The 71,487-nt window shown below is 47.6% G+C and overlaps 1 protein-coding gene and 3 long non-coding RNA genes across 6 annotated transcripts in view; 1 reads left to right on the top strand and 3 right to left on the bottom strand.

Annotated features, from left to right (window-relative positions):
- Nucleotides 1-16,650: 16,650 nt before the first annotated feature.
- LOC118665905 lies at nt 16,651-19,897 on the bottom strand. Its single transcript, XR_004970759.1, has 2 exons — nt 19,086-19,897; nt 16,651-17,827 (listed from the first exon to the last, which is right to left on the bottom strand). It is a non-coding gene; the product is annotated as an uncharacterized LOC118665905 (long non-coding RNA).
- A 2,128-nt stretch (nt 19,898-22,025) lies between these two features.
- On the bottom strand, nt 22,026-36,469 carry LOC118665904. Its single transcript, XR_004970758.1, has 5 exons — nt 36,272-36,469; nt 30,414-30,557; nt 29,200-29,317; nt 28,293-28,454; nt 22,026-22,378 (listed from the first exon to the last, which is right to left on the bottom strand). It is a non-coding gene; the product is annotated as an uncharacterized LOC118665904 (long non-coding RNA).
- A 5,407-nt stretch (nt 36,470-41,876) lies between these two features.
- Nucleotides 41,877-54,988, bottom strand: LOC118665903. Its single transcript, XR_004970757.1, has 4 exons — nt 54,927-54,988; nt 53,024-53,264; nt 51,623-51,736; nt 41,877-42,042 (listed from the first exon to the last, which is right to left on the bottom strand). It is a non-coding gene; the product is annotated as an uncharacterized LOC118665903 (long non-coding RNA).
- Nucleotides 54,989-71,062: 16,074 nt separating this feature from the next.
- Nucleotides 71,063-71,487, top strand: part of SEC61G (SEC61 translocon subunit gamma) — a 3,991-nt gene continuing 3,566 nt past the window's right edge. The window contains exon 1 of one of the 3 annotated variants that reach the window (XM_036327268.1): nt 71,063-71,209. Coding sequence is in view for 1 of the 3 variants with exons in the window: in XM_036327269.1 (XP_036183162.1) it covers nt 71,100-71,209 (110 nt within the window). In the remaining 2 variants the exon portion in view is untranslated. The remainder of the gene's footprint in view (nt 71,210-71,487) is intronic. The other 2 variants (XM_036327267.1, XM_036327269.1) reach the window with 2 other exon arrangements.

Here is a 71,487-nt window from a genome sequence, read left to right as displayed (position 1 = left end):
ACGGCCACTTCCTCCCAGAGCCCGGCCCCGGGGGCCCGCGGCCGGCCTGTGCCGCCACCGCTCTGCGTCCTCGCTCTCGAAACCGCCCTCTCCCTGGGGGACCCAGCCTCCCCCCGCTACTCAGCCATGCCGAGGCAGCAGGAGGGCGCCCCCAGCTGGCTAGAGGTCACAGTGAGCCCCTGAGCCCCCGGCAGGATGAAGATGACCCCGGGCCCAGCTGAGTCTGGGCTCCTGAGCCCTAAGGCGGAGCGGCCCTGCCCTGCTGCTTCCCGGGGAGGGACGGATGCTGGGCCGGTCTCAGAGCTGTCCTCAGGCCCCAGGAAATGATTCACGGCTCTCCTCTCCCCTCCTTTCCCCTCCCCTCCCCTCCGACCCGGAGCTCCCCCAGCCCCAGAGCCCGGCCCCAGGGGCCTGGTGAGCCTGCCCAATGGGATCTGTACCCTCCGTGCCATCGGGAGTCTGGGCTTTGCGCATCAGCTCCCGTCTGGGTGGTGGTGCTCAGCAATGAATAGCCAATATGCCGGGGGGCGGGGGGGGGGGGGCGGGACTGGGAGGGGCGCACTCCGGAAAAGGTTGTGGGTTCAATTCCTGGGCAGGACACACACGGGAACCAACCGATGGCTGTTTCTCTCTCTCCCTTCCTCTCTCTCTGAAATCAATAACAAACAAACAGACAGACCTCCTTGGGGGAGGGTTAAAATAAACAAACAAGTAGCCAATATTTCTCTGCTGCGAAATACACAAAAGACCATCAAGTCATGGAAGAGCAGCGGTCTGCGGGGATGGGAGCTGGCTGAGGCCCAGCAGAGTCCCCGCTGCGTGCGCCGGAGGTGAAAACGAACCCGCGCTGAAGGCCACGGAGCTGGACGGTGACCGACTGCGTGGCCAGGTGGGGACGGGTCCTCAACCGACTCCGAAGCACGAGGGGCTGACAGGGCACTTTCCCTGGGGCGCACGGTGCAGGGTTTTAGCTCCCTCGCCGCCCGTTCCTCCTGGGAGCCCACAGCCCCTGCGCGTGGAGACGTTTGCAAGCAGCTGCTACCCCCGTGCCAACCCGCTGTAATCTACAGGGCGCAGGGCTGCCTTTGCACGCGTGTCCATCACACAGTTTTCAGGTTCTGCGTGGAAAGGGGCCTCTGCCTGCTCAGGTGGGCCCGGGGGCGTGGACACACCACCACAGCCCTCACCGCCGGCGAGAGCCAGGTCTCCTGCTCCTGTTCAAATGGATCCCGGTCCCACCCTGTCCGCGTGAGGCGGTAACGGTGCTCCCATCTGCCTGCCATCGACATCCCAGACGGCGCGTACAGAGCGCTGCCTGCAGCCCGGGGTCACTGGTGGCCTCTGCTCTCTGGGTGGGAGGCAGCGAGAGCGGCGGTTCTCACGGCCCAGAGCGTGGCAGCCCTCCCCTGCCGGGCCCCACGCGGCTCCCGCGGCCCCCTCCCCTCCCCTCCATGGCTGCCCCCGACGGTGGGGTTTCCGGAGCGAAGAGGACAGGGAGGCAGCCTGACAGGCCTGTTTCAACACGTGAGGCACAAGGCTGAGACCGCGGGGTCGCTGCAAGGGAAGGGCCCTCGCGTTCGGAATCGTGGCTTTTCCCAGCGAAGGTGCGTGGGAACATCTGGAAACACTTCTGCAGCGAAATCACTTCTTAACTGAACAGTGAGCGGCAGCGTTCTCTGGCGAGGGGCGCAGCAGCGTCACTTAGAAATGAAGTCTTGGCAGGCGGCGCGCTTCACGCTCCCCTGTGAGACCAGCACATCATCTCTGTGTGCTCAGCGTGCTTTGGCTTGAACTGTTCCCAGAGTTTGGCCCCGCAGGAAGTGAGTCTGGGGTGAACGGACTGTCAGGCGCTGCGATTTCTCAGAGCGCACTCACCCACCGGGACTCTGTGAGCCGCCGCGTGGAGTCATGAAAATTCACAGGAAACCTTCCCAGATGCGGTCAGGAATCCTATTCCCACAAAACCACACTCAGACTCCCCGTCTGAGGAACCCAGCTCTGATGGTGGCAAGGAAACGCTACCAAGAGGGACAGAATCCCTCCCTCTTCCACTCTGAAACAAACAAAAATATTTTAAAAAGGAGGAACAGAAAACACAAAGCCAGAGTCAAACACATTTTCTTTATATTAGAGGCCCGGTGCATGGATTCGTGTACCAGTGGAGTCCCTTTGCCTGGCCTGCAGGATCAGGCTGAAATCGGCTTTCCAACATCCCCCGAGGGTCCCGGATTGTGAGAGGGCGCAGGCCAGGCCTAGGGACCCACCAGTGCACGATGGGGGCTGGGGAGGGACCGCAGGAGGGCTCCAGGGCGTGTCCGGCCGGTCTTGCCCAGACCCGATAGGGGCAGGCTGGCTAGGGAGTCTGAGCACAGGCAGGGCCTGGGAATGTTCCCCGGAGACGGCCCCTCAGACCTCACACTGATTCAGGAATCGTTTTTAGTGCAAATATATGGCCAGGAAGTTAAAACCTGCCAGTTCTCTCCACCTCGGTATGAACCAATCAATGAAGACCCTGATGTGCCCACTCGCTAACCTAACTGGTGGAGATCCGTGGACTCAGAGGGGAGGGGACAGGCTAAGAAGTCGCCTTTCTCAGGACAGATGGACGTACTTGGTGGTGGGTGGGGGGGGCGGGGGAGTGAGGGAGTGGGAGGAGGGTGCAGAGGCTGGGTGAGGGCTGCAGGAGCAGTTTCCTACCATTGGCAACCCTGCCACCACGTCAGGGCGCTTGTCCCTTTGCTGTCGGTAGAGTCCCACAGGCCACTATTTCTTTAAAAAGTGATTTGGGCCCCATGAGAGATCAAAGCTGAGCTGTTAGGAGCTGAAATGGCCTTGAACTCATCAGTGAGTGTCCAGTGGCCCCAGCGGCTTGCCTGGCTTGTGAAGTGTTCTCAAACTCTCTCCCTGGAACCCGACTTGACATGGGATGAAGGTCACTGCCCATCAGCCCTCATCCTCCTGGCAACAGGACTCTGGGCGAAAGGTAACACATGGGAACATTGCCCTGAATAATCCTTCCGCACTCCTCACACTTCCTTCCCTGGCTGCTGGGAACCAGAGGCACCTTCTGGCCTGGTCCCTTCTTGTGTCTTGTACCGGGAGCACCTCCTCCGGATGCCACCAGATGTCAGTGGTCAGTACCCACCTGGACCCGGGGTTGGCCAGACCTCCTGTTAGCAACCTGGTGACTGGCTATTCCCTCAAGTCTGGTGCTGGCCCTGGGCACCTTGGTCAGGACACATGGGCCCAGGTGAGGCAGACTCCAGATCCTGTCCTGGCCAATAGCTCGTCCATCCACCCATCCGTCCATCCGTCTATCCATCCATCCATCCATCCACCATCCATCGACCCACCCACTCATCCATCCACCCAGCAACCCATCCATCCATTCATCCATCCACTCATCAATCCACCCACCCACTCACCCACCCATCCATCCACCCATCCACCTACTCGTCTGTCCGTCCATTCATCCATCCATTCACCCATTCATCCACTCACCCATCCATCCTTCCATCCATCCTTCCATCCATCCATCCATCCATCCATCCATCCATCCACTCACCCATTCATCCACCCACCCATCCATCCACCCATCCATCCATCCTTCCATCCATCCTTCCATCCATCCATCCATCCATCCATCCATCCATCCATCCATCCACTCACCCATTCATCCACCCACCCATCCATCCACCCATCCATCCACCCTTCCATCCATCCTTCCATCCATCCATCCATCCTGAAAAGGTTCACTGGATACCAGCTCTGTGCCAAGCACTGGGTAGAAAGGTACACAATGGCCTCTGCCTGAGAAGCACAGTCTTTGGTGGCAGGGGCTGCCGTGGCCGGGACCACATTTGCATCTGTGAGCGCAGCCTGAGGATTCTGGGGGAGGCAGGGGGTCTCTGTCCTGATGCTGCAGCACCCGTGTTGGGTGGGGGGAGCTCGGTGATGGAGGCAAGAAAGTTAGTAGAAAGGGAGGCTGTGTGTCCCAACACTGCTCAGCCCCACGTCCTTGGCCTCCAGGTGCCAGGCAGGGGCAACGGCAGGCGTGCCCTCCCTGGAGGCTGAGGCCTGCAACTGCAGCTCTTTTTTTTTTTTTTTTTATCAGTGATGAAAAACAGAGGCTTTGGAATGCCACCCTGGCTTGCACAATTCTGGAAAACAACACATTTCTGGGCCAGTGTTCTGGCACGTTCCCTAACGACCCAACCTTGCCGCGAGGCGTGTTGGAGACACAGCCTGCAGCCTCGAGCAGCAATAAGAGGAGCGAATAGTGTAATTACTAGTACATGTCTCCTGAAACTCCTCCGTGTGATGCCATTGGCCAGGTGCAACCCTAACAGTGCAGCACGGCTTCTGTGGGACTTGAACTGAATTTTACCTCTTTCAATGCAAAGGCAGGGCCTTCTGCAGGCGTGTCGATGGAGGGGCTCTGCCTGCAGGCTCTGCCGGAAGCAGCCTCCTCGGTCTGCCCTCTGGGCCCGGGAGCGCCCCTCCAGAAGAGAGACTGTGCTCCGCACTTCTGTCCTAGCTCAGGGAGGCAGACGGTAAGCGTGAGCATCATAAGTGAGCGATAGCCCAGCCGGCGTGGCTCAGTGGTTGAGCATCATCCCGTCCACCAAGAGGTCGCTGGTTCGATTCCCGATCAGTGTACATGCCCGGGATGCGAGCTCTGTCCCCAGTAGTGAGCGTGCAGGAGGCAGCCGATCGATGTTGATGTTTCTATCTCTCTCCCTCTCCCTTCCCCTCTCTCTCAAAACAAACAAAAACACAATAAAAAACAAGTAAAAATATAAATAAATGCATCATAAGGCAGGTTAGAGATGCAAGTACACGGGGAAAGCGTCCTGAGTCTGCGATTGGAAGGAGGTGGCAGGTCTGAGGGGTAAGAGGCCTGCAATGTGCGCCTGCGAGCTAGGAGGCTGGGAAGGGGAGGCTGGGGAAGGGGAGGCTGGGAAAGGGAAGGTGGGGGAAGAGGAGGCTGGGGAAGGGGAGGCTGGGGAAGGGAAGGTGGGGGAAGGGGAGGCTGGGAAGGGGAGGCTGGGGAAGGGGAGGCTGGGAAGGGGAGGCTGGGGAAGGGGAGGCTGGGAAGGGGAGGCTGGGGAAGGGAAGGTGGGGGAAGGGGAGGGGAGGATTCTGAACGTTATGTCCTCACTCCCCTCCCCCCAATAGAAAGCCATTCCATTCTCCCAAACAATAGAGATGAAGTGAGCCGGAGGAAGAGAAGTCCGATGGGGGAGGAAGAGCCCGCGGTCTGGGAGGATCACGTGGGGCTGGAGAGGGATGGGCAGAGAAGGGGAAGCAGTGGGCGCTGCTGGGAACCACTGAGGTCCAGGATGGCTCCTGGCTTCCGACCTGCACAGCCAGGCAGCCGAGGGGGACACTCCCGATAAGAATCCTGCAGCAGGAGGAGCAAGCAGTCGGGGGCAAGTTCATTGAGTCTGAGGAGCCTATACGACACCAACAGGCTGTAAAATGGCAGGTAGGGAGCCCTGGCCAGTTTGGCTCAGTGGATAGAGTGTCAACCTGTGGACTGAAGGGTCCTGGGTTCGGTTCTGGTCAGGGGCATTGCTAGGTTGCAGGCTCAATCCCGGGCCCTGCTCAGGGCACGTTCTGGAGGCAACCAATCGATGTGTCTCTCTCACATTAATGTATCTCTCTGTCTCTCCCCCTCCCTTTCACTCTCTCTAAAAAAAAAAAAATCAATGGAAAAATATCCCCAGGGGAGGATTAACAAAATAAAACCACACACGCACACACACATGCACACACACGCAACACACACAAAACCGGAGAAGAAAAATAAATGGCAGGTAGGTAGCTAGATTTACGGATTTGGAGATGAGACATGCGGAATTATGGCAACACACATTCATTCAACAAGATAGGCATTTGCGGAGCTAGAGTGAGCATTTTAGTCCCCTTTCTACCTCTGGCCAGAACACCACACAGGCATGTTCCAGCAGATGCAGAGCTGGGCTTGGTCTTGCTTCCTCCACCAGTCAAGTTCTCCTGAGAAGTTTACTTCACTTTTTGGAGCTTCAGCGCCCCCTTCTGCAAGCTGGGGGCATTGCCTCTGTGAAGGGCGTTGGCCCGCTTGACAAAGATCATGTCTGAAAACCCGACAGACGGTTTTGTGGAGACGGGAATCCTTGTCTGTCCCTGTCCCTCCCTTGCTTCCCCGCCCTATTTCCCCTCTCACAGCTCCCCCGTCTCACTAACAGGACTTAAGATGCTTGTCCGCGCTGCCTGGCTCCTCGTGTTGCTATGCCATCCTTGACCTGGGAGGGCATGTCTCTGAGAGCCTGGCCTAGGATTTTAACATGGCGTGTACGACGGCTGTAGATGGGGGAATACACGGTGATTTCTTCTGTCAAGGCTTTCCCTGTATCTGCCAACTCCAACCTTTTAACCCAAACCCTGCCGGCTCAGGAGGAGGAGTTTGTCATGATGGTGCGCAGCGGTCACTCGACTCCAGTCGCGCTGCCCAGGCCGCTGAGGGGGAGAAGCTGAGGCCTTGGACAGGGGTTTCCCTGGAGCTGGGAACTGGCCACACAGCTTTGGTAGAAAGACAAGAAGGTGAGCGAAGGGACATGCTGGTGGAACTGTTAGAAAGTGACCCACCACTTTGCTCAGGAATTGCCCACGTGGCATGGAAGGGAAGGTTGTCAGGAGAGAAGAGAAGGATATTTTGGGAAAAATTATAATAAAAGGTAAGTATCCCTACCAGGTATCAAACACGCTATAAAATATCACGTTTAAAGCAAAGAGATAGAGATGAAAAATAGAAAACTGTACGGGTGGGAACGCCTACGAGCCCAGAAATGGACCTAGATGCGTGTGGGGTTAGGAAACATGGCTGGACAATGAGTGAGAACAGGAGACAATGTAGTGATATTGGGTTAAAACTAGACTGTTTCAGAGAATAAACATGTCACCATTCTCAAATAACCTCCAAATGCACCAGGAACTAGGTATTTGGAAAGTCACGATGCATCAGCAAGAAGCCAGGGTTTGTCAGGACTTTAGAGTGACGAGAACATTCTAAGAACCGAAGCAGCATAAGACAGAGGGAAAAGTAACATTTACATTCCATACAAACGTAAAATGTATAAGCAGGAGAATGCTTAAAATAATAACACCCCAGAAGACTGGGCAACCTGTGCCAACAGAGTGTGTGCATGAGATGAAGCAGTGGTATAAACCGCACAGCTCTCAGCAGCTAAGAAAATATTTATAGAACTTGGACCAGTTTGCTAACATCTAGAAATCTATGCGAAGGAAATGGTGGAAAGGAGAAGAGGCTGGGTCCATGGAAGTATGAATTTTCTAGATTATCTGTAACTATGAAATGAACAAAAACAACCCACATATCTAACATGAAGGGGGTGCTTAAGAAAATTAGGACAGCAGCTCAGTGACACATTTAGCTGTAAAACCGTAATTTGGAATACAGTGTAATAACATGAGAAACATCTGAGATGCTATCGGAAGGCTCTGTGCACAGCTGTGTATATGGCTATGGACAGACCCTATAATAGTCACTAAAGAGTTAATACAGTTCTTTTAGTGAGTCAGGATTATGGGTGATTTTTATTTTTTATATATATATATAAATTGATTTCAGAGAGGAAGGAAGAGGGAGAATGAGAGAGAGAAACATCAACGATGGGAGAGATTCTTTGATTGGCTGCCCCCTGCACGGCCCACACTGGGGATGGAGCCCACAACCCGGGCATGTGCCCTGACCGGGAATTGAAGCCTGACCTCCTGGTTCATAGGTCAACGTTCAACCCCTGAGCCACGCCGCTGGGCCTGGGCCTGGTGATTTTATTTTTAAAGTTTCATGTAAGAGCTAAAACGATTGTATGGAAGATTCAAACACAAGACACGTGAGGCAGGAAGGGAGGAGGGAGGAGGGAGTCCGGGTCTTGCTGAAAGCAGTGGGCGAGTCGTCCCCGGCCAAGGGCACAGACGCAGGAGCTCTGGGTCCGAGGCCACGAGTCTGTTTCCTTAGCTCCCTACCCCCTCGCCAGCACGCGGGTTGGTCCGAGTTACTCACAGGAAGTCGGTTTGCTTAGATGACTGACTGAATCACACCAGGCGCGTCTCCTCCCTCGGGCACTGCCCGCCCAGCTACCACATGGCACCAGCACTTTCTAGGCAATAGTAATTCAGGATATTCAACTTCTTAATCGGATAAAAACATTTTCACGAAGTTTGGCTTTTTAACAAAAGCTCCCCGAATCTTCTCAAAGCAAAATGGACCCCTGAACACCCACGCTATTGGCCCGTCAACTTCTCCGAGCCAAGACAGCGAGATTTCTGTAGGTTCATGTTAACCTATTTCCTTCACCACACAATTTGTGGATTAAGACAACAACAAATAATCAAAAAGGGAGAAATGAAGAGAAACTAGACCTGAGAAGGCGGAACCTGTGAGCACCTGGGAGGGGGGCTGGGAGAGGCTAGTGGTTGGCCTGCAGAACGAGAGGGGCTCACCTGCCGAGGGCAGTGACCGTGAGTGGGGCCTGCAGGGCTGGGGGCTGCCTGGGTGGGTCAGCGAGTGAATGTGAAGGCCTAGGACACGGCTGGACATGCCCGTAGACTTTATGCACACTGTATGACGCCTGCAGACTTTATACACACTGTATGACGCCTGCAGACTTTATGCACACTGTATGACGCCTGCAGACTTTATGCACACTGTATGACGCCTGCAGACTTTATGCACACTGTATGACGCCTGTAGACTTTATGCACACTGTATGACGCCTGTAGACTTTATGCACACTGTATGACGCCTGCAGACTTTATACACACTGTATGACGCCTGCAGACTTTATACACACTGTATGACGCCTGCAGACTTTATACACACTGTATGACGCCTGCAGACTGTATACACACTGTATGACGCCTGCAGACTTTATACACACTGTATGACGCCTGCAGACTGTATACACACTGTATGACGCCTGCAGACTGTATACACACTGTATGACGCCTGCAGACTGTATACACACTGTATGACGCCTGCAGACTGTATACACACTGTATGACGCCTGCAGACTTTGTACACACTGCACACTTAGGCTGTAGTAAATGTGTAGACATTATTTTCTTTCTTCAATCATAAGTTAACCTTACCTTACTGTAATGTTTTTACTTTGTAAACTTTAAAAATTTTTTTCTAACTTTTCAACTCTTTTGTGGTAACACAGTTTTAAATACAAACACATTGTTCAGGTGGACAAAAACATGTTTCTTTATATTCTTATTCCCTATTTAAAATCTTTATGAAAGAACGGTTTATTGATTTTTAGAGAGAGAGGAAGGGAGCGGGAGAGAGACATTGATGTAATAGCACATGGATCGGGGGGATGTCCACCCGACCGAGTCACACCAGCCAGGGCTGATTTTTACTTTTAAACTTTTTGGTGGAAACAGACAAAGGCACACACACTAGCCTGGGCCTCCACAGTGTCAGGGTCAGGGCCAGGGCCAGGGGCAGGGCCAGGGCCAGGGCCAGGGCTCCCCCTCCTCACCTGGTCCCACTGGGAGGGCTCAGGGGCCAGGCGTGGAGCAGCCTCTCCTGGGGACAAGGCCCCCCGGGAGCACTGCTGGGGGCCTCCTGAGCTCCCCTGAGCGGACACTCTTCCCAGAAATAGGCCTCGGTGGTTGGCTTGGTTTCTCCCTTTTCATCACAGACGTGCCTGGGGGCGGGCAATGCACCATGAACAGTCCTCATGCTTTCAGACGTTCAAAGGAGCCTGTGAAGGTCTGCACACGCTTCCGCTAATCCCTCCCCTGTGAACTTCTTGGGGTTCTTCTCTTCTCTCTCCTGCAGCTTCCTCTTCTCTTACGCTTCTTCGGCTTTGCTTTCCTGGGCCAGTTCCAACAGCTCCTCATCGGTCAAGTCCTCAGGAAGCACCTCTCGGCCTCCTCACCCACCCCAGGTAAAGGCTGTTCGCCATCTCAGCCCAGCCTGGTGGAGTTTGGCAATCTTTGCAACTACGATGTTGTGATGGCTACAGCGTCACTAGGCACGGCAATGTTTCAGCTCCATTGTAATCTCTGGGGCCCCATCATCCCTGTGGTCTGTCGTTGACGGAAAGGTCCTAGCGATGCATCGCTGTACAGGTGCATGAATGCAGGTCATCCCCTATCCTCTGCCCACCTGGGTTGCCAGCAGCGGGTCATCACCAACTCTACTGACCAGGGAAGCCCATCGCTTCCTTCTCTCAATGGGTTCGACACAGGCAAGCAGCCCCAGTATCTCAGTGAGCCTCCTTCTGCTCTCATCGCCTGCCTGGCGCGGGGGGTAGTAGCCTGGCTGTGGACTCTGGAGTCAGCAGGCTGGGGCGGAGCACTGGCGCTCCCACTTACTGCCCGAGCTCCTTCACACTCTGAACCAACAACCTAAAGCAAGGACAGCAATCGTCTCCACTCCCAGGGCCCTGTGAAGATTAACGGGTGCCCAGTGCAGCATGAGGACTCCACAAAAAATCACTGTTCTTGTCGTTCCCCTTCTTTCCCCTCTGTAGCTGCCGGCCCAGCCTGACCCCCCAGCTCCGATCCTGCGGCTCATTTATCCTCGTTTCTAAATTGCGGAAATAGCTTAGTTGGTGCTTGGACATGTTCCTCAGGCTATTTTGACTCTCGCACTCTCTGCTAATCATAGAAACACTTCCATACACTCCTGGTGAACTTGCCTCCACTGCCCTCTTCCTGAATCCCACACTCCCCACGGTAATAACGATGCGCTAGCAGTTTTTTACTGACAAGATGATCACTTACCCAAGTCGACAGTGTCCACAAAATCCCCAAGTAGTTAGATAATCGGTCCAACACTGGCCCTGCCTCCTGCGGAGGGGACTGCGAGGGAACGCCCCGGGAACGTGCGGGGTGCCGAGCTGGGCCCAGAACAGGGAGGCACATGCTCACGGCTGTGACAGGCGGACTCCGTGTTCAGAGGACTGGACAGAGCCGAGACTCATGAAGGAGGGCAAATTAAAGAAACCGAGGAGCGTTGATGGGTGCTGGACCAGAAAGATGCACAGCCTGGAACCTCGGCTCCAGGTTTACCCCAGGAAGAAAGCAGGGGATGTAGATTCAAAGCAGAACGAAGAGAGAGAAGCAAGAGATCCAGTCTCTGTAGCAGTGACGGCCTAACACGGGGGCCATCCCTGCGTCCGCCTCACCCCTCAGGGCACCCACGTGCACCGCAACCACTTGTTTACTTGTCTAGACTAAGGGCAGGGACAGCGTGTCCCCAGGACCTAACAGAATTCCTGGGATGTAAGGACCGAGTAAGTGATGGATGAACTAACTCAGGACCGATGAGTTAATGAATGAGAAGCTTATTAAGCTGTTGGCCATGGCCTAGTCCCCTGGTTTAATATTGGATGGCCCTAACCCAGGGGTGGGCAAACTTTTTGACTCGAGGGCCACAATGGGTTCTTAAACTGGACCGGAGGGCCGGAACAAAAGCATGGATGGAGTGTTTGTGTGAACTAATATAAATTCAAAGTAAACATCATTACATAAAAGGGTACGGTCTTTTTTTTTTTTAGTTTTATTCATTTCAAACAGGCCGGATCCGGCCCGCGGGCCGTAGTTTGCCCATGGCTGCCCTAACCTCTCTAACCATCTCAAAGCAGCAGATAATGCCAGCTTTTGTGCGACGCCCAGACCCTGCAGTGAGCCCAGCTGCAGCACTGTCCCATAGCAACTGACTCCCTCAGGGAATCCCCTGGATGAACTCCCCCTAGGAGGAGGAGGAGGAGGAGGAGGAGGAGGAGGAGGGAGGGAGGGTGGCAGACTTCCTGGGAGCTACACAGGTTTCATTCACTCATCCTCACTGCTTGTCCCTCCCAGTGTGGGCAGGGCTGTCCCCAGCTCAGGCCGGAAGGGAACAGAGGCGCGTGTGGCACATCAGACGCAGGAAGAAGGAAAGAGCGATGCCCGGGAGGCTGATGAGCGCGACCTCCACATCCTCGTTGCTGGGGCAGCAACTCCAGTCCCGCAGGGAGACAACGACGTCCTGTGAGACAAGCACACAGAGCGCGGGCACGGCACCTGCACATGCAGCCCGTCCCGCAGGGCAGCGGCCGCTCCGGAGGCGGCTGTGGGCCAGGCCTGTGGGAGCTGGGCCCGCCCGGCCTGCCTTCCCGCGGCCTGACTTTGTCTAACGCAGCGGGTCTGCGCCTGGCTTTCCTCCGCACGAGATGCAATGCTGGACGGAATGACCTCGAGAAGCCTCCACGTTACCAGCTCTCTCATCCTCAGTGGACACAACGGCAGCTTCTGACCGTCACCGCCCTCCGCACCCAGCCCAGCCCCGGGCGTCTGGGGGGCAGGGGTGCCACCTGCGGAAAGTGGGTGTGTCTCCAGCCCCCCAGCCGCCTCGGAAATGGCAGGAGCGGCTGGGGTGCTTTCCAATCTGGCTGTCGGCGGCGGCAGGAGTGAGCGGTGCCCCGGACTGAAGACCACAGAAACCACAGCCGTATGGTCCTGTCTCCCGGAGGCCAAGCCCTTCAGTCGGAAGCTGAGGAGCGAAGTGGCTGGTCGGCGGCCCTGTGTCGGGTAAGGCTGCCGGCCTGGGCTTTCCCCTCCGACACTCGCCCCGCGAGGTGCTGTCAGCACCGGTTCCTGGCGGGTTCTGTGTGGCTCCTGGTGGCGTTTCTATTATTACTTCCTTATGCTGTTACTTAAAGCCATTATTGCTGTTTTACTCTTTGGGATAAACGTCCAACGCTAAGTCCTAACAGCTATGCAGTTTCTCAGATGGGAACTTTAAAGCCAATGTTATTTCACTGTCCAAAGGCTCGTCTGAGGGAGATAATATTTCCACGCAAGGAAACGGAAGCTAAGGTCATGGAAGTGTCCCGTCTAGGCTCACCCCACTGCAGCTGAAGTCTTACTGAGGCCACACTAACCGCAGTCTCCCACACACTCCCCGCTCCTCTGGAGGTCAGGTTCATGTCTTTCAGGCATGGAGCTTTTATTCCTAAACTAGAGGCCCGGTGCACAAAATTCATGCACTGAGGGGGAGGGGTAGTGGAAGAGGGAGGGTCCCTCAGCCTGGCCTGCGCCCTCTCACAGTGTGGGAGCCCTTGGGGGATGTCTGATTGACAGCTTAGGCCCGCTCTCTGTGGGGGAGCGCACTGACCACCAGGGGGCAGCTCCTGTGTTGAGCGTCTGCCCTCTGGTGGTCAGTGCGCATCATAGCAACCGATTCTTCTGCTGTTTGGTTGATTTGCATATTAGCCTTTTATTATATAGGATTCATATTCATTTTTCATAGCTAAGAAACATTTGATAAGAAATATTTGAGCCTGGCCGGCATGGCTCAGTGGTTGAGCATTGACCTATGAACCAGAAGGTCACGGTTTGATTCCTGGTTGGGGCACATGTCCAAGTTGCAGGCTTGATCCCCAGTAGGGTGAGTGCAGGAGTCAGCTGATCAATTGTTCTCTCATCATTGATGTTTCTCTCTCTCCCTTCCTTTCTGAAATCCATAAAAATGTTTTAAAATTGAGTCTATCCCAACATACGCCCTATAGTTTCAGGGTCATCAATTGAGAGCCTTCTGTAATGAAGAGGCCACATTTCATCCTGGAGGCCTAGCGTGGCCTTGAGGTAACCCTGAAGAGCCTTGGGAGTCAGGAGCACTGCTCCTGGTGCTGGGAACAAGTGCGTGGCCATTGAACTTTAGAGAAACCAGGCCCGAGGCCACAGTTACTGTGGTCAGAATGAAAGAATGGGAAGAAACGACCTTAAGGAAACATATTCTATGATGCTTACCAACTGGGTATGGAGAGTAGCGCTCGGCGAGAGGGGGACTCCTATGCTTATAGGCTAGAAAGTGGGTGATGTCCACCCTATGCCGCCAGGAGAACACGCCAAGGGTTTGGCGGTGGGCACAGCAGACACGGGGCCGAGTGTGAGGAGCTGGTAGGACAGCGAATAGACGTGTTCAGTTTGATACGTGGCTGCAAAAGTTATTCACTGTTTGGCTTAAAGCCTATAGTTAAGTGGAAGTTGAAGCTGTGTGGTTAGAGGAGGTTAAACAAATGTGTAAAATGTGAGGGGAGTAATAAGTGGACTGTGGTTTCACTAATGGGTAGGAGGTGATCAGAGGAAGAAGCCATTTTATAGCCCAGGAAAAAACAGGAAGTGGAGTGAAAAGATGATGTTGAAGAGAATTGTGGGGAAAAAAATTTGCCAAGGGTATAAAAGTTTAGCGTGTAAGAGTGTCTTAAATTAATCACTGGTTGAAGAAAATTGCTCTGAAATTACTGCCATGCATGACTTGGACTGGTGGAAATACAGTGAGCTAATCTGTGTAATTTCCCCATTACGTGTCATTCTTTAGTCCCTAAGGGCCTTAATAATAGATATGACTTTGGTAGGGAAAGATGATGCCGGCAATGGGTCACGGTGGAGACTGCCAAGGTCTTGTTTTGCCTACTTTATAGCTTTTGTTGACATTCTGAGTGTAAATCCTGTGAGTGTTACAAGGACTTATCTTTGGGGAGCGAGCAGAAGGAGGAAGTCTGTCATCATGAGAAGTCCTCCCGGCCCAGTGCTGGGCGAGTATTGTACGTTGTCATATTAGTCACTCCTCAGGATTCAGCTCGACACATAATTTCCTTTTTTTCCCTATTTCGCTGAGTTAGAAGCATACCAAATGGGTGAGTATGCAGTAAGCATTACTAACGTTGACCTGAATATAGTGGAAATGGCCTCATTGTCACTCTTGTTGCCAGAGCCAGTCCGGCGGGTTGTGAGGCTGGAGATGAAAAGAACAGTCAGAATGGAGAAGAGACGCGTGGACCATGTCTCCCCCACATGCCAACCTGTTCCTCTTACAAAAACGGTCAGGAACTCGGGGTCAAATACCAGAGCAACCTCGGATTCAAGAGCAGCGCAGCCCAGCGGGCGGTTAGAAGCGTCTGAGTGATGCTCAGTCAGCACGGGCGTGGGTTAAACGCCACGGAAAGAACCCTGTGGCTGGGGTCACATAAGTGACTGGTGCCACCTGCAGCTTCTGCGCCGGGGACGGTGCTACCACCAACTCAGACCCTGCCCGCCCAGAGGCCCAGTCCACCGCGACATGATTTCAGGGACACCCAGCCTGTCCTCTCCACGCCCTTCTCTGTAGCTGTCCACTCCACCGCCACTCATGCTGCTGCCCTCATTCATCCCCAAGGTGCCCGATGACCGGCCCGGGGCCCCGCACTGTGGTGGGCGGGACAGACAGGCCCCTGCCTCTGTGCTGCTGCATTTAGCGGACGAAAGCCGATGGCCTCGACCTGCTCACGTCCTCCTGACGGTGGTAGCTTAGCGAGAGCTCTGGGTGAGCGTAAGAGGGCCAGGCCAGTTAGCAGGGCCCAGGGCCTGGGGAGGTCGCGCCCCACAAGCCCACCCCGGCCAGGGAACTGAGCTGTCTCACGGGTGCCCCGACCCGGCTCCCCACCCCAAAGTACACGCCGTGAATATACGCATCCGGGACTGTCCCTTCTCACTGGTACCCTGGCCATGGACACGCGGACTTTCCACCCCAACAAGTAACGCGCGTGATAAAGATTATGAGTGTGCCCTGCGAGTTCTTACTGCTTTTCCCCGTTAAACTGCCTTTACATCTGAAGCGAATCCCGCTGCAACAGAGGCCCAATTTCCGATCGTGCACGAGCTGGGAAGGACACAGCGGTGCCAGGGGAAGGAGCGGCCTGGGGCAGGGGACACTCTGGTTAGGACAGCAGGAAAGGCGCCTGGGAGGAGCCAGCGACAGACTCCACGCAGGAATGAGAAAAGGCAGGCAGCCGAGCGGAGGAGGAACATGGGGGCAGAGAGCAGGGGGGGCGGCTCGAATGGAGGGGTGGGTCTGCAATGTCTGTGGACGGACAGAGAGCCAGGCCCAGCCAGAGGCGGCTCGCGGAGACCGCGGAGGAGCAAGCAGGGGGGGCGGCAGGACCGGGTTTACTGCAACTACAACACGAAGCCACAGAAGATAAAGTGCAAGATGAACATGAGTTGCTATTCTTTTGGCCAGAGAACGAGGCCCGCGCCTGAGCTCCGGGGCCACACGGCTCCTGCTGGGGCGGCCTCAGGGTCCGAGTCACAAAACTGGACGTTCCCCAGCGCCTCCTCTCTCCCCTGCCTGGCCCTGCAGAACCCCTGCCTCTCCCTTCGCCCCTCTTCACGGAGATGCCTACACGCAGCGGGAGATCTCGGTGATCTCCCCGGGGTTTGTGGAGAGGAACTACTTTATTGCTGAGGAATAATGTTGTAAGCAGGAAATGTTGCATCAATTTTTCTCTAGAAACACATTCCTTTCCTGTCACTCTTGATGGAACGAGTGCTTCTTGGTGCTCACAGCCAGGGTAGAGTCTCCTTTTGTACAGGAGCTTCTTGCTTTCTGCACCCAAGGCAGCGCTCCCAGACCCACCACCAGGCCAGGCCCCGCATTTCCCATCACAGGCCTGGGACACCCGCGCTCCCGCACTGCCCCCCGGTGGCCGGATGCGTGAACTGCAAATCAAAGCTCTCCTGGAACCAACTTTTCCAGACCGCTCATCCGGAACTAATCGCAGTAATTATGCGTCTTCCTAATAACAAAATGCCTGACCGCCTGTAAACCAGTTACCATGTTGACTTTTATTAACAACAACAAAAAACAACAAGAAGGAGGTAGTGAGAACAATGAATTGTCTTGAAAGGCTGAGTGCTGTCAGGTGAACCTGGGATGAGTGTGTGTGTGTGTGTGTGTGTGTGTGTGTGTGTGTGTGTGAGAGAGAGAGAGAGAGAGAGAGAGAGAGAGAGAGAGAGAGAGAGAGAGAGAGAGAGAGAGAGAGAGAGAGAGAGAGAGAGGAGGTGTGTCTCACATACATACATTCCTGTGCTTTCTTGGAGTTATAGCGCCATCTTGTGTCTTTCTTAGATTCTTCTGATAAAAAATATGGAAACCTTTGTTGCCTCCAGGTCTTGGCAACTGTGAGTAAAGCTTCTCTAAACATCCGTGTGCAGGTTTGTGTGTGGACATGCTTTCAACTCGCTGGGGTGACTACCAAGGAGCGTGGCTGCCGGGTCGCGGTGCAGGATGCTCAGCTTTTAAGAAACCGCCCGGCTGTCCTCCGAAGGGGCCGCACCGTCTGAAATGAGTCCCGCGGCCCCTCCCTCCGCCCCGGGAGCTGCAGTGTTGAGCTTTAGCCGCTGACAGCCAGCAGTGGTGTCTCACGGTTTTACTTTGCAGTCCCCTGGTGACATGGGATACTGAGCACCTTTTCATGTGCTATCTGCCATCTGCGTATCTTCTCTGGTGAGGCATTCTTGGGACCCTTTGCCTATTTTTTAATGAGTTTTGAGTTCTTTGAACATTTTGGATACAAGTCCTTCATCAGATACGCGTTTTGCAATTATTTTTTCCCAGTCTCTGCCTCTTTTCTTTCTCTTGATAGTGTCTTTGGAGAGAAGTTTTTTATCTTAATGAAGCCAGAAAAGAACCATCCCTTATGTAGGAAACAGCCTAAAACACTAACAAATGGGGGGTGCGGGAGGTTAGGAGGAAGTGCTAATTTTTTCCTCACAGCAGGGCACTAATTTTACTGTCCAATCAAAATAATAAAAATTAAAACATTTTTTAAAAGAATATATATCTTCCAATAACTTACCTCACTTACCATGTTTTAGATATTCATCAATGTTGCATATAATTTTTTCTCAACTGTGTAGTATTTCATTGCAGAAATATGCCTTTTTGTTCGTTTTATCCATTTTCCTGTTGATGGATCCCTGAATCGCTTTTGGTTTTTGGCTGTAATAAATAACCCTGCTATACTCTTATAAGTCTTAATTTAAGAGTCACTTTAAATTCTGAGTTGACCTGGGATGATTGAATAATTGGAATCACTCTTCACCCCTCAGGTTTCAGCCCAGGTATCATTTCCTTAGAGCCTTAGTGACCATCTAAGGGAGTCCTGTCTTTCTCCCACCATTTGCCCCCCCACCCCCATACCCTTTTTATCTGCTACATATGCAGCCTTTATGCTGTTGTAATTACTTGCTCACCAGCCTGTCCCTCCGGGCATTGCAAATTCCCTCGCTAGGGCTAGACCACAAAGCCGCAAGGGGCGCGCCGGGAGCCAGGAGTCCTCCCACCAGCAAGGCCACAGGCTGCGCGCTCCCCAGCAACCAGACGCTCGCGTTCCTGATGTTCTCAGCAAATCGTACAGGTGATTAGCACGTCCCCCAACAAGCCTAAAGCGCGCAAGGGCGGCCGGTATCCCCACGACCGAGCCGGGAGGAGCAGGTTTGCGGGCGGGAGACGAGTTCAGATTAGGCCGCTCGAGCACATCACAGGGCTCCCCGCTCCCCTGTGACCAGTGGAGTCTGTGCGCAGAGCGTGCAGTCGGGACGGCCCACGAGCCACAGGAAACAACTTACACGGAGACCTGCCCACTCAGCGGCCCACGGCTGGCGCCGAGCGAGGAGCAGGCAGGCTGGCGGGGCACCGGGGGCTTGTGGGGCACGGAGGATGGACTGAGACCCACCCCTGTGCCCACCGCAGCCCCATGGCCCACAGTTCCTTTCAAGGTGCACGAATTCGTGCACTGGGCCCCAGTTAGAACTAATAAATAACTTCAGTAAAGTTGTAGGACACAGAATAAATATGCAGAAATCTGTTCAGAATTCTATATACTAAAATAATGATCAGAAGAAGATATTAAAAAAACTATCCCATTTACAATAGCATTAAAATTATAAAACACCACCCTGGCCAGATAGCTTTGTGGGTTAGAGCAGTGGTCGGCAAACTCATTAGTCAACAGAGCCAAATATCAACAGGACAACGATTAAAATTTCTTTTGAGAGCCAAGTTTTTTAGACTTAAACTATATAGGTAGGTACATTGTTATTAACTTAATTAGGGTCCTCCTAAGGATTGGGAAGAGCCACACTCAAGGGGCCAAAGAGCCGTATCCGGCTCGCGAGCCGCAGTTTGCCGACCACGGGGTGAGCGCACTGTCCTATTACACCAAGGTTGAGGATGCAATCCCTGGTCGGGCACATACCAGCAGCAAGCAGTGAATGCAGAGATCAGCAGAACAACAACAACAGCCACGCCTCTGTTTCTGTCTCCTTCTCACTCTCTAAACATCAATAAATTAAAATAAAAGTATTAAATACCTAGGAATAATTTTTAAAAAATATTTATTGTTGAAAGTATTACATATGTCTCCCTTTAACCCCCAATATCTAGGATTAAATTTACCCAAAGAGGTGAAAGACCTGTACTCTGAAAACTGTAAGACACCAAAGAAAGTAACTGAACAATACAAATAAATGGAAGGATATACCTTGCTCATAGACTGAAAGAATTAATATTGTTAAAATGTCCTTGCTACCTAAAGTAATATACAGATCCTATGCAATCCCTATCAAAATACCAATGGCATTCTTCTCAGCATTAGAACTAATCCTAAAATTTATATGGAACAATTTCTTAATAGCCAAAGAAATCTTGAGAAAGAACAAAGTAGGAGGTATTACGCTCTCCAATATCAAACTATACTACAAAGCTATAATAATCAAAACAGTAAAATACTGGCATAAAAAAAGAAAGATACAGATTCATGGAATAGAATAGAGAATACAGAAAAAATTCCTTGCTTCTAAGGTCAATTAATCTATGACAAAGAAGGCAAGGATATACAATTGAGTAAAGACAGTTTTGGTGCTGACAAAACTATACAGATAAATGGAAAATATGAAATTGGACCACTTTCTTATCCTATATAATAAAAGAGAAACATGGTAATTAGCGTTTGACCGCTACCCTTCCCATTGGCTAATCAGGGCGATATGCAAATTAACTGCCAGCCAAGATGGCGGTTAACCGCCAACAAAGATGGCGGCTGATTTGCATACAGAGGCGCAATGATGGGAGGCAAAAGGGGAAAGACGGAAGAATGGTGGCAGGCAAGAGCTGGGGGGCGGGCAAAGGCAGCCCGCTGCCTTTGCCCACCTCCCAGCCAGTGATCGCCATCAGAAAGCCCAGCAGGCCAGGCGACACCCCTGGCAGGGGTGCTGGTGATCACCATGGCGATCGGAGGAAGAGAGAGCTGGGGTGTAGGACCACCAGGGCCAGGGGTACCGACTGGCCTGCGTCTCTCTTATCTGCGATGGCGAAAAAAGGGGCAGGGCCCCAGGCACAGTCGCACCCCGTCACCGGGTGCTCCTGTGCCTGCAGTCCCCTGATATGCGATCTTGAAGGGAGAGGTGGGGCCGCAGGCAGGGGAGATCCGGGCTGGTGGGGCGACCGCAGAGGTCAGCCAACACTCAGCCCCCAACCGGCTCTCCCTGGGAGTCTGGATCGGAGGGCGCTCTCCCTGGGAACCCGGAAATCCACCTCCCAGGGCGACTGCGCAGAAACCAAGCCTGGTGAGCCATGGAGAGGGCGACCTACCTGGAGGCCACGCAGCTTTGATAGTTGAAGTCGCCCTGGATGGAGGACTGGGGGCAGCAGGGATCAGAGTCGGCCAAGTCAGCCATGGAACCCCGGGTCCCCGCCGAATGACTACAGCACATGGGCTTCAATGGTCCTTGGTCACTTGCTGAGCAGCAGTCAGCCTGGACCAGGAATCAAACCCAAAACCTGACAGAATGGAACCCAAACCTTTGCTGTGGCAGAGGAGCTCCGACCCACAGCAGGGGCCAGGGCACACCAGAGGGATTTTGTTGAGGGGCCCTGACAGGCAGCACCCTGAGCAGTGGGTTAGAACCTCCTCCTGATACAGCAAAGTTGCAGGTTGGATCCCTGGTCAGGGCACAGACAAGAAGCCACCAAAGAGAGCATAGTAAGTGGAACAACACACTGATGTTTCTCTCGCTCCCTTCCTCTCTCTAAAATAATCAATCAATAAAAATGGTTGTCTCTTGCTGAATCCCCAACCAGGGCCCTGGATTAAGCCGGCAACCCAGGTATATGCCTTCGATTGGAATCCAACATGGTACCCTTCAGTCTGCCTGCAGAAGCACTATCCACTGAACCAAACCAGAATTTTTTTTTTTCTTTTTAAGTCCTCCTCTAAGGATATGTTCTTTTCGTTGATTCTAGAAAGAGAGGAAGGGAGAGGGAAAGAGAAAGAGAAACATCGATCAGTTGCCCAAGCAACCCACAACCTGTGTATGTGCCCTCACCTGGAATCGAACTCAGGACCCTTTGGTGCGTGGGAGGACACTCTAACTAAGGATCCACACCAACCAGGGCCTGGAGGTACAATGAGTTCCCTCAGTGGGAGTGCTGCTCATCCAGAAGCCGGGCTCATGGCTGGTGAGTGCAGCGGAGGTGGCAGGAACCTCCACGGCAGCACTGAGGAGCAGCCAGCCGAGTGTTAGGGAGCAGCAAGCAGGCGGGCGGTAAGGAGCGAGGGGTCCCAGACTGTGAGAGGGCACAGGCCGGGCTGAGGGATTCCCCCCCACCCCCAGTGCACGAATTTCGTGCACTGGGCCTCTAGTATCATATATAAAAATAAACTCAAAATGGAGTAAAGACTTCAATGTTATACCTGAAACCATAAAAGTCCTAGAAGAAAACATAGGCAGTATACTCTTCGCCATAGATCTTAGCAATATCTTTTTGGATGTATCTTCTTGAGCAAAGGGATACAAAAGGAAAAATAAGAAAAAACAAGTATTCCAATTTAAAATGGGAAGAGAACCTGAGTAGCCATTTCTCTAAAGAGGACAGACAGATGGCCAATAGACATGAAAAGATGCTCAACAACACTAACTGCCAGGAAAGTGCACACTAAAACCACAATGAGATATCACTTCACACCTGTCAGATGGCTTCCATCAATCAATCAACAAAGAACAAGTATCGGTGAGGATGTGGAGAAAAGGGAACCGTTGTACATTGTTGGGAGGATTATAAATTAGTGTAGACACTATGAGAAACAGTGTGGAGCTTCCTCAAAAAAAAAAAAATTAAAAATAGAGCTACCATACGATCCAGCAATTCCACTTCTGGGTATTTATTTGAAGAAATTATAAACACTAATTTGAAAAAGCATATGCCCCTGTATGCTCCCTGCAGAATTTTTTATAAGAACTAAGATATGGAGCCAGGAGTTGGGGTAGGAGTCTGCCTGGAAGACGACACAGGAGTCGATGGCTGAGGGGGAGCTGCTGGCGGGGGAGGAGTCATCACAGGTGCTGCTGGATGCTGTAGAGGTGGCAGGCCAGCGGCTGTGGAAGCAGGAGGCGGTGTCTGGTGCAAAGGCGACTGTGTCTCTGGTGGACAAGGCAGCTGGGACCCAAGCATGTTCGGAAGGTTAGGAAGAGCAACACCAGGCACCTGTCCCTAACAGAGGAAACAAAGTATGTTAACATTATGCTCCCTATTTGGAAATGTGGCAACCAATTTGAAGAATTTAAATGTGTGAAAATCTAATCATGGTTTCTTGAAGAGGTCTACTGGGCACTGAGTTTCAGGAGCATGTTCCATTTGCAAAAATCTATCCAGCTGTACACTTACAATGTGTACTTTCCAATAAAGTTAATGCTATGTTTCTTCTATTTTGATTTATATAACTGTCAAAATTTCCGGTTTAAACATGTCCACTCAGCTTACTAGCTTCATGCTCCATAATAACCACCCACAGTTAAGACCAACAGAAAAGGTATTTATCTTAAAAAAAAAAGTTGTTGAAATACTGAAATGTTCCAGTGCAGTGAGCTCAGCTGAGGACATGCTTCAGAGGATCTGTAGACCTTTGAAAAAGTGATTCCAAATCACTGGTCTAGAACAAGGGCTACAAGCTACTGCCTGTGGCCACACCCAGTTAGCTGCCTATTTCTGTAGTAAAGTTTTATTGAAACACAGCATGCCCATTCATTTGTGTAGGAATGAACATGGCTGTGATTCCCCCCCACAATGGTGGAGGTTAACAGTTAAGACAAAGAGTCTATGTATGGCCCACAAAGTAAAACATATTTACAGGACATATTTGCTGACCCCTGTTCTAGAGCAATGACACGTTCTGGAAATTAAGAATTAATGAATAGGCATTTAGAGAGTAAATTTAGAATAGTCAATTACTTTTATGCAATATTACTTCATGTTAAAAAATTAAAACACGAACTTCATATTTTAGAGGAAGGTTTGGCCTATTTAATTTATTTATTATTATTTTTTAATATATCTTACTGATTTTTTTACAGAGAGGAATGGAGAGGGATAGAGAGTTTGAACCATTGATGAGAGAGAAACATCGATCAGCTGCCTTTTGCACACCTCCCACTGGGGGCGTGCCCACAACCCAGGTACATGCCCTTGACCAGAATCGAACCTGGGACCCTTCATTCTTCAGGCCGACGCTCTATCCACTGAGCCAAACAGGCCAGGGCAGGTTTGGCCTATTTTAAATACATGTACATATAATACAGCAACACTACTATACTATAACAACAAGGGTTTTAAAAAGGCAGTAAAATGGAGAGAAACACATCGATTGGTTGCCTCCTGTACATGCCCTGGTGAGGGCCCAGGACAGGGTGGAGCCTGCAATCAAGGCCTGCTTCTGAATAAAACAAGAAGTACAGAATAAATGCCCGGGCGCAGTGGTCGAGCACAGACCTATGAACCAGAAGGTCACTGTTTGATTCCTGGTCAGGGCACATGCCCAGGTTGCAGGCTCGGCCCCCAGGTGGGGCACGCAGGAGGCAGCCAATCAGTGATTCTCTCTCATCACTGATGTTTCTAGCTCTCTCTCCCTCTCCCCTTCCTCTCTGAATTTAATAAAATATATACATATATTTTAAAAGGCAGTAAAATGAATGGAAAATAGTTCTCTTCAGCTTTAGACTGAATAAGTAAAAACACACTGAATAAAAGGATAACTACTCAACTGACCCAGTTAGCCTGACTTCAGTTGGACAGTTCAGGGACAGGTAACAAAATAGACAAACCAAAAGTCATTAGCAGTGAACTCATGGGACCCTTCCTGACTCGCTCTTTAAAATTCAGTGTCTCTCAGATTTGCATACGAAACTTAGAATTTAAAAGACACAAATATAAACCAAGAAAAAGACAACAACAACAAAAATCAAAATGCAAAAGCACACAAACCAAAAAACCACAACCCACTCTAGTTTTACATGAAGTTCTTCACCCCAAGATGTTAAGAGTCATTCCAAACACGGTAAAAATGACAGGATAAAATAAGGACAATATCAAGAGATGCTAAAAAATAAAAATCAAAAGTGTAGTCTAGAATTCTAATTTCCACGAAAAAAGACATACTCAGGTCAGTAGGAAGCTGGGGCTGTATCAATGTAGGTGGCCTGAAGGCAAACGGTGCCTGTGACACGCCTGTCTGGGCCGCTGGCTGCCCCATGCCTACAGTGTTCACACTCATTGCCCCACTGGATGAAGGGAACTGGTTCTGAGGCAGGAACTGGTTCTGTGTGGGCGCCTGGGCCATCATGTTGTTGGCATGTGCACTCATCATGTTTGGAGTGTGCTAGGGGCAGGGGCCTGACAAAGAAGAATTACTGAGTAGGCTGAGGGGCAGGGACCATGGGAGAGAAAAATTGCTAATTATCTCGCTAGAAAAGCAATGTGTTATGATTGAACCCAGCCAGGTGTGACCTTGCTCGTAAATTTTATGTAAACTTTTTACCCTGCCAGTACCAGGACCGGCTAATGGACCGCTTTGCAGTTTGTTTTTTCTTGTTTTAAAAAAATACTTTATGCCCTAACCGGTTTGGCTCAGTGGATAGAGCGTCGGCCTGCGGACTCAAGGGTCCCAGGTTCGATTCCGGTCAAGGGCATGTACCTGGGTTGCGGGTACATCTCCAGTAGGGGGTGTGCAGGAGGCAGCTGATCAATGTCTCTCTCATCGATGTTTCTAACTCTCTATCCCTCTCCCTTCCTCTCTGTAAAAAATCAATAAAATATATTTTAGAAAAAAAAATACTTTGTCGTGTTGCAGATAAAAGGTCTTGCTGTACTCTCGGTCAGGACTGCAAGCTGTGAGGCTCTTAGGGGAAGGACACGGCTGGAAGTCAGCTGGCCAGCTTAATAAAGGCCCTTAAAATTTAAAATCTGAGTCGGTGGTCTATCTCACTGAGCTAACCCATAACAGGAGGCTGAGGCATTCGGGAAGGAGAAATGGCCATCTAAAAGACAACAAGCATCACTGAGAATTCAGAGGACGAAAGCCAAAGTATTCAAGATAAAGTTGAAGAGACAGAAATCTTCAAATCCTCCCTCCCTCTTGGGAAAAGAAACACCATTAAGACCTTACAGCTCTGAGGCACTTTGCCAGCTTTCTCATGGAAAGTCTCTAATGAGTGGGTTTCAGATTGTCCTCTAGATAGAAATCAATAGCTGCAGGGGTCCAGGCCCAGGGGCCCAGAGGTTCCCAAATGTGTGGACTGTGTCAGTGAAGAATGTTTTACACAGAGACAGCGTTCAGAACTCTCTAGCTCTCTCTAGTCTCCGTGGATCTTCCTGTGCCTGGCTGAGGCCACAGAGAAAGATCCCCGAGGCAAGCTGAGCCTTTATGTTATAGTCAGAGGTAAACAAGGTAGTGGTTTCCATAGTTACACAGTTCTTGTGAGTTTCACTTATTTTGGCCACTTCCTGCACTTCCCTCAGCCCATTAGCTTCCCAGATAAAATCTAGAGAGCCTCATAAGGTCAAGCCTAATTATGCTAAGAGGACTGTGCCCTCTAAGCTGGGAATTGTTTGTGACTTTGCCCACAGGTCAGTCTGAGGCTTAACCCTGTATCAGCTCCCCACAAATAGCATGCTCTAGTTTAAAGTTCGAGATATGTTTCCTGAGTTCTGTGAAGCATTTAGAAAGCAGCCGGGGGAGAGTCAGCTCTAGTAGTCAACAGACACTGACAAGTCCCTCTTGGCCACACAACTGAGGCTGTCTATTCCATCTACAGAACTCCATCTTCTCAAAGAGTCATAATTCCCTATGAGATTGGCATTCAAATAAAATAATGGTCAAATAATTTTCACTACAGTAATGAAGACGAGAAAGAGAGAAAGAGAGAGAGAGAGAGAGAGAGAGAGAGAGAGAGAGAGAGAGAGAGAGAGATGAAAGAAATAAAGCATAACCCAAATCCAAAGGAACAGGTACCATAGGATTCTAGACAATCTACAATTTTACTGCTTAGAGAATTTTCCTTATTTGGGCAAGGCCATCTCAGGACAGTTAAGGCAAGCAGAACTTATCCCTGGAACGGAGCCCATGCTGTCCACTGGGACAGAGTGGTTCATGGGGGATGCTGCGCGCGGTCCCAGGGGAGCTGGTGGCAACTGTACGTTCCCAAGGACGTCGGGGTAAATGAATCCATCCCTGTAAATGCACCCACAATAGTTCATTGGGAAAAGCAGCCACAGGGAAACAGAATTACAACTTGCCCAATAAACTCTAAGCAAAATAACATGGACACATACACAACACACACAACTGAAAGGAAATCACCCAGCTAATCAGATGATTAAGTAACAGAATGTTCATATCCAGGAAAAACGGCATCAATGCTGGTGAGGGTGGTACGGTGGGGATCGGGGGGGCAGGACAAAATGAGGACATGAGGGGAGAAAGTCAGGTGAACCACAAAAAAATAAGGCTGAGGGAGCACTGGTCAGTATGGCAGGGCCCCGATCAAAAAGCATCAACGTGACTAAGGAGACAAGGCTACATGGGGAAGCTGTTCCCACCAGCTATGGAGGAGGTGCTAACTGAGGCCAGGGCACCCGTCTGAGCCGAGCTCACTAACACCTGCCGGAGCATGTGGCTTCCGTTTTCCCTCCTGCAGGCAGCCCATTCCATTCCCCCCCCCCCCCCCACCTCCACTCCCACCCCGGCCTCCGAGCTCTTCAGCTGGGTTTATATTTATTGTTAGAATCTGGGATAAGACTCAAAATATGGTTTTAATTTTTCAAACAAGTTAGGTGTATAGAAAGCATCCAACGGTGGCAAGCTCTCAGCCTTCTCTCCACAGACGAGAAAAATCCCGTCTCGCAGACCTTCGCTGCCCGGGGCTGCCCATCGTTCGCAGAAATGTTACCCCATGGAAGACACCTCACTAGCTGCTAAGTGTCTCCAGACCACAGCCTCTCCTTCTTTGTAATTTCCTACAATCCTCTGTCAACTCTTTCCTTTATATGATCAGTTTACCTACCATGTCTTTTTCAATATGCAATAAGATTGCTGCAAACTTAAAAAATGGCCTTTTCTCCCCTCCCAAACTACTTTACTAACAGCAGAGCCAAGCCTTGCTTTAGAATCTTGGGTAATGTCACCACCTTATTTCACAACCTGTGAAAACACCTTACTGTTCAAGTCTCAATTAGTAAAAGGTTTGAAATGTCCCTCATCCCCAAACTCCCAAACTAAAACGATGGCTTCAACCAAGCAAAAACTAGTGAATTTCCACCTGACAAAGAACCTTTAAAAGTGGTTGAGACCAGCTGCCAGCACCCCAGCCTGATGCAGACTCTCTGAGTGTCAATCCTGCTGGCTGGGCTGGACCACCTGCACTCACAGGGCCCGGAGCAGCCACTGCACTTTCTCCACCTCGCCTCCCGTGCTGCTCGCTCGCTGCCCCAGGACTGGCCTGATGCTCTCCTTTCACACATTCAGAAACGTTTCCTTCCCCCATCTACAATGTTTGGTGAGACTGTTCCTAAAAGAAATGGCCTCTCCTGAATCCAAACACAACTGATATTCATGCCGCCTGTGGAGATGAATTCTGCTCACCAACAATAAGGAATGTAAGGAAAAAGAAGCGCCATAAAGAAATAAAGAGGAAAAAAGAAACAATGCACTTTGTGGCTGTTGAATGGTAAACAGAAATATGATTCACAGCAATAGTTAAATACCGTGAGAAACCAGTATGCGATTCGCTGGCAGGGGCAGGGGCCTACTATAATGGCAGGGGAAAAAAGTTATTTAAAATAATCCTTGATTGAGGAATAAGGACTTTATCTTGAGTACTTCAAACTTAGAGAAAAAACCAGTCAACAGGTTCCAAAGCACTGGACATTCGATGCTTGCAAACCCTTTAAAGGACCTCTCCACAGGAGACTCAATGTGTAAACATAGGCCAATGTACAAGGTCATGACCACTATCAGTCTCCAAAATGTGGGCTTCCTGAGAACATAATTCTATATACTTAGAAACACACCCCAAATACAGAAGAAAAACAAGCAAACAGATGAAGGGCTGACAGAAGGAAATGACGTCCTTACCTGGGGGTCTCACAGGTTGTGACCTTGGTATCCCGGGAGGCTGCGCCCTGGTGGCTGGTAAGCTGGCTGGTTACCCAAGATGCCCAAACGCAACCTCCGTCTTTCTTCTTGTTCTTTTTGTATCATATCGATTCTCTCTGATAGTAAGCGATAGTATTCAGCCTGAAGAGCAATAACATTAGGCAGTCAAAACTAGAAAAAATGATCTGGTTTGTATGTTCTAAAAAATTAATGAACTTTTTTATTAAGTACACTAACAAAGTAAGCGTTCAACACTTCTAACTAAAAAACCAAAGGCCAAAATTCTTGTTGAACTAGTTACATTACAAGATTTAATAGACAGTAGGCACTAAATGCATGTTACTTTTCTTTCCACAGTTGAACCTCTTGGATATTCACTGGTGCTGGCAATAACATAGTATCAGCATAACAAACAACGCCCACATGGACATGGACATGGCATCCATGGATAAAACGCAATTTTGTATACCTCATTTACCTGTAGGGGTGGATACTACAGTAAACAAAGAGAGTTGTGCAGGGACCTATTTTTCTTTTCTCTTTTTCTTTTTTCAGAGAGGAAGGGAGAGAGAGAGAGAGAAAGAAACACCAATGATGAGAGAATCACTGATCAGCCTGCCTCCTACAGGCCCCACACTGGGGATCGAGCCTGCAACCCAGGTATGTGCCCTAACAGGACCTTCTGGTTCATAGGTCGATGCTCAATCACTGAGCCACACCAAGCACATGGGACCTAATTTCTTATCTGCTAAGTCTCTCTGGTCAGGCTCCTCAAGGTGATGGGCTTACCCAACTAACATATCCCCATTTCCAGACAAGCCAGCCAGACAGATGCAGTTATATCTACCACAGGTATGTGCAGGCTGGAATAAGTAAGGCAACCTACCCAGCTGTTGGCAGACTCATACATGTCCCCTTCCACTCTCTTAGCATAGTCCACTAGGTTCTTCATGCGGGGATCCTCCAGGGCTGCAGGGTCAGGTGTTGGGAAGATGGCTTGGACGCTAGGAGGACAACATATTCTATCAACCAACTTTCAATACATCAGTATCTCGCCACTTTATATGTGACATGGAAAGAGAAGCTTATCTACCTACAGGGGTGATACACTGTTGAGAGAAATCCCAAATCTCTCTTGCCTAGAATATGAGTACACAAATGAAGTCATTCTCTAGAGACAATACTAACCTGTTGATTTATCTACAAGTCCAAAACAATATTCTGCTATTAGCAATAAATGCTAGGTCATCTCAAGAATAATACAATTTTTTAAAAAGTATTTTTTATTGATTTTAGAGAGGAAGGGAGAGGAAGAGAGAGATAGAAAAGTCAATGATGATAGAGAATCATTGATTGGCTGCCCTCTACATACCCCACACTGGAGACCAAGCCCACAACCCAGGCATATACCCTGACCGAGAATTGAACAGCAACCTCCTGGTTCATGGGTTGACACTCAACCACTGAGCTACACCAGCTGGGCAAGAATAATATGATTTTGAATTCCTACTTTTAAACTATTTATTACAATTTTTAAAAAATTAAAATAATGCAGAAAACTCCAAGAGAATCATTGGTTAACTTCACCTTCAATTTAATTTAACTAGCTTGCGAAAGTTAACTATTAACTCTGCACGTTCACTGACTATATATATGATGGTACTGTCATGCAATCTGTATTCACTAGGCCCAAATTCCCCCAATTCTCAGGGGTCTCCAGAAACATAATCTTGAGCCATAAATTAGCTTCTGAGCTAATCCCAGCCCCCTCATGTATCCCAGAGCTCAGAGTACATATCTAGCTGCACTGGGAGTGTTGGCCTCTGTGACATGGCTTACGGTTCATGCTCCTCTACAGGGTAGAGCTCTGAATGCTCTCATGCCCTCACTGGGGATGCGGGGTCTAGGATTCTCTGGCCTGCCAGCAGTGTCTGTGATTCCCTACAAAGGATGTGAGTCCCTTTAGCTGCTAGGGTACTATCACCTGGAACCACTTAGGAATTAAATCAGATCCTGATAATAAAGTGCAAAACTGTCACAATGCTATCAGCCACAAAATGTTTCTGTCACATGGGAATAATGGGGGAGGTGGGGACATACAGTTCATGCACTAGGTGGCTCCGCAGGTCCTGGGTGACATGTTCATGCCAGCCTTCCCGAACGCCAGTGCTGGAAGTAGGTGCTGCTGCTGGCATAGTGCTGAGGGTTCCAATGTTTCCAGAATTTGAGCCGTTCATCGTTGGGCTATGGGAAGAACAAGAACTTCAGCCATCTATTAAAGTGACTCAAATGTGCTTCATTTAAGTAAGGCCTTCAACCATATGAGACTTAAAAAGTTTAAGTTAGGAGAGCCAAGTGGTGAATGTACAACAAAATAGAAACCATGTTTTATCTATTATCTGCTCTACGTTTACAATTAAAAGAAAAAGAGCATGCCTCTACCCAAACTATTTTCTCTGCCTCACATTTAGAAAGAATTATGGCGTTTTGTGTGATTCCCAGCCCACTTTCATGTGTGACTGTCATATAGGAGCCAATTGAAACATGGGTCTTGCTTTATGGCCCCAAGGGAAGTTGGAAGAGTAGATTCTGAAATCAAGTTTGGTGGCTGCTGATCTGTTGTTATTCCTCCTGCTGGAATGTTCATTGGGTTATTTCTTTAAAAACAAAAAAGAAATCAAATCCTAAATTATAATATACACTTAAGAATTCAAGTCACTATATGAATAAGCAATTCTTAATGAGTATAATAACAAACACTATGGCAGGAACTCTGCAAGTTATATTTTCAATAATGGTGATTGACTTGTAATACAAGTTCAGTTGCAGACTCCTTCCCATTGTATCATATAATTAAAATAAGACAGTTTTATGGAGGCTGGATGGTATCATAAGTAACCATAAGGTGGTGGAAAAAACCAGAAATGATCCATTTTAGTTTTAGATTTTGATCCTGGCTTTATTAATATCATGCCCTAAACAATTAAGCTGACTTGTCACATATATGTCATCTATTTCTTTTGTATATCAGAAACTAAAACCATAGATACTAAGTGTAGGTGAAAAGCATAAAAGGTCAATTTGTCTACAGTATTCATCTTACAGGATAAAAGAAGTTAACAGTCTTATCCCAAATTAAACCATCAATTGGAATAGAATTAGTAATTAAAAAGGTAAAATCAGGTGATGAAAAAAAATAAAAAATAATAAAATAGGTTCTTAATTAAAAGGTGAAAAAAGAATTAAAAAAAAAAAGTGCAGTAGTGAAGGTGCTTCAGATCTTCTACTCTTCTTTTTGGCACGCCTTAGTCCTGCCAGGCATTCAGGAGAGTGTTGAATTTCCCTGCAATACACTGTCCCTCCGTGCTGTAAACCACAGACCTGATTTTAAGGCAGGTTGTATTTGTGTACCAGACTGCCTTTCTCTGTCTTTACAGAAGAGTCAGTTTGTAGCTCTGCCTCCGGGTGGCAGTGTGTCTGGATGAGGGGTGGGCAAACTTTTTGACTGGAGGGCCACAATGGGTTCTTAAACTGGACCGGAGGGCCGGAACAAAAGCATGGATGGAGTGTTTGTGTGAACTAATATAAATTCAAAGTAAACATCATTACATAAAAAGGTACGGTCTTTTTTTTGTTTTGTTTTATTCATTTCAAACGTGTTGTAAGCTGATCCACCCTGGTGCTTGAGGGAGTCCCTGCAGGGATGTTTCAAGGGACCTGGTGTATATGGCATATTGTTCTTAATTTGTTTGCTCCCCTCTTAACAGCTATGTGTTTTAAACAGGACCACCTCCCTGAGAAAGGTTGTTTCCCCAGAGGGGTGGTTGGTCGCTTTGATCTTGCTTGGAGTGACCTCCTTCAGTTACTTCCTTGTAGCTTAGTGGAGCAATAGAATAACCTTTGAATGGAGATGGGAAGCCCCCTGGCCTTTTGTATAGAATGGATAGGATTGGGACCAAATAGTATAAATACAGATGCTAGATGACAATAAAAAAAAGAATCTGGCTATGATGATCACCTAAACACTGACTCCGTGTCCTTTATTCTTCGCTGACTCTGTCCACACCTTGGGGAACCCCTGGACCCGCTGGGGCTGGACCGCAGTATTTTGGTGCTGGAACAGGATTCCCCTAAGTAAGCCCCCCACCATACTCGGGGCAGATAGGACTCCACCATAGGAAGAGGGTGGACAGTGTTCGCCGACTCCGTCCACACCTTTGGGAACCCCTGGAACAGGATTCCCCTAGGTAAGCCCCCCTCCCCGCCGCACTCGGGACGGATAGGACTCCACTGTAGGGTGCTGCAGACCCCCCTATAGAGGATAAGTAAGGTAAGTGGGTGGATAGTACAGAACTTAGAATGAGAAGATGTGCCATACTGAGTCTAGAAGAAAAAAGACTCTGTATTGATCTTTTAACACATATGCTTGCTAACAGAGGAGTTAAGGTTACGCCCAGTCAGACGGAATGTTTTATACAAGAAGTGTGTCCATGCTTTTCTGAGGAAGGAAAGGTGCCTTAAGAGGAGCACAAAGAAAAAGAAAAAATGGGAGGAATGGCCTTCATGGCTCCCTCCACCTCCATGTCCTAATCCTGAAATGTTTCATTTGCCGTTAATAGAATCACCTGTGCAAAAAGATCCAATTATAAAAAAATTGGAATATTAAAAGGTACTCTTTTAAATCAGGCTGAAAAAAAGAGTGCCATGGTCACCTCAATGTGGTTTCTTGTTCAAATTAATATCTTAATTTGTGTTTGGAATCTAAAATCTGTAATAAGAAATGAAACCCCGCTGCCGAATCCACCTCTGGTGTGGAGAGATTCAAAGGTGGCAGGAAAAGGCAGAGCTATAAGCTCTCCCGCAATGAGATTACTTAATGTTTTGTTTAAAAATTACCGGAGAACATCTTATGACAACCAAACTTTGGCTAAGATAACCTTGGGTGCTAGCCATAACTTTGGAAAGCGAAAAAAGGATAAAAGATGCTGGCTAGAGCAGGATTGGCATTTCCATAATAAAGAAGTTTTTAGTTAACTTCAAGGCCGAAAAGGAAATTCAGTAAAATTGTCTCTGTTACAAAAACTTGCTAAAGAATATGCCTTAAAATAATAATTTGGATTTGAATCTCAAAAATTATTGAAATATATCTTTATAAAAATCTAAGTAGCCAAGGTAAAAAACTGGTCCTTTGTTAAATAAGAAAGCTTTTCTAATGGAGGAAGGTGATAGTCACCTCCCGCCTGTAGCAAAATCTTAAAGAATGTGGTCAATTTACATCTGAAAAGACCAGGTAGGCCAGAACCTGTTTTGCAAGGCTCAAATGTGGTTTTCCAGAGCCACTTGAAAGTAAAAAGTAATATTGAGAAATGCTGAATATTTGACTTACCAGCTAAAAGTTTAAGGTTCGGATTGAATTGGGAGAAATTGTGTAGTTGTGGTAGCTAAATGCGTAATTTTTTGTTTTCTCTGAAATAATCAGGAATTCAAACTATGTTACAAACAAACAAACAAAAAAAACAAAAAAAGGGGGAGAATAATGTTATATGTTAGACCTTTTGGAAATACAATGCAGAGGGTTGTACAGCAGCCAAAGGCATCGGCCCCCTGTACAATAGCCTCTGCCGACTCAGCCTGGTAGAAGGATACACAAACCAGACAAGTTTTACCAGATCTAGTAATGATGTGGGGAAGAGGTTGTGTTTTATATCTTTCCAGGAGGAGCAGCCTCTGCCTCCCTCCTGGGGACCGTCACCCCTGGGAGGCCAAGTTAGCACACCTGACCAGTGCCCGTCTTCAGCAGATGTGCAGCCCTGAGCTGGAACCACCTGTCCATTGGATCACATGTGCCTCCTTTTTGTCTGTCCTTATGTCCCAGCTTTGCCCCACATCTCCTATCCTTTTTCTTTTTTTCTTAATCTGACTACTTGTTTGCTGGTTCTTTGGCCTTTCTCCTTCTCTCCTGAACACAGCCTTTTCTAGAATCTCCCCACCCTACTGTTCCAGGAAGGGCACCTCCCTTTTCTGCCATGACTGGGAGTGTCTGGTATATGCCCCATACGTGGAGTTGTCTTGTGCCAAGAGCCTGACATCCTGGTCTGAGAAAGCCTGTTCCGGGACTCTCCTTTGTCCTGTATTGGCCCCTCTTGCCCTTGTGTCAAGAGGGACCCTCTTCTCACTATCCAATTGCCCACAGCTGTTGCCTGAGTTCTCTGTTAATGCTGAGGTCACGGTGGCTGGTACCATGGATCTGTCTCTCGCCCAATGGTGTGAGTTGGGCCCTCTCTGGAGAAGAAACCTGGGTTCCCCAAGATATGTGATCAATGCCGGGGCCCCGCCAACAGGCGAGAGGATCCAAAGGCAGTTGCTGGGCATGGAGGCCACAGGGGCATACGCTACCAAGGAGACAGAACTGAACCTCACATCACCCTACTTGGCCCAGAGATGGCTGGTAGTCAAAGACGGGTAAGACCCCACAGGGTGGGGCGACCTTAGACAGGCAGAGTCGGGGGCCAGTAAGAGAGAACTTGGGGTTCAACAGAGGTGGGACACAGATCCTCATCCCCAATTGTGCAGGGGCTTGAACACTCGCCCCTTCTGAGGAAGGTCTCCTGCCCCCATGGCTGCTTCTCGCTTTTCATGTCCAGCCCAGATCGGGACCCAGATAACAGAAAGAGACTTGGCCCAGCTCAGATCGGGAACAGAAAGAGACTTGGTCCAGCTGAGATCAGTACCCAGATAAGAGACATGGCTAACAGCAGCTGCCCTCTCAATGCAACAGGACTTGTTTCCCATTTCTACCTTGGACCACAAGGAAAGGGGCAGCTGAAGGAAAGGGCTGTGTCAGGATGCCGCCTTCTTCCCTTTCTTCTCCCTCTTTTTTTTCCTAACAAGGTTCTGTCATTTAAAAATTAAAAATGGGGGAATTTGTTGGAAGCCATCCACCCTGGCTGCTTGAGGCAGTCCCTGCAAGGATGTTTCAAGGGACCTGGTGTATATGGCATATTGTTCTTAATATGTTTGCTCCCCTCTTAACGGCTATGTGTTTTAAACAGGACCACCTCCCTGAGAAAGGTTGTTTCCCCAGAGGGGTGGTTGGTCGCTTTGATCTTGCTTGGAGTGACCTCCTTCAGTTACTTCCTTGTAGCTTAGTGGAGCAATAGAATAACCTTGGAATGGAGATGGGAAGCCCCCTGGCCTTTTGTATAGAATGGATAGGATTGGGACCAAATAGTATAAATACAGATGCTAGATGACAATAAAAAAAAGAATCTGGCTATGATGATCACCTAAACACTGACTCCGTGTCCTTTATTCTTCGCCGACTCCGTCCACACCTTGGGGAACCCCTGGACCCGCTGGGGCTGGACCCCAGCACCGCGGGCCGTAGTTTGCCCATGGCTGGTCTGGATTGACCTCTGAGGCTATCAGTCCTCTCTATCAGTAGGGTTTATTTTCTCTATTGTACTTGAAACTGGTTTGGGAAAGTCCACCGCCCAGAACTGGTTAATTGTTCCTCCCCCCGCTTTGTTTCCCAGGCTCCCCAAAAAGAACTTGCCCCTACAGGCTCTGTGAATGACCGCAACTGGGGAATCCCATGCACTGGGTTTAACAATCAAACGCACGGATCTAAGGGGAACTGTAACAACAAGAGCCTGATACGTTGTGCGGTTTCGCAAGCCTCCACCTTCCAGGTCTGTGCACAGTCTCCGCCCGCCCACTCGCCCCTGGCACCAAGCAGCCAGCCGACTGCTAAAATCCGAGGGTGCTTTTTTGCATCCAGTCCAGCTATGGGCTTATTTTTAGCGTTCCCTTCTGCCAGCAGCCCTGTGGGGCCCCTTCCCCACTCGCGGGTCACGCTGGTCCCAAAGGTCACGGACTCTGTGGGGCGCAGATTTCGCCCTGCGCGCGGTCCTCTCTCCAACCTGAATGGCAAACCACACCTTTAGGGGAAGTCTAACCTTTCCGTGAGAAGAAGCAGTGCTCGTCTGAGTTCACGCAGTCAGTCGCGCTGCTTGAGATTGTTATGCCCAGATTTCAGGATCCAGCCGAGTCCGATGCAAAAGCAGAGAGTCTTTATTATTACAAACCCGGGGCTGGCTCCCCACCCTCCTTACTGACACAGCAGCAGGTGGCAGAGAGGGCTAGCCCTGGTGCGGAAGAGTTTATAGTGGGTGGAGTAAGGGGATTGTGGGCCCTGCTGATTGGCCAGGCGCAAGTCGGTGTCTCCTTACACAGGATGTGGTCATATCTAGGCGTGCACTTCCTTCATTATCATTGGTTAGTTTAGAGATGTCGTGGGTGTGGCTAGCAGAGGCTTGGGCTTCCGGGAAGAAGCCTTGCCGAGCACACGGCTCTGCCCCAAAATGGAGGACTTGGGGCAAGATGGAGGGCGTAGCCCTCGCCCTTTCAGAGATCCCTTGTTTCCAGGTTAGAGCTGATCTCTGGATGCCGGTAACAGCCACTCAAGATAGCGCGGTCTCCGGGCTGAGCCGGTGCACCGGGAGAGGTTTCAGCCGAAGTCTCCAACCGTCCCCTTTTTCCGGGAGTTCTCTGTGAAAGATCAGACGGAGGCCTAAAACCAGAACTACAGGCTTTATTAGAGGAGAAGCACCTGCCGGGCTGTCTCGAAAGGGGAGGACAGCAGCACGTGCAGGGGTGGGCACGCCTTTAGAGGGGCGGAGTGGGAAGGGTGGGGGGCTTAGTGTACTCGGCACACACTGATTGGTGGCTTACTGCATGGTCCATATAGGACAAGGGCTTAGGGTATTTGGCAGGTGTGGACTGGTGGTCCAATGTCTAGTCCATATAAGGTACCTGGTTAGTCACTCAGGTATTTCTGGGCTGCAGGTTACGTCAGACCCTGCCCACCAGCTGGGGGGAGGGAGGATCTATCATTCCAGGCTTTTGGTAATATTAAAAAAAAATTGAGAGTCCGGGCAAGGTCATGGGGCGAAGGTCTGTCTTCCGTAGCTACTTCCTGCTGAGAGGTACGTCAGGGGCATCTACCTGGGGTCTCAAAGATTCCGGTGACATAGGAGTTTCTAGGTTCTGAATTCAAGGCCAGATAGCTGGTTACGTTGTCTTTGGTCAATCCTGTCCTCGAGGGATTTAATGTGATCTTTGACAATTCCTGATTCATTTACAAAGTAGAAAGATTGGGGGTTAGGAAGACATAAAGGCAGAGCAAGTGTGACAGGTCCTGGGGGACACAGGTGCAGGCTGTAGTCCCACAGAGGAGAAAAATAGCCGGTGGAGGGCAGGCTAAGGGAGGGGTAAGTTTATAGATGTGCACAGTAGTAAGGTGCAGGAGTAGTTGAGGTGGTGTTTGAGAGGTATTTGTTAAACAGGTAGTGTTTTCCATATTAAAGAGAGAGGTGTTGTATAGGGTGTGTTGAGGTCTGGTATAGGAAAGAGTTAAGTTAGTGGTCCAATAGGTTGGGATTGGAGTGGCTATGAAGAGCGTTTGAGCCAGTGACAGACAAATCCGGCAGGATGTAGAGAAGGAGGGATTGATGTTAGAGAGTAGATGGAAAGTTGTGTTGATGAGGGTGGGCAAGGGAGTAAGTTCAGGGTCTGCAGGGCAAGAGAGAATGTCCTTTAGTGAGGGAGGGATAGGTCGGGATTAATAAAGACAATTATAGTAGAATTGATGACTCCCTCAACATCCCAAATCCTTTTCACCTGAAAAGACCAAAAACCTTCATTGGTGAACTCACTGTTAGCTGCCTGTAGGATTATGGTGAGGAGACATATAAAAGGAATTCGAAAACCTGAGCTTCTTCCAGAGTAAAAAGTCGGAGGGTCCCTTGCCAGGTAAGAGCCTGTGAGGAGTGAGGAGTCATCCGGTCCTGGATGGTGCCTCTGAGTCTTCTTTGGGGATGGTGGGAGGCACTCGGTGAGCTTGAGAGGTAGGTATTGCAGTGAAAGTGGGAGGGAATGTTAGAATGGGCTGTATCCCAGGGAAAGGAGAATAGGAAGGAAAGGAGCAGTGGAAGTCGGGGACCTGGATGGTTGGATAAGAAGTAAGACACTGTGCTGGCTTAACTTCTTATTTTTACTGAACCTCAATCCTTGCTGTTTTTCTGAATATTCTGGTTTAGCTTAAGAAGTATCCAGCAACCTTGTCCTGCCAGGCTTGGAGACTGAAGCCTCACTTTCTTGCTCAGAATAAAATGGCCCTTTTACAATTCTTGTAAATAGTTAATTTAGAACTTCTTCTTTCTTTCAACATTTCTCTTTTCCTTCTCATCACATACACGACCTTCACAAATTTCACTTTCAAATTAGCCTTCTATGTCCTTCAAAAATGCATAACCATGCCTCAGACCTTCCATTAGTATTTCTCTTACTTTCAAGAAAGTATACATACTAAGAACAGGTGAATTAAAACATGTCATTTAACCCAGCAACGCTAATATTTTAGTCTTTATTAACTTAAAGACTTTGGAAAATTATGTATAGGTACATGAGGCTGGAGAAAATGCAAGAGGAGAAGAGAGCAGGCCCTGCAATCTGTTCTCAGGCCTCTAGCCGCTTGGATTTTAAAACTGCCTGCATTTTTCCTAGAGATAACGATCTCAGTTTCGATGAGTAAACCTGCCCAGGCAAGGAAGTTGTTTTTTGGGAAGGGTGGAGTGGGTGAGGGGAGCAGGGTGAGAAGACGCTGAGGTCAGGGTAGTTTTCAGAGCAGTAAAGGGGTGAGAATGTTGGCCTTGGGATCTACAGGCTCAGTGAGGGGGGTCCCTTCGCCATGTCACGTCATTGAGGACCTTTGCAAGAAGAACCTGGAGGTGAGAGTACCCAATGAGCCTGAGAAAGGAGGAAATTTCTTCTTCAGAGGAGGGGACAGTCTTAGATAAGGAGATAAGGAGATAAGGCCTTTACAGTCCCAGGAATGGTGGGGCCTTGTGGGGCAAGACAGTGAAATTGAGGTAGGTGACTGTGGTTTGGGACAACTGGGCTTTATGAGGGGATACATGGTAACCCTGGCTGGGCACTGAGGTAGAACCGGAAAAGAGTGAATGGGGGAATTTAGTAAGATGCGGTGTATTGGTGAGGTGGCTAATGGCTGTGAGACTAATCCGTGAATCCCCATAATAGAGACTGAGGAGTGGACAAGGTCCCAGCGAATTCGGAGAGGGCAGAATAAGTTGCCCGAGTGTCCATTAAAAAGGAGATCAGCTTACCTGTTGCCACAGTTGTTCCCCGAGGCTCTGCCCTGGTGATGTAAGTCTGTGGGGCCCTGTCAGGGCCTGGGCAGCTTCTCCAGTTGCCAGTCCCAGGAGGTCTGGGAGCTCCAAACCGGATCCAGAGGGCGGCCATGCTGGACTGGCTGAGGCCTGGACCGGAGGCCAGACTACAGTCTGCTTTCCAGTGGCCTTTTCCTTCCTCACCTTGGGCAGGGCCCAGGCGGGGGTCTCGGGTTTGAGCAGGACTTGGCTCACTGTCTTTCCTTGCTGCTTTTGAGGCATGGGCCCGGAGGAGGCTTAGCCCCTGACTTACCCGCAGTTGGAGGACCGGCACTTCGTTTGGGGTTTGAAAGCGGTGGCTAGGAGCTGGAAGGCCTCCTAATGGGCCTCAGCCTTGGCCTGATCTTGTCTTTGATTTTGGATATGGGTTTCCTCATCCCTATTATTAAAGGCCTTAAAGGTTAACGAGGTCTGTTTGAGGGGTTTGTGGAAGTTTGCTGCGCATGTCGGGGGAGTGAAAGTGGTGAGGTCAGTGGAAAAAGAAACCTGAGAGTGGACGCAGAAGGAGAAGAGGCTGTTGAGGAAGGCAGTCTGTGGGTGGCCTGAGAATGAGTGTTAGATCGAAAGGGCTGTTTTGGAGCTCACATTCTCAGGATCTGGGCTTTCAGGGACTGGGGAGAAGGCGGCTGCTGGTTAGGAGGATTTGAAGAGAAAGATCTGAAGTGTTTTTCGATTTGAGAAAGATCAGAGGCTGAGAGGGGAATGGCTACCTGGGTAATACCCTCCCCTGCTGCAACCTCTCGCAAAGGGAACTGGTCACGGGGGTGGAGAGCGCCCAGGGGAAGGCGGGTGGTTCGAGGTCTCAGAGAGCGTGGGATGCAGGGTTCTACCGCAGGCTGTAAGGGTCGGAAGACAGAGAAAGGAGCTGAGAATCAGTTTGAGAGGCAAAGAGGACTCTGCGAGGTGGATCTGATGAGTGGAACATGAGGAGTGAAGAGAGGGGTGAGAGTGGAGGGAAAAGGAAGCCTGTTCGTAGGGATTTCGAAAGCTTTCCCTGTCCAGTGGCAAAAATTATCTAGATCTCGGAGGATATTGGAATCAAAAGTGCTGTTTTCGGGCCACTGAGAGAGTTTACATTGTGGCCAGGTAGAGCTTCTTTGGTTTGATGTAGCTGGAAAGACCAAGGGTCCAGAGATTGGCGAGGAGACACCGTAAGGGTGTGTTTCGAGGGGGTTTGGACTGAGAGGTCCCCATGACCGGAGGGAAGGGCGAGAGAAGTTGGGGAGGGAACAAGGAGCATCCTCCTTTTCCCTCAGCCAACCTGGAGAGAGAGAGAGAGAGAGAGAGAGAGAGAGAGAGAGAGAGAGAGAGAGAGAGAGAGAGAGAGAGGAGAAAGGTTCCAAGGTCGTCACCCTGAGACCTTTCCCGTGGAGTAGAAGAGAATTCCCGGCCAGGCGCCTGGGCTTTCATAGAACGCACGAAACGTGTAGCCCAGTAGACGGGAAACTCTGTAGGCCCTAATGCCCCTCCAGGTCACAGGGAGCGAGAGAAAAAAAAGTAAGGGGGTTGGGAAAGTCCCTGAAGCCTACTGGTGGAAGGGAAGCGACGAGATCCCCACGTGTCCTGGTGCGGCAGGGTTCAAGAGGTGTCCGGAGCGGGCCAATCAACTCAGAACCGTACCACTGAGCAGAGCCAGAGCAGGAATCAGAAGTTTGGGCCTAGGTTCGAGGATCGTCCACGCTCCCGTTCACCTCTCCCGGGTTTCGGCACCAAAATGAAAGATCAGACGGAGGCCTAAAACCAGGACTACAGGCTTTATTAGAGGAGAAGCCCCTGCCGGGCTGTCTCGAGAGGGGAGAACAGCAGCACGTGCAGGGGTGGGCATGCCTTTTGAGGGGCAGAATGGGAAGGGGTGGGGGGGCTTAGTGTACTCGGCGAGCACTGATTGGCGGCTTACTGCATTGTCCATATAGGACAAGGGCTTAGGGTATTTGGCAGGTGTGGATTGGTGGTCCAATGTCTAGTCCATATAAGGTACCTGGTTAGTCACTCAGGTATTTCTGGGCTGCAGGTTATGTCATACCCTGCTCACCAGCTGGGGGGAGGGAGGATCTATCACTCTGTCTTTCCCAGCTGCAGACTGTCTCTCAGCTGAATCTCCTCTGCCTATTCGGGCTGTATGTTACCCGTTTCAGCTGCTCACCCTTATCTGCTCCGGGACAAGGCACAGGACATGTCTGTCTATATCTCCGCCATTTTCTAGCTCAACCCAAAACTTTAACCCTTTGCGGTCGTATTAAATTTGGACATGGGTGTCGTACTGGTCGGAATTAATTTCCATTGAAAGAGCAGTGATACAAAACATGCAAGATTATGAAGGATAAACAAGATTTATTCATTCTTTTTTGAACATTAGATGTATGTTTAGACAATAATGTGTTTCAATAACATGTTTTTATGTAAAAATTATATTTTATATTTCTCCATTGTGTGGTATCTTTGAAAGCAGTCTCCAATATGCAGTCCTGGTTTTCGACTACCTGTATCACAAAAATAATTAGTTTAGCGTCTTCCGCCCCTAATCTTTCTGTTTGAACATACAGAACAATCTTTACTTTTCACACCTTCACAGTGCCACAATATATGCAGTTTCCCATTAAGCCTTTCATCTTTATCTGAGGCCGATGGTCTTCCTGCCAAAATAAAACTCTTCATCGTTACTTTCAGATTCACAGTACACTTCTTTCGGTAACTTTCTTTTTTCCATTTTGGAGTATTATTTTGAAATATCTTAACAAGCGAGAATGCCTAATTACAGTTAAACGTAACTTGTAAAGCTTTATTTGAAATTCTGCGAAGTATCTCCGAAGCTTGTCGATTTCTTTGCTCTCAAAAGGCGACTGACTCGCCACGGTGTTTTGTATGGCGAGTGTGCAATGACCGCGTTTGTTTATATTGAGTTTCGATATCTCCAATTTGTCGGGACAATGTTTTGGTTCGTGACAAGGTCGCTTAGACACTTCAGAGCTTTCAGAGAAATTATGAACTGATACATGAATGAATAGAGTTAAGATTCGTACGGTTCCTTGCTGTGGTGGCTGAGAGCAGACATACGACCGGAACGGTAAAAAAGCTTTGGTGGCTGAGAGTAGACAAACGACCGCAAAGGGTTAATCGTGCTCATTGTACTCCTGAAACCAACATGCTAAATTTTCTAAAAGCACTATGATGTAAAAAGGAAAATAGTAATGGTAGGATGATTTACTTTTCTATCACCTTGTGGTATAAGAAAGAAGAGACCCAGACTACATTTGTTACACATAATGATCAATTGTAAAAAGGAATTTTAAAAAACAATGTATGCAGCCTTTCATTTCTAGGTGAAGATGCAATACAATAGTTATGCTTTAGTGACAAGTTCTATTATATTCCACTTTCATCCACACTTCCCCAAATACCAACCTTTTATTTTTTATTTTTTAGTTAATACTCACCTGAGGATATTTTTCCCATTTATTTTAGAGAGAGTGGAAAGGAGGCAGAGAAAGGGGGAAAAAAAGGGAGAGGGAACACTGATGAGAGACACACATAGATTGTTTGCCTCCCACACGCGCCTGACTGGGGCTGGGGATCGAAACTGCAACCCTTGACCGGGAATTGAACCCGAGACCCTTCTGTGCTCAGGCCAACGCTCTAACCACTTAGCACACAAGCCAGGGCCCAAAATGCCATCCTTTTCTTTTTTTAAATAATTCTTTATTGTTGAAAGTATTACATATGTCCCCATTTTCCCCCATTGACCCCCTCTAGCCCGCCCTCATCCAAGGCCCTCTCCACCCCATTGTCTGTCCATGGGACATGCATATATGCATACAAGGCCCATGGTTGATTACCCCCCCCCCCCACCCGTCCTCCTCTGCCTTCCCTCAAATTCCACACTCTGTTCCAGGCTTCCATGTTTCTGGATCCACTCCTCTCACCAGTTTATTTTGTTACTTAGATTCTACATGAGTGAGATCATGTGGTACTTTGTCTTTCCCCGACCGACTTACTTCACTCAGCATGATACTCTCCAGGTCCCTCCATGCTGTCTCAAAGGGTAAGAGATTCTTTTTTTCACTGCTGCCTAGTATTCCCTGGTGTAACTGTACCACAGCTTTTTTTATTCACTCATCTACTGATGGGCACTTGGGCTCTTTCCAGATCTTAGCTATTGCAAATTGTGCTGCTATGAACATAGGGGTGCATACGTTCTTTCTGATTGGTATTTTGGGTTTCTTAGGATATATTCCTAGAAATGGGATCACTGGGTCAAATGGCAGTTTCCTATTTAATGTTTTGAGGAAACCTCATACTGTTTTCCATAATGGCTGCACCAGTCTGCCAAATGCCATCCTTTTAGCCAAAGTGTCCCCATCTTAGGGCGAATTCCATTCCCACGTTCAACGTCTTTTTCAAGGCAGACAGACAATCCCATGGAAGCTGTTAACATGGTCACTGTAGTTGTGTTTATGTTAAAAAGCATTTATTTCCTAAACATAAAACATTACTATATTTTAAAAAAACATACCTATCACGAGACAAGCAAGCATTTGGAACTTGGCATTTGTAACAATCAGAGGCAAGGAAAACAAAGTACAAATAAAAGATGTCTGACATTTAAGCATGGCCCAATTTGAGTCCAAATGCTGGTAGCAGATGACATACTACTTCAGAGTAAGAAAACACAGACATTTACTATTGGGGTGACGGTTGGTTGAAAGGGGAGTTATCAGGTAAAAGCAATCATAAACTCTGTTTTGGGAGCTCAAGATGCTACCATCCCTCCATGAACATTTTCCTGATCTCTCTCTTGGGCAGCAGTCATTCTTCCCTGATTTCTCACATCACCTACTAGGGCTCTGCTTCTCTTTGGGCAGTTACACTTCACATATTCACTTCCTTACTCTACCAATTAAGTTAGTACAGACTGCTTGCCAGGCACTGCTAGGCTTCAGGGTACAGTGTGAGCACAAAGCCTGCACTCATGGAGCACAGAATGTTGGGAGAGACAATAGACTAATCACTTAACAAATGTAAAACTGCATCTCTCTATCAGGGAAGATCATGCTCATCTCACCTTCCTGTACATTCCCTGAGGTGGGACCAATGTGTGACTCCCTTGACTTTGTATGTCGAGGTGCCTTGTAAAGTCCCCTGCAGAGTTCAAGTGAGCTGTAGCAGTCTAGCAGAATGACTGGCCTTCTTCAGACACCTCCCACCCCCAGCCAGGCAGCACTGAGTTCTTCAGGCTGAACAAAAATTAAAGGAGTGCTAAGAACAGCAATGCTTCATCTGGCATCCTATCTAATACAGAGGGGATATGCTAATTGACCCTCACGCCATCGCCAAAGATGGCAGCACCCACAGCCAATAAGGAGGAAATATGCTAATTGACTGTCCCACCCTCAAAGATGGTGGCACCCGCAGCCAGTAAGGAGGAATATGCTAACTGACTGCCATGCCCTCAAAGATGGCGGCACCCACAGCCACAAGATGGTCGGCAGGCGAGGGCAGTTGGGGGTGACCAGGCCTGCAGGGGAAGGCAGTTAGGGGGGACCAGGCCAGCAGCAGAGGGCAGCTGGGGGCGACCAGGCCAGCAGGGGAGGGCAGTTGGGGGTGACCAGGCCTGCAGGGGAAGGCAGTTAGGGGGACCAGGCCAGCAGCGGAGGGCAGCTGGGGGCGACCAGGCAGCAGGGGAGGGCAGTTGGGGGCAACTGGGCCGGGAGGGGAGGGCAGTTGGGGGCAATTAGGCCAGCAGGGGAGCCGTTAGGCGTCGATCAGGCTGGCAGTGGAATGGTTAGGGCGTGATCAGGCTGGCAGGCAGAAGCGGTTAGGGTCAATCAGGCAGGCAGGCAAGCTGTTGGGAGCCAGCAGTCCTGGACTGTGAGAGGGATCCCAGATTGGAGAGGGTGCAGGCTGGGCTGAGGGACACACCCTCCACCCCCAGTGTACGAATTTCATGCACCAGGCCTCTAGTCACTGATAATGAGGCTGTCCACATTAATCAATTTTATACATTACTGACATTTATCTCCTTAAATGTCAAAACCTCTTCTTATTTTTAGCATCATTACATCTTTTTTCCCTTTCTTTGAGCCAATGCTATACAGTTGCATACACAATCAATTGCCATGTCACACACTGTTGTATTAGTTGGCATTCCTGCTACTAGCACATCTTCAAACCACTCCCTGACACCGCCACTGCTTTATTACTCCCCTTCTGTCACAGCTTCATCAGGATCCCATGACCTAGGAAACAAAAGGCTATGTTTTGCGGTGGTCTGTTTCCAGGACTCTCTGTCACTGTTCATGCAGATCCAAGGCAGTCCTTCCCTACTGAGCATAAAGATTGTTCTTCTGTAGGTTCCATGCATAGTATACTAACTTGCAAATTGAGTTCACCAGAAACTTCAGTCCCCAATCATTCTCAATAAAACCGAACTCAATTGGCAATCCAACAAAAATTGACACATTAAATTCGAAAGTTTTGTCAGAGTGGTGGGACACATACCATAAGCAGGCAAAGCAACTACTTACTATCTAGTCACCACTAAGATTTCTACTGAAAAAGTTGTACTGGAAGTTACTCAGGCCTGTATACACACCTCTGCAGAGTTGCTCCCACACAATGCTTTGCAGGCGCCATGCGTGCTAGGCATGCTTCCTTTCCAGCATCTTCTTGTACACAGGACAGGATAAAAGGGAACATCCTAGCCCAGGTGCCAGGCCTCCCATCAATCCACCCTTGAGCAAGAATGCACAAACAAACAAACAAACAAACAATAAAAAAGATTGCACAAACCTTCCAACAGCTTTTCTTTAGAAGCCAAATGACTCAGGAGCGGGAAACACTGTTACTCAGAAGAGCAAGGACAACACGGTTCTGATCAAACACATCACCAATGACTGACTGGTACTTACCAGGTAAATCAGGGACAAACAAGCCCACCACTCTGTCCCGATAGACATTTAAGTTCTACTGCTTCCTCTGCTTCCCATGCCAACCACAGGCTGTCAGAAGAAGTGTCTGAGAATCCCTGAGACCTCTCAGGTGGAACAAGCGCCTGTCCAACAAACACTTACTGAGCACCTAAGAGGTTGCTCTCCGTGAGTAGAAGTTTTAAGGAGGTAGAGTTGGACACAGTATCATGAAGGCAGGTGTTCAAAACCATCAGAGTTGCCTAAAATTAGAACAGCCAGGCTAGGGAGAGAGCCAGTGGAGGTATTCAAGCAACAGACTAGAGGGCTGCTGGTTGACATTCTGTCAATGGGCTCATGCTGCATGAGTAACTGGGTTCAGTTTGACTCTGGGGCTGACCCTATAGCATCCATTGGACAGTCCTGTGGGTCTCTGAGTTGGTTTCCCCCAGAGAATGACTCAAATCTCCTCAACAGTTCCAGGACAGATACACGGCCCCTTCAAGGCATTCAAAGAAGAGCATCTCAGCCACTCATGTGCATACCAATAACATGGCAATTTGTTAAAATGCCGATACTAATATAGGGAGCCTGGTATGAGGCTCTAATGTCTGCATTTCTTTTAAAAATCTTTTTAAAAAACTTGATTTTAGAGAGAGAGAGGAAGAGGGAGAGAGAGAGAGAAAAACAACAATATGAGAGCCAGTTGCCCCCCACACGCACCAGGGATAGAACCTACAACCTGGGAGTCGAACCAGCAACCTTTCAGTGTGCCGGACGACGCTCAACCAACTAAACCACACCGGCGAGGGCCCAATGTCTATATTTCTAACAAGCCATCTGGGAGTGCCCATGTTCCTGGTCTGAGGACTACACTTGGAGTAGAAAAAAATTTCACTGATGAGGCAAGTGAGTTCTAGTAGGGAATTTGGTCATGTGTCCACACAGCTCCAGTCCTCCATGCCACCCTATGCACTAGAATTAATGAGAGTCAGATGCCAGGACTGATATCAGATAGACTCCTTGGAAAGTCCTAATTATTCAATAATTCTGATTATCTCTGTAAGGGATAGATAGCATGAGATCAATGATTATAGAATCTCTAGAAAACTGAAACATCAAAATCTCAACAACATAAGCCAAAAAGGTAACCAACGGTCTGAGATTCATTTCCGACAACCTCAGGTTAGCTCCACAGGTTTTTCTGGTAGGTTCTTAGAGACATCAGTGAGAGAAGTAAGATGGTAAAAATGTGTGCGCCAGGTGAGGTAAGCACCTGTGGGAAACCCTGCCTAAACAGCACACAGCCATGGTGGCACAGGGCACATGCTCCACGTGCGGGCACAGATGGGTCTGAGATAGCCCCAGGGGTCCACCACCTCAGAACGGATAGTCCCTCTCTCCCTGAATTACCTTGTTTGCACAGGAACCTCTGAGTCCTGTCAGATCCTGCCCTTACAGACATGTCAACTCTGCTGACACTATCCATGCTGTTTAGAGTATTTTATTGTTACTTTATTGAAATTGGGCTCCATTAAGCCTTACCCTCCAGCAAATTCCGGTCTTCTCTCCTCAAGGATTGCCAATACTAGTGTCTTCTCTCTACCTTGTTCCTTTGAGTAATACCACTGTCACATCATTTTTAATGTAGATATTCTGACTCTGGAACTGACTTTAAGGCACTAGAGCAGTGGTTCTCAACCTTGGCTGCACATTAGAATCACCTGGGAATCTTTGTAAAATCCTGATTTCTGGGCCCCATCCTCCTCAAATTCTGTTTCTTTGTTATGGGGTGAGGCCACAACATTAGTAACAAAGAAACAGAATTTCCGGAGGATGAGGCCCAGAAATCAGGATTTTAAAAAAGATTCCCAGGTGATTCTAATGTGCAGCCAATGCTGAGAACCACTGCACTAGAAGGATGAATCCGCATTTCTTCTATACTGCCTAAACCAAGTGTTCATACGTTTAAGCACAATTTGCTTTAGAAGAGTTGAAAAATACCCACAAACATTTACAGAAAAGATATCGTTGAAACTTGCTCACTCATCATATCAAACTCTTCTATACTCACACAACTACTGTTAGAGCCAAAAAAATACACTCAAAGTTGAAACCTAATTTGAGAAGCATTTAATAATTTTTTAAATAGGAGCTTTCATTTCTTTCATGAAAAATTACTAAAACTTTGTACAAAAATAATCTAAATATTACCATGACTATAATAAAATCATCTTGGTAACACCTTACATTATGACTAGTAGAAACACTGTGGTTTACCACTTCAGAGGGTACGCACCAGATAACTTGTCACAACAGTCAGAGAGTTATAAGGATGTTTAAAAAAAAAAACCACAAAAAACCACATATATTTCTTTTTTTTTCTTAAACAAAAACCACATTCATGTTTCTTAAAAAGAGAAATCACAAAAGTTTACAATTGTCCTGGTGATACATACTAAAAACAAAAGGTCCCAGAAAAGCCACACCCCAAATTAAAAGTTCAGAATGAAATCTTGTCTCATTACTAGAGGCCCAGTGCATGAAATTCATGCACGGGGGGCGGGCGGGGGGGTTGGGGTTGCGGGCCCTCAGCCTGAACTGCGAGAGGGCGCAGGCCAGGCCGAGGGGCCCCACTGGTGCATGATTGGGGCTGGGGAAGAACCTGGGATTGTCCAGCTGGGGAGGGGCTACAGGAGGGCTCTAGGGTGTGTCTGGCAAGTCTTGCTCAGTCCCAATCGGCCGGATCCTAGCAGCAAGCTAACCTACCAGTTGGAGCATCTTCCCCCTGGTGGTCAGTGCATGTCATAGCAACTGGTTGACCGGTTGACTGTCTGCCCCCGGTGGTCAGTGCACGTCATGGCGAGCGGTTGAGTGGCCTTAGCATAACATTAGCATATTACATTTGATTGGTTGAATGGCTGACAGGAGGACCAGACACTTAGCATATTAGGCTTTTATTATATAGGATTCATAGAATTAATACTGTACAACTATAAACTCAAATGAATATTTTAGCACTTAAAAAAGCCTATTACTGAAATGCATCCTAAAACACAAGAAATTGTAACCATCGAAATATACTAGTTTAAAAAATGGTTTTAAACTAACTTAGAGGAAAAACAGACTGTATTCTACTAGAACTATTGTCCCAAACATTTGTTCTAGAATACCAGATTCCTAGATTTTCAATTTATATGAAAGATGCCCTGGAAATTTTTATTAATTAAAATTTTGATCAATCAAAAATTAATTTAACTCATTTTGGGAAGTAACGTTGAAAGGAAACTTAGTATGACTCCTTCTCTAGGGAGGGAAGGAGAATAACGGGCCTGTGACCCCTGGATGTCTCTCCTATGTGACATGGACACTGCTGCGCAGAGTCAGCTCATAGACATCCTCTCAGGAGGGGGTGAGCTGGACTTAACCCTTTGCGGTCGTTTGTCTACTCTCAGCCACCACAGCAAGGAACCGTACGAATCTTAACTCTATTCATTCCTGTGTCAGTTCATAATTTCTCTGAAAGCTCTGAAGTGTCTAAGCGACCTTGTCACGAACCAAAACATTGTCCCGACAAATCAGAGATATCGAAACTCAATATAAACAAATGCGGTCGTTCCACACTCGCCATGCAAAACACCGTGGCGAGTCAGTCGCCTTTTGAGAGTGAAGAAATCGACAAGCTTCGGAGATACTTCGCAGAATTTCAAATAAAGCTTTACAAGTTACGTTTAACTGTAATTAGGCATTCTCGCTTGTTAAGATATTTCAAAATAATACTCCAAAATGGCAAAGAGAAAGTTACCGAAAGAAGTGTACTGCAAATCTGAAAGTAACGATGAGGAGTTTTATTTTGGCACCTTGAATACTGACTCTGACGTAGAAAGTGATAACGTTTGTAGTGATTCTACTAGTAGTGACATAGTTCCAAAAAAGAATTAATAAATTTTGTTTATCCTTCATAATCTTGCATGTTATGTATCACTGCTCTTTCCATGGAAATTAATTCCGACCAGTACGACACCCATGTCCAAGTTTAATACAACCGCAAAGGGTTAAAGGAAAAGCACCTGGGTTATCACCGGTGCTCCACTCCCTGGCACTTAGGAACATGAGCTTTTCCACCTTTCCTGGTACCACTCACAAACTAGAAAGAAAAGCAGCACATTCTCCAGGTAGCAGTGGGGTCTTGAGGAAGATGATCAAGAATGAGAGGAATGAACATGTAACCACAAACAAGGGAGGGTGGCAAGACGGCACAGACAGGGTGGAGGACTAGCAAGACTGTGCTGTGCTCAAAGTCACAGGGAGAAGCTCCAGCCAAAGAGGTAACATGATATTGAAAAGCACGTCTTATCTGTGTCCAAACTGAGGGACACACCCAAGACCACTGTTTTACCTCTAAAATGACAGGAAAGGGCTTGAGACTGGGAAGAGATGCTCATCTTTTCACTGCTCTGATGGCTACAGGGAACCCCTGGGAGTCCCACACAAGCCTCCTGAACTGGGATCACTGCTTAAACAGTCAATCAGCTAAAGGCTGCACAGATGACTCCAAAGACAACAAAGCAATGGAAATGATCAGAGTGCAGCCAGTCTGGGGCAGAGACTCTCCGTCTGTGCTGAATAAATTGTAAGTTATGCTAATAGGACTGGGAGCTGCAGCTCCATGGGGGATGGAAACCTCTCAAATGTCTACATGTGGGATTCTATACTGACCTGGCCTGACTGACGTATCTATGACTTTGGGGTAAGAGGTTTCCAATTGCAAAAGAAGTGACCTTCTATTTTCCCTGCTCCACCCCCAAAGTCACTGCAATTAGTGACGCCACATTCAAATCCTCAGATACTGAGTATCTTTCAAGAAATAGGAAAAGTAGGTCACTTTGGTGATAATCCTTTCCCATTCCTGCCAATTTTGGTACAGGGGGGTGGAGGAGACAGAGAATTAAATTCCAAAACAACCACACCCAGTGAGCACAATGAGACTCTGTGTACTCACTAAGCTTGCTTCATCCTTTGTCACTGTATGTCTCCACTCACTACATACTTTGTGGTTAATAACTTTTGCCCTGCTTCCTCCCTATGTTTCTGTATTCTCTTCAGAAATAGCTCATTTTCCCATCTCCAAGCTTCCCTACCCCCAATGCTCACTTACTTTGTTGGTTTCACTTGTCACTGGCATTTTTCAAAGGGAGGCAAACAGGACAGTCATGTCGTGTGCAGTTCTTCCAATGAGAGATGATTTGTCGTGAAGACGCACAATGGGCAACTATGACCAGAAAAACAACGAGATGTTATTTTTCTATCCAAATCGTCACACTTTCAAATACACCTAAATTATAATGCCAGGTTCTGTAAGAAAATGGTAATAAGGTAACCATAACACAGTACAGGCAGTCCTCAACTTACAAACAGGCAGTTTTCCAAGAAGTTTGTAAGGCGACTGTTGAGAATTGCAAACAAAAACTTCCCATTGAAGCAATGTTATGAATGATGGTGATTAAGGCTCAGCCCACAAAACAAAAGCTTTTTGACCTGAAGTACTAAACAACTGGAATGAAAGGTAGAATAAATAATTCTGCAAGGTCACTATTTAAATAAAAATGTTATAGTATGTTTAAGGATGAAGCCATCTCAATACTCTTGTTGAAGAAATACAAATAGAGAAATGAGAAGTCTGCAGGGATTCTGAAGGCCCCCCCCCGGGCACTTTCCAAAGTACTTGAAAGGGTAATTCAACCTGGTTATTCTCAGTCTTTACCTTCACTTCCATATTAAAGAACTGATTTCTTTCTAAAGGTCTGGCATAACCCTCCTTCGGCTTCTCCATCAGTTTAAGGGTTATGCTGGGAACTCACAAATGTCATAAAGGGAGAGAGGGAGATCAGGTAGACCATCTCCCCAAGGTTTAGGAGCACAAGAGAGAAAAGGAAAGAGGATAAAGATTAGAGGAAAGGATAGTAGTTAGTAAGAGACACTTTCTTTGGTAGAATCAAGGGTCTGCCATAGAAGAGGGGGAAGGGAGGCACATGGTGTGTAAGTGACAGGGAGGGAGGAGGTGGCAGAGATGACATGGTGCACACAGTTCCCCAGGTCACGGATAGTCACCCAGGACAACTTCCTTGGTATCCTGATTAGCCTCAAGACCAAAGTATGGAGGAACAAGGCAGTGGCTTGACACACGACATAGTTGCAAGAGACATTATTGAGAAAAGGGTTTGTACATGCAAGTGCGTGTGCCACACTTCCCAAAAGAAAACAGTGCTCTAGACATTTATAATGAAGACTATGTTTAAGAAGTGACAAATATTTTCTGTGGCAGAGGAAGGAGGTAAAGAACAAATGCTGGGCACAGCCTCATCCAGTAGAAGGTCACAGAATATTATTATTAAACCAAATCACCTTCCTCCTCAGCAATTAAGTGTTCCAGTGGCATCTGACTGGAGGGTGTGTAAAGACATAGGTTGCAAGAACCTTACAAGAAGAGAGCTGGCTACTAACAAGGACAAATTTCATCCTAAGCTTTGCCAGAAGGATTTCAGAAAATGGCACTTACCTTGACAGGCTTTCCCAGCCTGACAGTGTGTCATGTGATTCAAAACATTTTTCATGGTTCCACAATGTGGGAGAGAGCAGGCCCGAACCTCTCCGTTTGCTTGTTCTCGTCTCTGACATTTATGAGCGTGAAGCAGCAGAACCAGCTGCTGCTGTATCAGTTTGCGTTTTTCAGAATATGAAGTGGGGCCCATTGCAATTGCTTGTGTGGGTACAATTCCCACTGATGTTTGCATCTGAGACTAAAATAAAACAAATTAATAAACATTTAATAAGCTTTTAGAGTTCCCATTCATGTTCATTAATTATTTTTCAAACTAATGTTAAAGCTGATGGATATTGGCCACAGAGATAAAGCAGCTGGCGTGGTTCTCTTTAATTCACCAAAGACTTTAAGGAAGATAAAGAAGCAAAGAAATAAACCAACTGAGAAACAAGGCTGATTAACGTTCACTGTGTATGACTGTCTCAGAGCAAGAAAATGCTGCTTATTCTGAACTGTAGTAACCAGAACCCAACTCACTCTGCAACATATACAAGAGCAGGAAAAGCTGTTACTATCTTAGGTTAAACCATACGAAACTGTTGTTTTTGTAGGCCCCAATAGCCAAACATTGGCAATTTCATATGGTTCAACTTAATGGAAAAATATCTGATGCAGCAGAAGAATCAGGGCCACCCTCTGGATTTCATTCTCTTGTGACCAGAAGGACAATACTTTCAGTATTCATTCCCTGTCCTAAAAGAATAATACAAACTTATCCTTAATACGACATCTAGTACAATTGCTAATGCTTATGAAATTCTTTTCCTTCCATTAAAATTCCACTCAGACATCAGGACAATATTTTCAAAAAGTATTTGACAATCTGTTAGATATAGAAATAAGAGTTTAATTGCTTTCATCCTTAAAAAATAACAAGCCAGACTGATTGTACCTCTTAACTGCAAAGAAAATAGAAAAGGTGAGCCATGCAGTCTTCTTATTCTTAGAAACTACCAACATTCTTTAGACAACTCTAGTATGCTGACACTAACACTCTCCACTTGATTTTATAACTCTATGCCTCCCCGGAAAGTACACCATTACTCTGCCTTTTCAAATTAAAAATCTGAAATTGTTGCTCAATGAGATGAAAGGGTTGTATGAACTCGAAGTGGCCTGAAATCCATGTTAGAAGCATCCTTAGACTCTAAAAACTTCCCTGCTTAGTCCTCATTGCCCAGGTGGGGACCGGGAATAGACAAAAAGTGCTTAGACAAGAACTTCCCTTTAAAAACACAGAACCAGCCCTAACCGGTTTGGCTCAGTGGATAGAGCGTCGGCCTGCAGACTCAAGGTCCCAGGTTCGATTCCGGTCAAGGGCATGTACCTTGGTTGCGGGCACATCTCCAGCAGGGGGTGTGCAGGAGGCAGCTGATCGATGTTTCTCTCTCATTGATGTTTCTAACTCTCTATCCCTCTCCCTTCCTCTCTGTAAAAAATCAATAAAATATATTTAAAAAATAAAATAAAAACACAGAACCAAAACTGTGATGTTGTAAATACCCCCAAAAGTAGAGCATAAATTTTATGCAATTTTGTTTAAAAAATAAGAATAAAGGGACAAATCTCTCTTACCAGCTACCAAAACTACAAAACTACAGATTTCTTTACATATATCTAGAAAAAGAAACATGTTCATCAATTCCAGTGTCACCTGAAAATACAAAAGTAAATTCCAGATAAAAGTATTAGAAAAAATAAAGAATATTTTTAGAATGAGGGTAAAGAAAACTTAAAAAGACATAAAATTAAGGTTTAAAAAGAGAAAAATTGTTACTTTTGAAAAGTGGAAACTGAGTCCAAAGTTAGGACCATTCTTAAAGCTCCTATATACAGGGTGGAGCAAAAGTAGACTTACAGTTTTGAGTACACAAAACAGAGTTTCTTCTTCTTCTTCTTCTTCTTCTTTTTTAAACCCTCACCTGAGGATATGCTTTTATTCATTTTAGAGAGGAAGGGAGAGAGAGAGAGAGAGAGAAACAATGATGTGAGAGAGTGCAACATCAACTGGTTACCTCCTGTACACACCTGACAGGGGAGCAAAACTGCAACCTAGGTATGTGCCTTCACGAGGAACTGAATCCACAACCTTTTTTGGTATATAAGACAATGGCTCCAACCAACTGAGCCACCTGGCCAGGGCAGTTTATTCTTATATTATTTTCCATACAAAGAACTGCAAACCTACTTTTGCCCCACCCTGTAAGTTATGTTGCCAAATTGTTTTCCAGAAAGGTGGCAGCATTTATTATATAAACTGTCCTATATCTCAGTGCCAAGAAAACTCAATGGAGAGAATAGTTTTTTTTCAGTTAATGGGGATGAAAAAAACAGGACAACTGGATATCCACATGTAAAAAAATGAAGATGAAATCCTTCTTCACATCAAACTCAAAAATTAATTCAAAGTTAATACAAGACCTAAATGTGAGAGCTAAAACTATAAACGCTTAGAAAAAGATCATAAGAGTAAATCATATGACCCTGGAATAGGTAATGGATTCTCAGATATATCACCAAAAGCCCAAACAACAAAAATAAAATAACCTTATTAAAATTAAAAATTGTGCCCTGGCCAGTGTGGCTCATCCCATGTTGCTGGTTCTATTCCCAATCAGGGCATAAGACCGGGTTTTAAGCTTGATTCCAAGTTGGGGGCATGCAGGAAGCAGCCGATGGATGTTTTACTCTCACGTGGATGTTTTTTGTTTTTTTTCTCTCTCTCGCCCCCTCTCCCTTCCTCTCTGTCTAAAAAGATCAATTTAAAAACATTTAAAAATAATTAAAAATTGCTATGCTTCAAAGGACACTATGTAGAAAATGAAAGACAACCCAAAGAATGAGAGAAAATATTTGCAAATCATAGATGTAACAAGGAACTTATATCTAAAACATACAAAGAACTCATATCGCTCAATGATAAAAAGACAAATAATGTAATTAAAAAATGGACAAAAGATGCGACTAGATACTCAACACCATTAGCCATTAAGAAAATGCAAATCAGAACCACAACGAGATACCACTTTGCACCCACCAGGATGGCTAGAATTAAAAGAAAGACAGTAACAAGTTTTGGTGAACACGTGAAAAAACCGAAACCCTCATCCACTACTGGAATGTCAAATTGAGCAGCCACTTCAGAAAACAGTCTGGTAGTTCATCAAAAGGTTACACCTTGGCCAAAACCGGTTTGGCTCAGTGGATAGAGCGTCGGCCTGCGGACTGAAAGGTCCCAGGTTCGAATCCGGTCAAGGGCATGTACCTGGGTTGCGGGCACTTCCCCAGTGGGGGTGTGCAGGAGGCAGCTGATCGATGTTTCTCTCTCATCGATGTTTCTAACTCTCTATCTCTCTCTCCCTTCCTCTCTGTAAAAAATCAATAAAATATATTAAAAAAAAAAAAAAGGTTACACCTTGAGTTACCATATGACCCAGCAATTACCCTCCGAAGTATACACCCGAAGTAACTGAAAACATATGTTTACACAAAACATATACACTGAGTCAGAAAGAGATGTGACAATAAATGAAGGATGAGAAAGATGTGATGTTGCTGTCTTTGAAGATAGATGAAGGGGAAGAACTCTAAGCCAAGGTAAAATAAGAAGCCTCTGGAATCTGGAAAAGAATTCTCCCCTAGAGCCTGTGACACCTTGATTTTAAGAGTATAGGACTTTGCCTAGCCAATGAAGCTCACTGGTTGAACTTATACCTATGAACCAAGAGGTCACAGTTCGATTCCTGGTCAGGGCACACGCCCAGGTTGCAGGCTCAATCTCCAGTAGGGGCATGCAGGAGGCAGCTGATCAATTATTCTCTCTCATCATTGATGTTTCTCTTTCTCCCTCTCCCTTCCTCTTGAAATCAATAAAAATATATTTTTAAAATATAGGACTTTTAATTTACAGAACTGTAATATAATCAATATATGTTCTTTTAAGCCACTAAAATTGTGTTGATTTGTTAAAGCAACGGTAGAAAACCTATACAGTATTTCTTATAAAGACTATGACTCCCAATTCTCTATACTCTTCCTGTGCTGAATTCTTCTTCATAGCCCCAAACATATCTGCCATTTGCTACATATTCGCTATTATTTGATGTCTGTCCCCAGTAAGTTACAAAAGGCAGAGTTTGTCTGCTATGTCCACAGTACCTAGAGATGCACCTGAAAAGGACACACAAAACAAACAAATACGTGTACACAAATGTTTGCAGCAGCATTATTCATAATAGCCAAAAAAGCGGAAACTTCTCAAATGACTAATACATGATACAACACAAACTATGAAAACATTATGGTAACTCAGTGATTTCTAATTGTTGTGCCGCGGCAGGCACACTGATATGCCTCAAGAAATTTTTTAAAAAGTAACACCTAATTATTTAGTCAGGAGCACGAACTTCTTTTCCCTTAAACTGTAAAACAAACAAACAAAACAAACAACAACAAAAACCAGCCAACACAACAATAGTCATCCAGTGTGAATGAGTCAAAATTATACCTATTTTTTTGTCAGATGGGCAAAAATGTATTTTTTGGTGTGCCACAGAATTTTAGTAATTAGTTTATGTGTGCCATGAGATGAAAAGGGTTGAAAATCTTTGTGCTAAGTGAAAATAGCCAGCCGAAAAAGAGTACAAATTATGTAATTCCATTTCTATAAAATGCCCAGAGTAGACTGTGAGGTTTGGGAGAGCGAAATGCCCCTCGTAGTCCCAGGCTGCAATAAATGTGACTTTTTAATTTGGGAAAAAAAAATGCCCAGAGTAGATAAATGCACAGGGGCAGGAAATAGATTAGTGGTTGCTCTAGCTGCGGGATCAGGGGAAATGGGGAGTAACTGTTAATACTACAAAGTTTCTTTTTGGGGATGAAACTTTTCTAAAATTGACTGTGAAGATGATTGCTCAAAACCATAAAACTGTATACTTTAAAGGGGGGAACGTAAATCTATAATAATAAAAGCGTAATATGCTAATTAGACCAAACAGCTGAATGACCTTCCAGAGTCCTTTCCAGGCTACGAGGATCAAGCCACTTGCACGAATTTCATGCATTGGGCCTCTAGTTATATATAAATATATCTCAGAAAAGCTGCTTAAAAAAGTTCTATCCTACTTTTAATCATTAAAGAATTGAAACTAAAACAAAAGGCATTTTTTACCTATGAATATGATCAAGATAAAAATTCAATAATTGATATTGATGATAATATAGAGAAATAGTAATTCTCAGGCATTCTGGTGATAATGCAATTTAGTATGGCTTTGGAAAGCAACATATATCAAAAAGAGAAATGTGCATTTCTTTTGATCCAGCAGTTCCACTTCCTATGATTTATTATTAGGGAAGCAACTATAAACTAGTACACTAAAATGTATGTGCAAAGACAGGCATCATGCCTTGATTAAATCACCAAGAATTGGAAAACTCCTAAATGCCTTTCAAAGGTATACTAATTAAACAAATTATGGCAACAGGCCTAATAAAATAATACGCAGTTATGAAAAATAAGGGGGACCTCAAAGATCCCAGTCACAGCTATGTGGAGCAAAACAATGGCCCAGCTGAGGCCTGCCCAAATTCTTGACCTACAAAAAATTGTGAGATAATAATAAAGTGATTATTATAATAACATAATAACATATTAGACCATTATACTTTCATGAAAAGCTGTCTCTAACATATTGAGCTAAAAAAGGTTACAGAATAGTACCATAAAGTCAGCTTTTTCTTTATTAACTTTATATGTTTGTATCTGTTCTTAGAAAACTCTATTATCTGGTGGTTATCTTTGGACAGGATCATGTATTGTTTGAATGTTTTACAACATCTACTATTTTAAAAAAAATTCTGCTCTTGGGGAAAAAAGAATTCCAAAAAATCAGTAGAAAATGATAAATTTTTAAAGGTAAAAAATAAAATTGTGAAGATACTAGAAGGTAATTAAGAGGAATATTTTGTAATGCAAAGGTGGTAAAGACCTTCATCAAAAAAAAATATAAAGCAGTGGCTCCTAACCAATTCCCAGTAAAAGCCTCTTCAAATGCAGATTCCCCATTCTTTCTTCCCAGAAACTGTAACTGGAAAATGTACGGCGGAGCCAGAAGCAGTTCTACTTGTTCAAGTTCCATAGAGGATGCATTACTAATTTTAGCTTTATACTTTTCCCAGATTTTCCAAAATGAATATGCACGTACTTTTACAGTGAGGATAAGACCACACATTTAAAGAAAAGGGCCCACAGGTGGTTCTGATCCAGTGTTGGGCCATGCCATAAAGGGAGTGCAGGAGGACAGACTACAGGAGAACTTCCATTTTGTTCCAGGACCAAAGCGTAAAGGCTATCAACAACAAAACAAAACACAAAACCAAAAGAACTAGGAAAAAAATAACGAACACACAAGACAAAGCAAGTTAATAGACAGGTATTATTTCTTTTTGTCCTCTTGGCCAGTCTTTATCTCAAGTACTTCGTGCCGAACTCTGTGCTCAGTGCTCATTCAATATCCAATCCCCAAGGGAGACACTAACTCAGGACCAGCACCACCTTTCAGAAGTAACTGAGGCCCAGGGGTGTGCCCCTTGTCCAGGTGGCATGCTCAGTGATGGGGCAGGAAGTCTAGCAGTAGAGCCCCCACCCTTAACCTCTCTGATACCCACCTTGACAGAGGCCTGGAGCAACTTGCTTTATGAAAGTGTTCTAAGAGACTCTAACAGAAAGACAGGCAAAGGACAGGAGCTAGACAACTCAAAAAAGAAATATGTCTTTAAACATAAGTAATTTAATTTTTACCAATAATTTAAAAAATTATAAATCAAAGTAATGAGACACCACCACCTTCTGCTATCAAAGCCCAACCTCGGGAGCATCTTGTAATGCTGGTGATCTGGTTCATGGCTTTTTTTGGAAAGCAATATCCATCCGATGCCAATATGCAATATGCATTTCTGACACTCCAATAAGCTCACATGTAATTCCTAATCAGGGAAAGAGAAGGCTAGCATGGCGAGGAAGTCACATTGATTCAACTGTGACTCTCCCCACACGCTAGCATTTTGAACCATGAGTAACAGCAGGTGAACCCAAAGCACACTGACCCAGTGGCTGTGGAGGTACAGCCCACTCACCCAATCCCATCTTTGCTAGATTTGGCCACTACTCTTTGCATGTATCATTTGTCACCACAGCTCAACCATCATTTGCCCCATGTCCATCAAATGATCTTGAAAGGCAAATCTTTTATATTTCTGTGGTCTTTCATAATTTTTTAAATGAATCTAACATGTGCTTTTAAAAAAATGTTTTTATTAATTTCAGAGAGAAAGGGAGAGGGAAAGAGATAGAAACATCAGTGATGAGAATCATTGATCTGCTGGGGATCAAGACCACAATCCCAGGCATGTGCCCTGACCGGGACTTGAATTGTGACCTCCTGACTCATGGGTCGATGCATGCTCAACCACTGAATCACACCAGCTAGGCTCTAACGCAGGGGTGGGCAAACTTTTTGACTCGAGGGCCACAGTGGGTTCTTAAACTGGACCAGAGGGCCGGAACAAAAGCATGGATGGAGTGTTTGTGTGAACTAATATAAATTCAAAGTAAACATCATTACATAAAAGGGTACGGTCTTTTTTTTCAATAGTTTTATTCATTTCAAACAGGTCGGATCCGGCCGGCGGGCCGTAGTTTGCCCACGGCTGCTCTAACCTGTACTTTTTTTAGAATTGCTATTGTTACACAGGTTTGTATAATCAACCCCATCCTCATTATTCTATATGGCCTCTATTCCATCCTAAGGACATAATCACAGATGTGCACAGAAGTACATACTGTATAATAATTTATCCTGGCATTCTTCTTAGAAAAATAAGTTATTTTCCATTAAGTATATAAGACTAGGGTATAATGTCTGCAAAGGACTCCAGTGCAAACAGTAAGAAGCAGAACTTGACCAAGACAGAATGGGGGATGAAAGTGTTTCCTCTTGCCACACAAACCACTGCCCCAAATCCACGTTGGGCTGGGATCCCTACAGATGGCCCTTCAGGACAACCTGGCCCCAATTCCACGCCACTGATGGGGTACAGACCCACACTCTCCTGACATCCTCTCTCTGGCCCACCCGGAAACCTTACTTTCTCCCCAACCTCCTGTTAAAGTAGAAAATGATACCCAACTGAACACCAGTTGGGACAGGGACTGCTCTGCAATATTTGCTTGTTCTGATTCCCCAAGAAGGGCCCTAGAACAGCGGGGCATGAAAAGCTTTGCAGTCATAAAATAAAGAAAATACTCATTAAATGTACACAGCTATCTAACTGGGAAGAAGTGATAATCACCTTTGAGATGTTGAAGATCAACTGGGAAGAAACAACTAATTTAGATGGGTGGTATAATGTTTCTTGTGCTTTCTTTTTGCTTGGTGTTTATTGATTTTTTTAAAAAATAAGATTACCTTACAATTTAAGATTTAAACTCAATAGGAAAATAACTTAAAATTACCTTACGTTGGAACAAAATGATTTCTAAATAATCTTCCAAATCAGAACTGTGATCTTACGGTGGAAAACAAATGGCTAAGTCAAGAAAGAAAACTCAATTGGTGAGATAAAAGGCAAAGGTAGGGGGACTGATAAATGGACAAACAACCCCCTCTCTCAACTCTCTACCCTGCCCCCAAATCCTTCTTTCTGAACTGGAGAGTTGGACTGTCAAGGAGGGGTGAGTGGTTACCTACTACTGCACAAAGAAACCCTATAAGGTAGAAGGTACTGGATCAATTCCAATGGCCAATCAGACCACCACGTCTCAACTGAATTAAGGGGCCTTAAAAGGCACCAGGTCCACTGACCAAATAACCAGTTCAGAAGAATTACCAATTTACTAAAAACTTTTAAGAAATATTCTTCTTGTATACCATCCTATATAATAAAAGGCCAATATGCAAATCGACTGAACAGTGGAACGAACAGTCACTATGATATGCACTGACCACCAGGGGCAGACACTCAATGCAGGAGCTGCCCCCGGGTGGTCAGTGCACTCCCACAGGGGGAGCGCCACTCAGCCAGAAGCCCTGAGCCAGGTTTACGACTGGTGAGCACAGAGGCGGTGGCAGGAGCCTCTCCCAGCTCCATGTCAGTGCTAAGGATGTCCAACTGCCGGAGGATGTCCCAAGGGCTCCTGGACTGCAAAAGGGCACAGGCTGGGCTGAGGGATCCCCCCCTCGCCCCGAGTGCATAAATTTCATGCACCGGGCCTCTAGTCAATATATACAGACAGGTTCTTCAAAAGTATTTATTACAGTTAAGTTTAAAAAAAATAGTTTCATCGATTTTTAGAGAGAGAGGAAGGGAGAGGGAGAGAGAGAAATATTGATGTGAAAGCAAAACATGGATCGGCTGCCTCCTGCCCACCCCCTACTGGGGATCAAGCCTGAAACCTGGGCAAGTCCCCTGACCGGAATTGAACCAATATCCTTTCAGTGCCCAGGACAATGCCCAACTGTGCCACATTGGCCAGGGCTACAGTTACGTTTTTGATAACTTGGTAAATTAACCATTTGAGTTACAAATTGGTTTTAGTGACTTGAGCCTTAAGGCCATTTCAGATGATTATGGAAAAGGTAAAAGTTAGGGTGATTAGGGCCTTGAAAAGACTGCCATGGTTAATGACTCTTCAGATATAATAAAGCATTACATTTATAACTTTGGTAGCTATGACTGTCCCCATCCAGACCCATTACATGTACTATCTTACCAAGGTCTTCTAACAGTCACTTTGCTTCTCAGAAATGCCCGGTCTACATCCCCAGTATATGCATCTAACAGGCAGGCAGAAGTTCTGATGTTAGATGCTTGAAGGTACACAGCACAACTTGTTTAGACAAAAGGAATCTTCCTACTGGGTCTCTACGTGAAGTGAAAGAGCTGAATGTCTCTAGAGATAATTTATGCGTCCACCTAGAACAGTGGTTGCCAACCGGTGGTCTGTGGACCACTGGTGGTCCGTGAGGTCTGAAAGGTTGGCGACCGCTGACCTAGAAGGTTTCACTGAAAAAAGGACAATACTAATCACACTCTAGTAAAGATACTGTTGGTTAATGGAAACCCATATTGGAAAAAAGTGGCTTTTATTGAATATTTGTAATACCTATGGTTATGTCTGACATCAAAGGACTTCATTAAATATTCTCAATTTATAGCTTCCTGATAATTGTAACATAACATATTTTGTGCTTAGGCTATGTTTCCCAGCCAAAAGGAGATGAGTTTAAGCAGTAGAAAGGCTTTTATACAGCTACTGATAAGAATTTAGATTAAAAGTTATTCTTCAAAGGCCCCATAAATACATTTTCTCAGGTGAAGGCAAGTAAGATGAGAGTAACAGAATTCCTAGAATTACACAAACACTCGGATTACTAATAATTATGGACAAATGCTTACTTCCCAACCTTTTCTCATGTTTGCCAACTCAATTATTGAGGCACAATTCATAGTCTCTACAGAAACTGCTCTCGTGCCCTAACCGGTTTGGCTCAGTGGATAGAGCGTCGGCCTGGGGACTAAAGGGTCCCAGGTTCGATTCCGGTCAAGGGCATGTACCTTGGTTGCGGGTACATTCCCAGTGGGGGTTGTGCAGGAGGCAGCTGATCGATGTTTCTCTCTCATCTGATGTTTCCAACTCTCTATCCCTCTACCTTCCTCTCTGTAAAAAAATCAATAAAATATATTAAAAAAAACATTCCAACTTTTTTTAAAAAAAGAAAAAAAGAAACTGCTCTCGTGGTGAAGAGCTGACATGACAACTCATGTTTCCACAAAAAGGAACGGAAGTGCTCTCCTTAGTCCTAGGGTAGAGGGAAATATCAGACCATCAGTGATTATCCCTGCTTGTGAAGGACAAGGGGCTAGTGTGCAATGTTATGGGAATATGAGCGTCTCTGCAGGAAGCCCTTGGGTATATAAGGCTTAACCTGTTGGGTCAGTTCATGCCTTGATTCCTCAGTGAAGAGAGACAGGAGACAGGAAATTATGAGAGAACTAGAGGCCCGGTGCACAAAAATTTATGCAGCAGTGAAGGCACCTGGGCTGCTGGGCATGGGAGGTGGCAGACAGGAGACAGAGGTGGGGGGCCTCCCCCTCCCCGGGCCTCACTGCTCCCAGAAGCCTGGCCTCACCTTCTAGCCCCGTCCCTGACACCCCTCGGTCCCCCTCCCTGTTCTGTCAGCCCTCCCTCAGGAGCCCCCACAACCCTCCCCCCGGCCAGGCCCTCTCCTACTGTCCCTCGGCTGACTCCTCTGCAGGGGAGCCGCCCCAGACCCCCAATCTGAGTTCGATTCTCCTGGCATCTCACTTTTCCCCGGGGAGACGGGCTGGGCACAGCCTGGGAACTTTCTGTGAGAGACGCCAACTCCTGGCCACCCAGATGCAGGGAGGCGGGCCCAGCCATCTTTCTGTCTGTCTGTCTGTCGGAATAAGAGCTTCAGGCACATGGTGATGACACTTAGGCATTTGTGTGATTCTGAAAAGTCTTTCCCACCAGGCTCTCTGAGGAAAGGCTGCAGGTCAGCGCTGGTACACGCCAGAGCCCCCGGTACACGCCAGAGCACCCGGTACACACCAGAGCCCCCGGTACATGCCAGAGCCCCCGGTACACACCCAGAGCTCCTAGTACACACCAGAGCTCCCAGTACACGCCAGAGCTCCCAGTACATGCCAGAGCCCCTGGTACACACCAGAGCCCCCGGTACACACCCAGAGCTCCCAGTACACGCCAGAGCTCCCAGTACATGCCAGAGCCCCCGGTACACACCAGAGCCCCCGGTACACACCAGAGCTCCCGGTACACGCCAGAGCTCCCAGTACACGCCAGAGCTCCCAATACATGCCAGAGCCCCCGGTACACACCAGAGCTCCCGGTACACGCCAGAGCTCCCAGTACATGCCAGAGCTCCCAGTACACGCCAGAGCTCCCAGTACACGCCAGAGCTCCCAGTACATGCCAGAGCCCCTGGTACACCCCAGAGTCCCCGGTATACACCCAGAGCTCCCAGTACATGTCAGAGCTCCCAATACATGCCATAGCTCCCAATACATGCCAGGGCTCCCAGTACACACCCAGAGCCCCTGGTACACCTAGAGCTCCCAATACACGCCAGAGCTCCCAGTACACACCCAGAGCTCCTGGTATGTGCCCAGAGGTCCCTGTACACCCAGAGCCCCTGGTACGCCCAGAGCTCCCTGCACTGGACCCATTGCCAAGTGCTGATTATTTATTGCTCCCCCGCCCCAGCCCCACGTGCTCCTGCTGACTCAGCAGTGTGGTAAGCACTTGACGGGTGTGCCCGGATCTTTCTTCCTCCCTTCATTCCAGCGCAGCCGGCCCTACACCCAGGCACAGAGGCGTCTGGGAAATGCCAGGGCTACACTACACGTGAAAGGACAGTACAGGACTAATGGCTGTGTCCTTAACTCCTCTTCCAAGAAAAAGCCTCAATGTATCAGTTACTCAGCCTGCTTTTATCTCGGCCAATGGGAAAGTGGGGGAAACTAGCCCAAGGCCAAGAGTATGGTAGCCAACCCCCTGTCTTTGTGTAACCAGACCCTAGCTGCACCCTGCCCTTGTGTCACTAGCCCCCAGCCCTCCCTCAACCAACCGGAATCGGCCAAATCAGCGGTCAGAGTGTGCCTCCACGCCCCGAACCCAAGCCCTATAAATTCTTTGTTCTCACGTGTGTCAGGATGGCCGAGTGGTCTAAGGCGCCAAATTCTTTGTTCTCTTGGAACTCCGGGCTCTCTTTCACACCCTATCGCTGCATCGGTAGGGGAGGCAGATGGACCAAGCCCCGGGCTTGAATAAAGACTCTATGCTTTTGCATCGGATTTGGTGCTCCCTAGTGATGTCCTTTGGGGGATCTTGAAATCTGGCCCTAATATTTGGGGGCTCGTCCGGGACCCCTGAGACTCACAAGGGACCCCGATCAGGAGAGTCTGACTGACCGCAGTAAGTGTCTGTGTGTTGTCTGTTCTGTGTGTTCTGTCCTGTGTGGGCTCACTTCTGAAATCTGCAGTGCCCTAAACGGTCTAGGTGGACGCACTGGGGGACCATGTGCGGGAGGAGTTGGAGGACACTCTGATCCTCCATTTGGAGGGGCGCAGAAACCCCTCAATCTGAGACAAGGAGGGTTGCTCCCGCCAGTTGGCGCATGGCCATCATCTAATCTGTAGTTTTGCTTCCGCGGAGTCGGAAGGTTGTTTTGGTTTTGCTTCCATAGAGTTGGAAGACTGTATTTGTCTGTGTTTGTATTTTTTTTTTCTGTTTTCTGTGGACTTACTGGACGGACGTTATGGGACAGACTCAAACTACTCCTTTAAGCATTATGGTCGTTTTAAAGTCAAGGGCTGGGCCAAACCTGCTTGCCAGCCTCAGGTGTGGTTTTTCCAGAACCGCTGGGAACTTGGGACCTTGAAGCTTACTGAATTCAAATGATAAAAAAACTTATGTCTTGCATTTTTGATGTTTATTCTTAAAAATGTTACTGATTGAGAAATGCTGAATATTTGCTAAAAGTTTAAGGTTCGGATTGAATTGGGAAAAACTGTGTGTTGTGGTAGCTAAATGCCTTTGCTGAATGAATGTCTGGTGAAAGTATGTGAGTGTGAAGGGAGGGGGCCTGCCCTCTCCTCTCCTTTGTGTGGCTCTACAACTTCGGTCAGGCGGGCATCTGAGTAAGAATCTGTGAAAACAGGTCATCCCATCCCTTGTCTGTCTTTCGTCACCGATCATCATGAGGTCGGGACAAAGTAAACCTGCTGTTCTTAATTACATGTTAAAAAATTTTTTAAACTGGTACAGTAGAGATTGTGGAATTGGAATGAATGCTGAAACATTGAGAAAGCATGAGTGAACAGCTGTTTGTTTGTGTGGGACTAGCCAATTTGCTACCAAGAGGGGGGACTGGAAGCAGTCTTAACTCCTCCGGTAGGTTCTCACCAAAACGTTGGTCGAGAATTCTGTTCTGGGACATGGGTGCCAGGAGTGCCCCCACACTCGTCTGGGGAGTTGGGCATGTTTTGTTTATCTGCTCAGCTCCAGTCTGGGCTAGTCTACTGAGAGAGTGTGAATACGAGCATTTGTCTATTTTGGCTGCTCATTACTAGTCTGTGTGAAGTGAAAGCTACTTTGATTTATTTTGCATTTCTGTTAATTCATCTGGCTGAATGTTTGGACTGGACCCATGGTGGGCTGCAAGAATCTCTAGCAGTTCTCAGAGTCTTTTGCTCACCATTACAGAAGGAATCAGCCCATTTAGTTAATATAAATCCCTGTCTATCAGTTGCTCTTACCTGGGTTGTAAAATCGCTGTATTAAATTGAAATTTTGAAGTGCTAGGGTAGATTTAAAGGCTAAAATAAAGGCTAGCTAGGTTCCAAGATTGCTTGTACAAAAAGCAAGAGAAAAGTCTTTTCAAGTTAACTGTTTGCTTAGCAAATTAATAAGGTAGCACATTTCAAAGAACTTGTTATTTATGGTTTTCTTATCTCTTTGGTAGCAATTATTTATTAGAATCCTCTTAGAGGACATAACCTGGTCTTTCCCTTCCTCCCTCATCCTGATTCTGAAAGCATCTGTAACTGGATTTCAAATGGTCTCCAGGCATTCTGTCTGCACAAAACCTCCCTATGCACCTGTTATCTTTCCAGGCCGCCTAAGAGTCATATTACCCCACAGGTCAGACCCCAGCCTCCAGGAGGGAGGGCTGCTGCAGGAGCAGTCTGTGGTTTTCTTCAAAACTCCCACTGTTTAAAGGGAAACAAACAACTGAACTGGGGGACGGGGAATTGGTCAGAGAAATCAAGAGTAAAAGAGAAAAAAATCTGTGAGGAAAAGCAGCCTGGGCTGAGAGAAGGGGGCTGGTGGTGTTGGCAGTTATGCTGCTGGCTGCAAACCTAACAGGTCTTATCAATGAACTTCAAGGTCACAAAAAAATAACTAAGCACAGTCTTTCTCTGCCTTGGTTTAACCCCTTTTAACCCCTCCAATGCTGAATCAGACCGATACCTGTTCTTAGTTTTATCACAAAAGGTCTAGATATACCTTAAGAGTAAAAGTACATTTAAAATGTGTTCATAAATATTAATCTAAAATTGCTGAATGTTCACTTTCGGTAATCATTAAAGGATTAAGGTTTCCAAGAATAAAAATTCTAAAACGTTAAAAACAACTAAACTCCCAGGAGAAAAGTGGAGGGGGAACAAAGCTGAAGTCCACAGCCACCCTGGTGATTTAGAACTGTTTTGCTAGGCAGACTCAGCTCCTGAGAGCCAGGTCAAAGAAGGTGGGGCTGTTGCCGGCGGTGTAGCTGGTCGGTGGCCCTGTGTCGGGTAAGGCTGCTGGCCTGGGCTCTCCCCTCCGACACTCGCCCCGCGAGGTGCTGTCAGCACCGGTTCCCGGCGGGTTCTGTGTGTCTCCTTGTGGCGTTTCTATTATTACTTCCTTATGCTGTTACCTAAAGCCATTATTGATGTTTTACTCTTTGGGATAAATGTCCAACGCTAAGCACTAACAGCTATGCAGTTTCTCAGATGGGAACTTTATGTCCAATGTTATTTCACTGTCCAAAGGCTCGTCTGAGGGAGATAATATTTCCACGCGAGGAAACGGAAGCTAAGGTCGTGGAAGTGTCCCATCTAGGCTCACCCGACTGCAGCCGAAGTCTTACTGAGGCCACACTAACCACGGTCTCCCACACACTCCCCGCTCCTCTGGAGGTCAGGTTCATGTCTTTCAGGCATGGAGCTTTTATTCCTAAACTAGAGGCCCGGTGCACGAAATTCATGCACTGGGGGGGGGGGGGCGCGGGGAGGGCCCCTCAGGCTGGCCTGCACCCTCTCACAGTCTGGGAGCCCTTGGGGGATGTCTGATCGACAGCTTAGGTCCGCTCTCCATGGGGGAGCACACTGACCACCAGGGGGCAGCTCCTGTGTTGAGCATCGGCCCCCTGGTGGTCAGTGTGCATCATAGCGACTGATTGCTCTGCCTTTTGGTTGATTTGCATATTAGCCTTTTAATATAGGATTCTTATTCATTTTTCATAGCTAAGAAACATTTGATAAGAAATATTTGAGCCTGGCCAGCATGGCTCAGTGGTTGAGCATTGACCTATGAACCAGAAGGTCACGGTTTGATTCCTGGTTGGGGCACATGCCCAAGTTGCAGGCTTGATCCCCAGTAGGGGGAGTGCAGGAGTCAGCTGATCAATTGTTCTCTCATCATTGATGTTTCTCTCTCTCCCTTCCTTTCTGAAATCCATAAAAATGTTTTAAAATTGAGTCTATCCCAACATACGCCCTATAGTTTCAGGGTCATCAATTGAGAGCCTTCTGTAATGAAGAGGCCACATTTCATCCTGGAGGCCTAGTGTGGCCTTGAGGTAACCCTGAAGAGCCTTGGGAGTCAGGAGCACTGCTCCCGGTGCTGGGAACAAGTGCATGGCCATTGAGCTTTAGAGAAACCAGGCCCGAGGCCACAGTTATTGTGGTCAGAATGAAAGTGTGGGAAGAAAAGATCTTAAGGAAACATATTCTATGAGGCTTACCGACTGGGTATGGAGAGTAGCGCTCGGCGAGAGGGGGACCCCTATGCTTATAGGCTAGAAAGTGGGTGATGTCCTCCTATGCCGCCAGGAGAACACGCCAAGGGTTTGGCGGTGGGCACAGCGGACACGGGGCCGAGTGTGAGGAGCTGGTAGGACAGCGAACAGACGTGTCCAGTTTGATACGTGGCTGCAAACGTTATTCACTGTTTGGCTTACAGCCTATAGTTAAGTGGAAGTTGAAGCTGTGTGGTTAGAGGAGGCTAAGCAAATGTGTAAAATGGGAGGGGAGTAATAAGTGGACTGTGGTTTCACTAATGGGTAGGAGGTGATCAGAGGAAGAAGTCATTTTATAGCCCAGGAAAAAACAGGAAGTGGAGTGAAAAGATGATGTTGAAGAGAATTGTGGGGGGGAAAATTTGCCAAGGGTATAAAAGTTTAGCGTGAATGGGGAGGGGTGGGGGGCTTAGTGTACTCGGCACACACTGATTGGTGGCTTACTGCATTGTCCATATAGGACAAGGGCTTAGGGTATTTGGCAGGTGTGGATTGGTGGTCCAATGTCTAGTCCATATAAGGTACCTGGTTAGTCAGGTATTTCTGGACTGCAGGTTCCGTCATACCCCGCCCACCAGTTTCCTTAGGGCCTTAGTCACCACCTAAGGGAGTCCTGTCTTTCTCCCACCGTTTGCCCCCCCCCCCCATACCCTTTCTATCCGCTACACATGCAGCCTTTACGCTGTTGTAATTACTTGCTCACCTGCCTGTCCCCCTGGGCACTGCAAATTCCTTCGCTAGACCGAAAAGCCGCAAGGGGACAGGGCGCGCCGGGAGCCAGGAGTCCTCCCTCCAGCAAGGCCACAGGCTGCGCGCTCCCCAGCGACCAGACGCTCGCGTTCGTGATGTTCTCAGGAAAACACAGAGGATCAGCACGTCCCCCAACAAGCCTAAAGCGCGCACGGGCGGCCGGTATCCCCACGGCCGAGCCGGGAGGAGCGGGTTTGCGGGCGGGAGACGAGTTCGGAATTGGCCGCTGGAGCACATCGCACGGCTCCCCGCGCCCCTGTGACCAGTGGAGTCTGTGCGCAGAGCGTGCAGTCGGGACGGCCCACGAGCCACAGGAAACAACTTACACGGAGACCTGCCCACGCAGCGGCCCACGGCCGGCGACGAGCGAGGAGCGGGCAGGCTGGCGGGGCGTCGGGGGCTCGTGGGACACCTGGGGGTCGTGGGGCGCCGGGGGCTCGTGGGGAGGCGGGGGCTCCGGGGCTGGCGGGGAAGAACTAGACAGACGCCAAACTCGCTGCAACCGAGAGCCCAGCCCCACAGGAAGCCCAGCCCGGGGCGGTCCTCTCACCGGAAGCGGGGCCGCGACGCACGTCGGCGGCGCCTGCGCAGTGAGGTCAACGCTCAAGGGACCAATGAACGCAGAGGTGGGCGGGCTGGAGACCCGCGCCCCGGCTTCCGGTTCCGGCTGGCGACGGAGGGTCGGCTCCAGTGCGACGTGTCCCAGGCGGCGAGGCGGCGGCAGGTAAGGCGCTGTCCGGGGCCCGGGCGACCCTCTGTGACTCGCGGGGCGGCCGGCGGGCGGGGAGGGGGCCCGGGTCCGGCCGCGCTGAGGTGGCAGCGGAGACGCGGGCCCCCGAGGAGAGGGCTTCCGGGCCTGAAAACGCGTCCCCGGCCCCTGCGTGTGAGTCCTGTGTGTGCGGTTCCGGGGGCTTCCGGGCGGTGGTCAGGTGACGGCCTGCGGGCCTCCTGGAGGTGGCTCTGGGGGTGTGAGTCCCCTCGGGCGTGTGTCCCGCTTCCCTC

The sequence above is a fragment of the Myotis myotis genome, unplaced genomic scaffold (genome assembly GCF_014108235.1).
Source record: "Myotis myotis isolate mMyoMyo1 unplaced genomic scaffold, mMyoMyo1.p scaffold_m19_p_11, whole genome shotgun sequence".
Classification (NCBI taxonomy): Eukaryota; Metazoa; Chordata; class Mammalia; order Chiroptera; family Vespertilionidae; genus Myotis; species Myotis myotis.
The sequence above is the reverse complement of the archived record's forward strand: the minus strand, read 5'-3'. Positions and strand labels throughout refer to the sequence as shown.